The 72,089-nt window shown below is 34.2% G+C and overlaps 7 protein-coding genes across 7 annotated transcripts; 2 read left to right on the top strand and 5 right to left on the bottom strand.

Annotated features, from left to right (window-relative positions):
• Positions 1-3,518: 3,518 nt before the first annotated feature.
• On the bottom strand, positions 3,519-5,081 carry LOC130673901 (uncharacterized). Its single transcript, XM_057479116.1, has one exon. It carries the CDS (start codon positions 5,079-5,081, stop codon positions 3,519-3,521), a length of 1,563 nt encoding a protein of 520 aa, XP_057335099.1.
• An 18,217-nt stretch (positions 5,082-23,298) lies between these two features.
• On the bottom strand, positions 23,299-25,440 carry LOC130673900 (uncharacterized). The gene has a single exon (XM_057479115.1). The coding sequence runs from the start codon at positions 25,438-25,440 to the stop codon at positions 23,299-23,301; it is 2,142 nt and encodes a 713-aa protein (XP_057335098.1).
• Positions 25,441-25,556: 116 nt separating this feature from the next.
• Positions 25,557-26,483, bottom strand: LOC130673899 (uncharacterized). Its single transcript, XM_057479112.1, has one exon. It carries the CDS (start codon positions 26,481-26,483, stop codon positions 25,557-25,559), a length of 927 nt encoding a protein of 308 aa, XP_057335095.1.
• A 6,586-nt stretch (positions 26,484-33,069) lies between these two features.
• On the bottom strand, positions 33,070-35,058 carry LOC130673898 (uncharacterized). The gene has a single exon (XM_057479111.1). The coding sequence runs from the start codon at positions 35,056-35,058 to the stop codon at positions 33,070-33,072; it is 1,989 nt and encodes a 662-aa protein (XP_057335094.1).
• A 12,422-nt stretch (positions 35,059-47,480) lies between these two features.
• On the bottom strand, positions 47,481-48,792 carry LOC130673897 (uncharacterized). The gene is made up of 4 exons (XM_057479110.1): positions 48,706-48,792; positions 48,120-48,324; positions 47,739-47,921; positions 47,481-47,650 (listed from the first exon to the last, which is right to left on the bottom strand). The coding sequence occupies exons 1-4, from the start codon at positions 48,790-48,792 to the stop codon at positions 47,481-47,483; spliced, it is 645 nt and encodes a 214-aa protein (XP_057335093.1).
• Positions 48,793-51,832: 3,040 nt separating this feature from the next.
• Positions 51,833-53,380, top strand: LOC130673895 (uncharacterized). Its single transcript, XM_057479109.1, has one exon. The coding sequence runs from the start codon at positions 51,833-51,835 to the stop codon at positions 53,378-53,380; it is 1,548 nt and encodes a 515-aa protein (XP_057335092.1).
• Positions 53,381-53,416: 36 nt separating this feature from the next.
• LOC130673894 (uncharacterized) lies at positions 53,417-57,445 on the top strand. Its single transcript, XM_057479108.1, has one exon. The coding sequence runs from the start codon at positions 53,417-53,419 to the stop codon at positions 57,443-57,445; it is 4,029 nt and encodes a 1,342-aa protein (XP_057335091.1).
• The last annotated feature ends 14,644 nt before the right edge of the window (positions 57,446-72,089 follow it).

Below are 72,089 nucleotides of genomic sequence, written 5' to 3'. Positions count from 1 at the left end.
AACGGTAATTTTTTCGAAAAAAAAATCCGAAAAAATTCCTTCGCTGAACTTTTGAATTTTTTTCTGATTTCCTAGGACGTTTCTAGAGATAACTGGAAAATTTCAAGTCGCTAAGTCAACGTGGGCCAAAGAAATCAGGTTTAAAGTCAGCGGCCGCCTGGTACAGCAGTCTTTGTTGCGAAAAAAAAAACGAAAAAATTCCGTCGCTGAACTTTTGAATTATTTTCTGATATCCTCGGACATACCTAGAGATAACTGAAAAATATCAAGTCTCTAAGTCGACGCGGACCAAAGTCAGATAAAGCCCGGAAACACATAATTTCTTTTAAATCATAAAAAAAAAAATGTTTGTTAAGCTCTGTAGCTGACTTTCATGTTTACCAAAAAATAAAGAGAGTAGCAAATTTTTATCAATCTGGGACCGAAATTATTACTGCAGAAGGAACTGCGTTGGGTTCAGTCAGTTCAAAAAGTTTTGGAATACCCCTCTGACTGATCTGCTAGTTTCGTTGGCTAGTTTCAGTGACATTTCTCAATGAAAAGTACCATTTCGGGGTAAGTCAACATTTCAAGTTCCACATTAGTGTATTTCAGCATTGCATCAAAAGCTAATCCGGGCACTGTATAATAGTGTAGCGGGTCCAAGTTATAATTATTTCAACAACTTTGTCTGAAATTTCCAAATACATCGGCGAGGAGTAGTACATCTGTCTTACGATCCAGATCAGAGTACTTACCCAATGTACTGATATTAAATTTATTCCAGACAAGTTGAGCAAATGAATAATTATCGTTAGATATACCATTATTAGATAATTTTGAAAAAAATGAGTTGTGATCGGGCAACTGTTTGTCATTAAGCTTATCAATGTTAGTAATGTATTCATACGGGAATACGCCCTTGCGAGTAACTAATCGAAATTTTCCCGGATCTGGGAAATGAAGTTTTGTGATTGGTTTATTGCCATCATCAAGATAGGATGCTAATTTTTCTATACTTGATACCATGAATCTAAATGAATCTATAAAGCGTAAAGATACGGATATATTCTCAATGGACTTTGTAAATGAGATATATCGCTCTTTATTAATTGGCAACAATGTAACTTTACCTTCAATAACTGTTGCTAATGATTTAATTAATAAATGAGAATCATACTCAGATAAATTGCGAAATACTACTCGTATTACATGGGATTTCGGATAGTTTAAATTGCATGAGATGTGTGCAGGTCCGTGGTAGTTACCCGTTAAATGGCAATGATCATAGCATTTCTCCTTATCGGAGACTGTAAAGTGAGCGAATGCGCAAAAAGGATCTGGTTTAGGTGTGATGGAATTTTAACAATTAAAAATTACACAGATTTTATCAATAAATAATTAGGTTATTTATTGACACTTTATACAGTTAAATATGGTGAGAATTAACATTAGATAGCGAATGCGACAAGATAGATAAGCGATAGCGAATGCGACAAGTAAAGCGGTTAAAAACGCGTGGTGGTTAGTAAGACTGCACGATGTAGATTCGGTATTGAGACGGCGTCTTCTTCCTTCGTGGCTGCTCGGTGGTGACGTGGCAGCATGGCTGCAGTAACGAATTTTCCCATTGGCTTAAAAGCGCTCCAACAGGAAATAGTTAGCCGCCAATTTCTCTGATTGGCCGGCTGGTAGCGGGTTCTCATGCCGCCGTGACACGGTCATGAGCAAGAAATTGTATGTGTCGGGCCCAAATAGCGAGTGACCCAGCACTATACTGACATTCAAGTCAGTAGCGAGTTCAGCGACTCCCGATCGTAGGGGAAATGCACGAAGCTTTTCAAATTGCCTAAGCTCGTAACTGAACAGAGACTATTGTTTTTTCGCAACTATGACAAACAGTTGACCGATCATGACTCTTTTGTTGCTGTTTATCAAGTGGTTTCATAGGCATAGGATTGTTTAAATACTGCTTAACTTCAATAGCAAAATTTTCAAGTTTATTGACAAACCACTTTACGCAATCAGATGATCGATTAATATTAAATTTTGACAAATTGTTGTCATAATTACAGTGACGATAAAATGCAATGCTGTGTGGAACGTGTTTTTGAATTTCATCATCCCCCTGAGGTTTTAGTGTACACTCTAAGTCTGCGTAGACAACAAACGGTACCGGGTCTTTGTTACGATAATTTTTGAATTTTAAAGTTTTATTTTCCATAGTAGGAAATTTCATACGGACTTTATTTAATTTGAAACAGTCATCACTGTGATTATTAAGAAATTTTTCTGTTTTAAAGTGATTTAAACATCATTTAAATATAGTGGAAACCTAAACATGCAAACCTCTCAATAAGACAATTTATAGATAAATTGAGAAAAATATAGATAGCTCGAACTGGGAATCGAACCCAGACCAATTCGGTATTGCGCCGAGTGCTCTACCAGTTGAGCTATCTGGCACTATACTATATTCCGTTCAATTTGATCTATAACTTATTGAGCCACACCGTCCATCGTACGGTAATACACCATTTAAATATAGTGGAAACCTAAACACCTAAATGATAAAAACATCATTTTCATTGGACATATTTAAATTTACGTTAGCCTGTAACATTAAAAGATGAATTTTATTTATTTATTTATTTATTTATTTAAATTTTTAGGCCCTGAAGCCTTAGCTCCCTAAGGGCCTTACAATAAATACAAAATGATAAATATATATAGAGAGGCGCAAAAATAAATTTCATAATAATAATAATAATAATAATAATAATAATAATAATAATAATATTGTCAATAACAAATAATTGTAAAAATTACAACAACGGCAATAATAAGTTACGTTGTCTCAAAGCAAGTTGATCAATTATAATTTGCTCTGTACAAATGACAGTAGTTAACATAAAATTTAGAATGTACAGGAATTACAATCATTGATTATCTTTATCTATAAAAAACATATAACATTTAGATCGAAATTCATTGTAATCAATAATTGTAACAATCTCCTCCGGTAATTGATTCCACACTCTAACTGCCGTAACAATAAACGAGTTGTCAAATGTAACAGTCCGAGCATACGGTAAACTTAATACATCAGTTTATCTAAGAGAACGTGCACGAACTGAAGTTAAAACACTGAAGTCTTGCAGTAGTATTCTATCATGATGTAATCTCAGCATCTTATAAACACAGCAAGCAATCAGAAACTCACGCCGACCTGATAATGTCAGCCAACCAAGTGACCTTCTGCTTGGAGTAATATGCTCATATCTCGCCAGTCTGTAAATGAACCTAATGCAGGCATTGAATTTTCGCTGCAGCTTTTTTCGTAAAGTGCCTGACATGTCAGTGTAGGCCACTGTACAGTAATCAAAAATAGGCAAAATAGTTGCTGCAACTAATCTTCTACGCATAGGAAGATTAAATAAGTCACTGTTCATTTTCAATCGCGCTAGGCAATACATTGATCGATTGCACATTGCAATAACTTGATCATGCCATGACAGAATATTATCCAAAATAACACCTCAATATTTAACAGAGACAGAGTAGTCAGTAACTGTATCACCAATCATAATCTTCCGAGCAGCAATACAAGCAGGATCATTTACATGCTGAGGGGAACCAAATATAATTGACCTAGTCTTTGAAGCATTTAGCTTTAAGAAATTATTAGAACACCACTCAACTACCAAATTGACGTCCTCATTTAATTTTAACACTGCATCGTTCAAGTCAGACATTAAACAGGATATGTAAACTACCAAGTCATCTGCATAAAAGAGATTCTTGCATTTAATCTGTAGACCTAACTCTGAGACGAATAACGAAAACAGAAGCGGCCCAAGCACACTACCTTGCGGGACACCGCTCTGAGAACACTGCCAAGAAGATAAACTATCTCCATGCTTAACAGCTTGGGTTCTGTTAGATAAATACGATTCTATCCATAGTAGAGCTCCTGACGATAGATTTAAGTTCTTAAGCGTTAATAACAACAAACTATGATCAACACAGTCAAACGCCTTGCTGAAATCAAAGAAAACAGCAACAGTAACCTTGCGGCCATCAATTGCAAAGCGAATATCATCACATAGTCGGATCACTGCAGTTTGAGTATTCATTCCCTCTTGGAAACCCGTCTGATAAGGATCCAACAAATTATTTACTTTAATGTAGTAAATGAGTTGATCGTGTACACAACGCTCCAAAACTTTAGATAAAGGACACAAGATTGAAATAGGTCTATAATCATCACAAGACTGCGGACACCTCACTTTAGGCAAAGGTAACACAATAGACTTCTTCCATTGCTTCGGAAACTGGAATGTCCTCAGAGAAATATTAAATAAATTAGCAATTGATGGCAGTAAAATTTGCTGTAGTACTTTGTAATAAGTAATAGAAAGACCATCTGGACCAACAGCAGTAGTAGTGATGCGCTTCATATTTCTCTTAATATCTTCCTCAGTAATTTCAATAAAATTAAACTGATTCGTGGAATTGCTATCATTTGCATCATTTACACAGATATCTTGATAATTATCGCAATCGCGCCTAGAACTACCAACAGACACAAAGTAGTTATTAAGCCGATCCAAATCAAGATGTGGTGAAACAAACATCTTAGAAGAATCTCTTAACAGACCCAGTTTTCTGAAGTCATTCCAAATGGCTTTTGGACACTTAGCATGCTTAAAACGGTCTTGCAAATAATTCTTCTTAGCTTCAATAATCCGCTTCTTTACAAGATGACGGACATTGCAGTACTCCTTATCTGCATAACCAGATCTACGATAAATTCTATACAGTTTATCTCTGCGACGCTGCAAATCACGAACGTCATCAGATATCCAAGGAGCAGGCGGATGAGTTACTTTTATCACACGCTCAGGGGCAATGGAGTCAATAATATGCAACAAATTCTGATTCATATGAGAAACACTGTCATCAACTGTCAAATAATTATCACAGAATAGTACTGACGAATTATTGACTTTATCAGCTATTGACTCACTACTAATAAGACTCCAATTTCGATGACGGAATGTCAACGGAGAATGCCTAGGAACACTAAAATTTAAAGTCATACTAATAATGTCATGTCCAGAGAGAAAAGGCACATCAGATTGACACGAATTAACCAAATTATTAATGTCATTAATTTTATTTACATTAATGTCATTAATGTCATTAATTTTATTTACATCAGACTTACAATTTTTACTTAAATACAATGGTATAAAGGTACTTTTTTCTTTCCCGAAGCCGGTAAATTCTAACTCAATCCCGTATACATTGATTGACAAATTATTCAAAGTTTCAAATTTCGGAATATCTTTTGGGGTAATTGGAAAGTTAATACCTTTATACTGAAGTACGCTGCTGTAATGAGGGTACGATGTTGTCCTTTCCGGATATCCAGTGTGAGCTTGATGTGTTGCCGCCACAACACACCAGAGAAAGCAGTACTCGTCGTGGTTCTCGATGTTTAAGGCTGCACGTTTGAATTGGATGTCTCTGGGTAATCTGACGAAAATAGATGCTCCAGCTTATAGAAGCACATATCTGGACATTGTGATGACCAAGCTATGGATCTCAAGTAATCTCCACCCTGAGTCCTTTTGATTGAACTCTTCAACCTTTTTTAGTAAGTTCTCGTTGACATGATCAGCATACCAATCAGCGAGAGATGTTGTGGGTGTAATTTCACGACTTATCGTATTGAAAGATTTGGTTTCATCAACGACGTCATTAATTTTTTGATTTCTGAATTTGCATACAAGTTCGACGTTGATTTTCACCCCAGCAACATCTCCCAACATTTCTTGGATTTTTTCAAATATTAAGTCTCGAGAATCGTTTAAACATTTTCTCAAATCCGTGTGAGCAAGATTTGTGACACATCCAGTTCGAATGTTATTAGCGAAAGCGTTATCGAGATCTTGCCATTTGATGAGTCGATGACGTATTCTCAGATCACCACCTGTAGCCAGACCACTGAGTTGAGCGAATTGATCGCCATACCAACACAAAAGCACTATACTTGCTTGAACGCTTCTCTTAATTTGAACACATGATTGTAGATCTGCTAAAATAGTCTTAAAATATTCAATTGTCTCAACACACACCTGATAGCACCTTTGGCAATGTTCTTCATTCACTGACTCTCACTTTAAATCATTGTATGATTGTGCAACAGAGTTTACCAAACCGTGAAGTGCATAAACTATCCGCGTCATTTTAAATAATGTTTTTTATCAATAGTTCACAATGAAAAAATATGTCTTTTACACTAAAAACTATTTAATGTGTCAGTTGCACAAAAATTAAAAACTAATAAGTGTCAGTTGCACAAAAATTAAAAAACTAATAAGTGTCAGTTGCACAAAAATTAAAGACTAATAAGTGTCAGTTGCACAAAAATAAGTCAGTTGCACTAAAAATAATGTCTATGCACTTCACTTAAACTAAAGATTGTTTATAATTTTTATAAAAAAATTATTTAAAAAACCGTAGAGAACTTCACAAAGAACTTTAACACAGTGAACGTCAGAGAATTTTTGAGCAGAGATTCGTACTTCATTCAGAGACTCGTACTACTTTTTGGTGGAGTATGCTCTCGCGCGTTGCTTTTATAGGTGGGGCGCGACTCATCAACTGCGCAGTAGAAAGTTCTAGAACAACCTGTGACGTCATAAATGACGCAGTAAAAATAGATGTCGCCCCAATAAGTACCAACATGACCAAGCGAAAAGTAGTGAAATCCCTTAAAATAGTGTGTCAACATAACCTAAAACGCCAGATGGCGCGACGAATGGTATGATGTCACCTACTACGCAGTTTGAAAATCAAACAACGAAAACATGTGTATTCCTGCACGTGAATGAGTCATCAGTCTAAAAATAGATCTTCTCAAACTTTCTACTGCGCAGTTTTAAAATCAAACAAAGAAAACATGTTTATTCCTGCACGTGAATGAGTCATTAGTCTAAAAATATATCTTCTCGAACTTTCTACTGCGCAGTTTTAAAATCAAACAAAGAAAACATGTTTATTCCTGCACGTGAATGAGTCATCAGTCTAAAAATAGATCTTCTCGAACTTTCTACTGCGCAGTTTTAAAATCAAACAAAGAAAACATGTTTATTCCTGCACGTGAATGAGTCATTAGTCTAAAAATATATCTTCTCGAACTTTCTACTGCGCAGTTTTAAAATCAAACAAAGAAAACATGTTTATTCCTGCACGTGAATGAGTCATCAGTCTAAAAATAGATCTTCTCGAACTTTCTACTGCGCAGTTTTAAAATCAAACAAAGAAAACATGTTTATTCCTGCACGTGAATGAGTCATTAGTCTAAAAATATATCTTCTCGAACTTTCTACTGCGCAGTTTGAAAATCAAACAAAGAAAACAAGTTTATTCCTGCACATGAATGAGTCATCAGTCTTAAAATAGATCTTCTGGAACTTTCTACTACGCAGTTTCAGAATCAAACAAAGAAAACAAGTTTATTCCTGCACATGAATGAGTCATCAGTCTAAAAATAAATTTTCTGGAACTTTCTACTGCGCAGTTTTAAAATTAACCAATGGAATTAAAATATTATTGATTCAAAATATAGTGTGGTGGGGGATAATAACAAATAACTGTGCCGGATTTTTTAATTATTCAGTGATTCATTGTCCGTTGTCGAGATACAAGCTATCGGAATGGAAATAATAACAGATGTTCAAGGGTTGAAAGACTCACACAATCAGTTTATTGTAAAAGAACGTGCTTCAATTACAGTTCAACATAAAATTGATGGTGTTAAAGAAATGTCATGTACGTTATTCAAACCACCTTGTGATTGGACATCATTATCAAATCAGTGTCAACGCTTAAATACTTGGGTGACATATAATCATCATGGAAGCATTTGGGATGCTGGAAAAACATCATATTTAAAGCTAACAGAAACAATTGAACATGTCACTTATAATGACAAATATATTTATGTAAAAAGTTTTGAAAAAAAATTATGGATCCAAGATTTAATTGGAAGTGAAAAAATTGTAATTGATTTAGATGATTTCAAAGTTCCCGCGTTAAAAAATATAAAATTATTGAACAATAATTTTTGTGAATATCACTGTAAATAGAACAATAATTACTTGTGTGCTCTGGAAAACGTAATAATTTAAAAAAATTGGATTTTTAAGTAATTAATAGAATTGAACTTGATGTTATTCTATTTTTTCTCTTTTTGTTAACCCTTTACTGACAATCATTTTATTTAAAAAGATATTAAGTGATTGTTTACTTTTTATATAACCTATAAAATAGCTTAATGATTTAATATTATAATTAATTATTATTTTCATTGAATTATTAAATAATTTGAATGCATCCTGGCAGTCAAAACTGATGGTAAGTTGTCATCAACCTACGAAAATAACTTGTTATCACATTTTGATGACAACAAGGTCATAGATTAAATTTACCGCCACCATTAACGATCAGATGTATTGATTTTGAATTTCCCGAGTTTGAAAAAAAAAAATTACTTGCATTTGTTTTTTGGAAAATGTAAAATTGGTTTTTAAAATAACTGACAAACTTGAATTTGATGCAATTCAACTTTTTTTCTTACAATTATTATTTTTAAAAGATACTAAATACTTGTTTACATTTTTTTTTTCATAACCTAGAAAATCATTGTTTACATTTCTTTTATAACCTATTAATTAATTATTATTTTAACTGAGCTATCAAATAATATCAATACATTCTGATAGTAAAAATAGATGATAAGTTGTCATCAACCTAATGCTCCCACCAAGCTGAATGTAATAAGTTGATGACAATTTTAACGTCAACTTACATACAACGGTCAAGTTTCAGTCATTTATGCCAACGCCAACTTGCTGACTACCAGAGTATATTTTTTATGAATTTTGATTGTACCACAACTAATGATTGAATGCATTGATTACTTTAATGTTTTATCTTTTAAAAAACAGGTGATTATAATTTATATTTATTCAATTAAACATTGATGAATTTCAAACGGCTGGGATTTTATAGCCGATAGTTCAAATACAATGTTGGTTAAATTTTTTACTCATAGATAGCGGTATTCTATTTGTCTAAACTTACGCGCGCGAATTCTTTTCTAAGACAAAATTTATTTATTTTCAATTAATCTATGAATAAAAAAATAATGATCACGATCATACACTATGATTTCAATTGATATTTTCATATTATTTTTATAGAACATCGTTTAAATCAATTTCTATAAAAAATGTAAACAAACCAGCATGGTTTGTTACCCACGTGCTCATAGTGACCAACAATAAAAGTTATGTAAATTTCTGCGATTGGTCAAGAAAAATCAATTTTTTTCCCTATTGGCCCTTTAATTTTTTTTTGTCTTACATATGAAATTTTAGAAAACTGGTGGGGTAGTTTCTTGTAAAAACCTATGACAGAGTGATTAGCTTGCCAAGTCTGGTCGCACCTAAGTATTATGGTCGAATATTAGGGCGCCACTGGAAGATGGACTCGGCCTTCCAGAACCGGATGTTAATGTAATTTTATCGTATGCTCAGGGTCGTTTGTAAATTTTATATTTTGTGAGAGAGGAGAGGAATAGTGAACAGGCTGAAATAAATTTTATTTAACTTCACTTTTAATTTTAATTAATTTAAGCACCTTGCTTATTATTTATTTAACCTTTTGTTTAACAATTTATATACTTCTGACAACTAAATGCGTCCCCTGGACGTGTACTTATGGCAAACTAATATTCTTACGACAAACTAATATTCTTATGACAAACTAATTTTCTTATGACAAACTAATAATCTCGTCCCCTGGACGGTTTTCCTTATGACAAACTAATTTATACCTCGTCCCCTGGACGGAATCTTATGACAAACTAATACGTCTCCCGAACGTTTCCACACCCACACACTCCCGTTAAAATACCGTCCCCTGGACGTTAAACCTTAATACCAATTAATAAATTTGTCCCCCGGACATTAACTAAAATTTACTATAAAATCATCCCCTGGATGTATAACTATTACTAAACTGTCTACCGGACTGAATCACAGATTTTCCTTGACATTAAATTTACTTTACTCAACTCTACTCTGCTCAGTAACTTTCTTACTCAATTTTTCAACACTTCATAAATTCCAATACTCAATATAAAATTTTTTATTCTATGATTTACTGTCCTTTCCAACCAATTAATTTAATTTTTTTTGTTTAATATAATTCATAAATTAATTAATCTTTTCCACTTATAAATTTCTCCTAATTAATTTTCTCTGATTAAATTTTATAATTAATTTTGCCACAATTTTTATTCATTTATTATTTTCAATTTCTAAATTTCCCACTGACAATCTTCACAATAAATTTATTTCACTTTTAAAATAATCCGTTTCACTTTTTACTCACAATCTAATTTATTCAAACTCTAGTATCTTTTAATTAAATTTTAGATATTTTATTCAACTTAAAATTAATTTAATAATCACGTTCTGACTAGAATTTGTTTTCGGGCTGACTAGAATTTTTGACCGGTGAATTGGCGTCACGCGGTTCCCGATTTTATTGACGTTAATTCGAGTAATTCGAGTAAATTAATGAATCTTAGAATTAATGCGGCCGACGGAATAAATTCCAGCCTGTATTAATCTTAAGATCAATTAATAAATTAATTTTTAACGGCTGGGGAGCCTGGAATAAATTAATAAATTAATAGTTTTAATGACCGGATTATTTACGCGGAAATTTTAGTTTTATTCCGGCTAGGGAGCCTTGAATAACTATTACAGAGTTTAGACCAAATATAGACGACAATTGACGCGACGGAACTTTCGAGAACACGAGATTGAACGGCTGGAGAGCCTGAACTATCCGTTTCTTTACCCGAGATCAACGGAAAGATATTAAGCAATTTATTATAATTAATTTGCCAGATTAATAAAATTAATCAGCGGCTTGAATTAATTATAATTTACCTCCAATTTTATTTCAGCAGTCCTTGGAAATTTCAGGTGATGATTTGCTCCGGCTGCTATCTCTCTGGTGTTAGTTTTGTTTCCAGGTTTTCCGTTGTCCGGCTTTCCTTGTCCGCGTAATTCCTCTTTCGCCAACAATGATCAAAATCTTTTGGATTGTAATTGTAATTTATAACCTGTCAATGAACAGTGCGGATAAGTAATTTGTAATTTATTAATCGGTTATCAATTGGCTTTAGAGAGCCTAAATAATTTTATTAATCAATGTAATCGCCTCGTTCCACGTGAAGCGTGTACAGACGTAATTATTTACCTTGTAATTGTTTTTCGTCCGATCCTTTTGGTCTTCTGATCAACTCTGTCTATTCCACGTTCCGTTGGTATTTTTATAGTCTCGTTCCACCATTTCGCTTCACTCCCGAAAAACTTAGTCTAGGGGAGTGGCGAATATTCGAGTCTAGGTGATCGTGTGACACCCGGTGACAAGCCGCATCACTAACTCGCAACTTACGAGGTCGTTGGCCGGTTACCGGCGGGAAACAAAATTCAAATTCAAATATTTAATTCATTTTAATACCAAATGTACCCTGTTACAAACCTGTCACGACAGACAAAGGGGGTGCAAAAAGAAAAAACAAGTGCGCAGATAAGATAACGTGGAAAGTTACTAATCAATTAGGATCGTTAAGCATTTAAAAAACTGTAAGTATACTTATTAAAAAATTATTTTTCACATTAATAATTAAATAAGTTTTTTCTAGCTATTGAAAAATCTTTCTTTAAATAATTAATTGTATTGAGAAATTTAAATAGTTGGCAGGAAAATTAATTTTTTGCAAACTTATTTTCTTTAATAATTAAGTACATGGTAAGAAGTCTTTTTTTCTGTTTTTTTTTTTTTTTAAATTTGTTATGTCTACATAATTAAATTTTTTATTAACATAATTGATTGTGGATCAAAAACTTATTCATAAAGTATTTACTTATTAACATCAAATATTGTAAGAAATTACTTTTACTTATAATTATGTTGGATTTTTTTTTTTTAATAGCAAGGAAATCCAACATTATTATAAGTAAAAAAGTTTTTGGAAAAATAATTTCCTTCAGATTATTTTTTAGACACCTAATAAAATTTGTAAAAAAATAATTTTTTTTCTTTTTACACTAAAAAACTTGTTTTATGAAATAAGTATTAAAAAATTCATGTTCTTATCATTTTTTATTGAAAATAATTATTAGAAGAAAAATAAAATTTTTTAAAAATTTCTATTGATAATTAAAATAATGAAATACATTTTTTTTCTTTTTTAATCTGCTATTAAAAAAAATTTTTTCTACATAATTAATTATGTCTAAAAAAAAATCCAAAATAATCAATTTCTAAGAATTGTTTTATGGTATTAATTAGATACTTTGTGAATAAAAAAATTAAAATAATTAGAAAGATATGTCCGTGATAAAAAAAATTTCAACAATGTTTTTTCAATTGCAGGAAAAAAAAAAATGGACCGAGAATGAATTCTTGAATTAAATTTCATTGAGAGACGCCTCCATTATTAAATGGTAGTACCATTAAAAATATATTTATCATACAATGTGTTGAAAATTGATACATCAAAAAATTAATTAAATAATTATTACAAGAAACTAACAACTGTGCATTGTCAGAAATAAAATCAAATATTCAAAATTATAATTCTTTCTCTTTAAATTAAATATTTCAGCTCTGCGCTACTCGCAACATCGCCCGTGTACCTACTTTTATGACCGTCCCGGATTCGGGGCCATAAAAGTTGATCCCTTCCGTACACAGCGCGAGCCTTTCACCCGCATACGCAGCTCTTCTACGCGAACATTTGGTCGCCAGATTTCGTTCCCTTTTTTTATACATAACTTTTTATTATAAATAATTTTACAGAACTTTCTCACGCTCTTAGGAAAATGGAAAACTCGAGAAACTTCCAAACCAGTTTTTTGAACCTTTTTTTTTGCATACTGGCAGTCTGCACCAACTCGTTGCCGTTGTTATTAGTCAGTCATTCTCTGACCTCTCGCACCGAGCACATCGCGTGTTTCCGAGCTTGTCAATTTTCCTGACCAGCTTCGCAACAATTTACAGATATCAGTTCACTCAATTCCTTTCTTATACACAGTGAAAGTAATAACCGTTCAGTTATAATTAATCCTAGTTTAGCGAGCAATTATTACCATCAAGAAACAAGTACGCAGCGTCCAGAGTACTCAGCAGCTCGTGGTCATCTTTCATCTGCATCGACCCACCCCGCACTGGTGTGACCGTGATATCCAGCCGCAGACTACCAGTACTCCACCACCAAACTCAGGTCTAAGTAAATTACAACCTGGGTTACTTTTGGTATGTACACAGATTCATTTGCTATTTTCTATTGCATGTTGTCAATTCTCTGACGCTCTGACTGGGTCGCGCTATAATGACTGACCTTTTGCCAGTTCGTCACAAGATTTCCATGAGTCTGGTCCCGGTTCACCTGCGACCGGGGCACCACCTTGTGGCTCGTCAGTAGTTATAGCGGACCACATCTACTCTGGAGAATCCTTTCAGGTATTCTCTCCTTACCGAGCGCACCATAATGGCTGACCTGTCTCCAGTCTTTGCCAAGGCCTCACCCCAGACTGGTCCCTGGTTCTCCGCGACCGGAACACCGCCTTGGCGACCCGTCAATCGTTGTGGTGGGTCGGCTAGATGAGAGTTTCGAGAGGTACCTACTGGATTCTCGTCTGACTAGTCCGCATCTGACCTCTCTCAGTCCGTCATAAGTTCTTCCAGTGTCTGGTCCCGGCTCACTTGCGGCTGGGGCACCTCCTTGTGAACTGTCAGATGCCCTAGCAGACAGCATCATCTTCCTGTTCTTACCGATTGCATCACAATGACTGACCTACTTAGATGTTTCAGCATAGACTGAGTGCTGAGAGCTCAAGAGCTCAGAAATTACTCGTCTACCCCCACCACAACTCGGAAACAAGCTCAAACGTGTCGGATGATGCAATCGATGGCATCATCTAGTAAAAAGGGGGGGGGGTAAGCCGATAGATGGCATCCTCTCAGCATGCTTCTCACATATACTTGTCCACACCTCAGTTTTAATATATAAGACTTGAGACAACTACACTTGTAAGTACAGACACTAATACAACCTGTAGATGGTAGGCAGCTAGTGCCAGCTCTGGGGGTGATGCGAATTACTCAACCACCTTTAATCTGGTGGGGTGCCCATGACCCAATCTAGTTTGTAAAAGATGCGTGTATGTTACTTTTTTACGCAATTACCATCGTACATAACTTCAAAAAAAAACATCCAAAAATAACCTCAAAAGCATGTATTAGTCGGTAAAATAGATCTTGCCGACCGCCAACACAACCCAATCGACAGCCAAGCCAAGTTGACTGACGGGCAATATCAAAACATACGATAAAACAGTGCTTACCAACTGCAAAATCAGAGCTTACCGACTGCCAATCTAAGGACAGTCAGTAAAACAGGCCTTACCGACTGCCAGTATATCCACCTACTGCCAACAGGTTAATCTCCGTCGGTAAGTTAGCACGGACTAGAACCCACAACCTGTTTTATCGGGGGGGGGGGGTGGACTCCCCCAGCTCAACTACTCAGGTTAGGCAATAGAGTTAAATTGATGGTGTGATACCGACGGGGAATCGAAAAAATCGAAGTGCGCAAATCACGAAATGACTTTCAAGCTTAAAATTAAAAAACAAAAGTAAAGAAAAAGAACAGGTGATTATTTTGATAGTTTAAATAATACGAAAATTATAAAATATACAAAAATGAATGAATAAACGTTCCTCAGTACTACAAAACCACAACGCCGTACATAAATAATTAATGTACCATAAATTAAATGCAAAACAAGTGTAATTAAATTTCTTATAGTCATGACAGCCTCTTAGCGTAGATTTATTAGAATGAAAATCAAAAAACTATGAAAAAACGAATTAAAATATTAGGGCCATCTGAAAGACTCATACTATCTGTCCTCAATTAAATAAATAATTATTTTAACATTAATTAAGTACAAGCCAAGAATAAATTGGCTTTTTAAAGTCGTGGTAGCCTCATACCGTAGTATTATTGGAACGAAAATTAAAAAATAATAATAAATAATCAAATTAAATTATTAGGGCCAGTTGAAGGGCTCACACTATCTGTCTTTGAGTAAATAAATAATTATTTTAACATTAATTCAGTACAAGCAAAGAATAATTCAACTTCTTGGAGCCACGGTAGCCTCATACCTTAGAACTATAAAAATGAAGATCCAAAAGAATTACAATAAAGCAATTGGAGCCCGTAGGGTTTCTCATAGAGCACTCTATTTTTTTTTCATGTACGTGACTATTTTATTTTGTATAGATTGACCAAACTATGACTGCCACCCAAATTTTCATTCACTGAAAACTTTAATTTTTTTCTCGTGGAAAGAACCCTCTAGTTGTTTTGTTTGCTCCTCTTGGTTTTCCTTTTATTTGTACCGGTAACGGCATCCTTACATTTTGAATAATTGATTGGCTGCTACCACAATTACCATTATTGGTTATCGATACTTTAGGACCATCGGTACACACGTCGTCATCAAAAACGATTTTGCCAATGAGTCTTTGAAGCCATCCTTCTAAAAGCTTGTCTAATAATTCTTCTCGGTCTTTAAACAATGCACCCGTGTCTTAACTACCAATTTCTACAATCTCATCGGCACGTTCTCGAAGAGCTTTTTTTCTCTGGGCTATTGTTCTGGTACAACGAATTGGAGTTTGAGCAATATGTATTTCGTTCTGAACTGACGTCCTCCGTTCTTTGATAAGTCCGTCAGAAATAATAACTGAGCTTATTTGTTTTGCGTCACGAGATTTAGACTATTTATCGACACATTATTGATGTTCAAATATCGACTTATTCAAAAACCCTTTAAGAGCCAAATTATGGCGACATGGTAAATTATTACTCCTGTTAAAATAAGAATTGCACTGCCACGATGTTGTTTTATACGTATTTGGTCCTATAATACACGTAGATTGATCTGTTTCAGAAGAATAATTACCGATGACTATTTTCTTATAAATAGATATTTCTTCTGAAAGTTTTTTATAGACGTATGGTAATAAATAGTTCATGTAATCTTTTTCATCGTTATTATCTGTACTAGATAAATTTAGCCGCTTCATGTGATCGGTTGCTGTTTTTAAATCTGTTTCCTGCTTCTGCAACTTTAAGAATAAAAAAAAACTTTTACCAAACGCACAAAGCGTATTACGAAGGCTCAAATTGCTTCCATTTGTTTGTATGTACTTTCAACAACATTAGTCGTTAAATTACCGTAATTTTTATCGGTCATACTATATTTAGTCCACTCGTCTTTATTCTGATGCCAATTCTTATTAAAATAACTCACAACACATTCTGGAGCTTCTTTACACATTGTGTTATATATTATAATTTCTCTTCCTCAGTTTCAGAAAATGCCAACTTTTCTAAAAGTTTCAAGCCTAAAGATTCTTGATCAAGGTCTAAATTCATTTGTTTTATCGTTCGATTGAATGTTTTTAACGTGTGAAACAAACATAAATAAAATTTAACATTAGGAAATATTTTAATAAAAGCATTCCGTTCATTTAAATCTTTGTCTGACATAAAACATTTAATAATCTTGGATGCATCACAATTTTCGTTTTTAAATCAGTGTGCAATCCATTCTAGTGTAGCTGCATGTTCATTTTTAATAGCTGCAGCTCTGACTATTTTTCTTCTACCATTTCTAGTCTGGACCATCAATAAAAATAAGACAAAATTTAGCTGGAGTAGTTTATGTGGCAGTCATGAAAATAGTCTCTGGATTTAGCTTCATTGATTGTTTCATTTCATCATCACAAAAATAAAGGCTTTTAAATCTATAAGACTGTTCTTTTTTCAGAATCTGTACAGAACACTCTAAAATATAAAACATAAGCATTAAGTATAAACCACTCTTTTCATACACTCATAATATTTTGAAATAAATACTTACTATAATCATGTTGCAATAGCTTTACAAAAGAATCTAAATTATTATCTGATTTTTCTTTACTTTTAGCTTCCAAATTTAGTAAATCTTTATATTTTAAATACTTTTGTTTGTTGTCAGCTAAGTCACTTTTAACTAATTTAGAATTAGCTCCTATCGATAATATTTTAATTGCAGCCTTTTCAGTTTCTTCCGAAAGCCGTCGGTGCTGAGAAATAGTAGGTCGTAGTTCCTATTGAAAAATTTGAAAAGTGACATCAGTAAACATAAACTGTATTCAATAGTTATAGAATTTCAATTTTCATCTTACTTTATAGTGCACAAGATGATTTTCATGATTTAAATGTATGTCGAAAATTACTAACGTCTGAGTCTTTTTATCGATGTGAATCTTGATATAGGCACTACAATTGTGTTTATAAGTGCTGCAAATAAAATATTTTTGATGAGTTATATAGATAAATCAAAACTTAATGAATGGTAAACTAATACATGACTTCTAATTAGATAATTTTTTAACCAATAAATATTTTATCATTTGTTACCTGCTAATCCGTTCGCCTGACGATTGTGACGTTTTTGCCGCCGGTCCATATTTGCATTAGTACCAAAGGTATTCATATTTTAGTTTCTCACATATCCTATCTTTTTTTTGATCGTTTAGATTCATATTTGATAAATAAACCAGATATAATAAATCGGATCGTTTGTTAACGAAAGTTTCTTTTATATTATCGCTTCATTCCTCCAGAAGTGTTTCGAGATCACTAATCGTATCAAATGATTTTTTTAGTAGATTACGCGACATTTTCAACAATAATTGAACAACAAAATCTATTAATAACGAGAAATATCATACGTGACGTTGTATATTTAAACGAGAGTGTTTTATTTTTTTCCCCGTTGGACAGAAAAAATGTGTAGATTTCAATAGTTGCAGCGTTTGTTTCGGAACTAGCGGCAAAAAAAAGAACTAACTATCATTTGTAAGCAAAGACACATCCTATACCTATGTTAATGTCGTTAAATGTATGTATTAATGTTGTGAGTGAGTTGTTAATCTAGCGTTGTTGTGTTTTACACTTGGGAAGAGAAGCGTCGTTTGTAGTCGTGTACCCGCGCAAAAATCCACCCCTCAATTCCGTGCAGGTATCAATTTATTTATTATATAACATATATTTTTGCCCAGCTCTTTATGAAATTATGTTAATGTAATTTATTTTAATATATAGGCATGGACAAGTATTTCGAAGCCTGTGCTGAATTCGACACCATACAGCAATTGGAAATGCTATCGATGATTATACTCGTGAAACGAGTTTTAAATTTTCAAAAGGACGTACAAGGACACTGAAGAATGTTTGCGATAAAATTAATAAAAAATACAACGATGAGCTTTATTATAATGAAGTGCAGTACAACTGCACCCATTTCGGAATTCATGTTTCTAAAGGAAGAGGTAAAAGAGAACGTTTGTGAGTATAGTATTGAATTTATTTTTATTTAAATATGACGTTATAGTTTCCACGAACGACATAACCTATAACGAATAAAATCAATAACGAAACGAAAAAATTAATGCAGGTTTATTTCACTATCAAATTTGCGATTTTCGATTGAATATTAACTACTTATCTCTCTAGTATATAAATTCATTAATAGAAAAATTGCTTTCCATCGCAATCAATTCTTTACGAAAACGCTTTTGTCATTGGATTATGAATATTTGAGTCACAAATTGCATGCTTCTTTTTACTTTTATTAAATGTTAATTTAATTTATTTCTACTCATCATTTGTTATGATGAATAAGTAAATAGTTATTAATAATCAACAAACATTGACGATAATTATGAAATTAATATTTTTCAAGGTCAAAAAGGACAGACTGTAAAGTGATGCTGAAATTAAGCGTCGATCGACAAAAGAAATTTTTAAAAGTAATAGAATGTTCGTACCACCATAACCACGAACCACTAGTAAGTATTAATATAAAAGTTTAAGAAACACAAAGAAATATTTAAGTGACTGTGAACGCATAGTTAAAATAAATTTATATGATGATTCATTTACATAACCGAAATTTGCTTCATTTTAAGGACATGATTGATGGAAGGAATTAATAGTTCAAAAATAAATATCCGGCAGGAAACAAATATAAAAGATAAAGGCTTAAATCGAACAAGTTCGTTGACACCTGAATATGATCTGCCGATATCTGACGCACCAGCGGTACCTGAGAAAGTTACTAGAGATAGTGAGGAAATGGTGAGGGAAAATAAAAAAAAATTTATAAGTCGATAACATGTTAAACTATCGATAAGAAGATCTGAAAATGAAGAGACCGATAAAGAAACTAAAGCTAGCTTGGAAAAGAAACTGAAAAGAAATTAAAATCAAGACGATAAAGTTACTTTAACGGAAATAAGTATTAAGGACAATGTGCCATTTAAGTCAAAGACAATTGTAACGACACAAGAATTTGCTACAAAAACTTGGGTATCTAATACTTTGGGAGGTATTGAACAAGTACCATCGTCAGATATCATGGCAGAAATGATACCATCGTCATCGCGAGGTCAACCAAAGAAAAAAAAAACAACTGAAAGCTATTGGCCTACCTAAATCCTCAAAAACACAGATCATGTACTACCAGTCAAATTTATTAAATTGTCGAAAGACGAAAGAAAAGACTTTATGATATGCTGTATTGAGAATCACAAAATTAAAAACAAAGTAAAAAATGTTCACAAATTTGTCTCTGATGGAAAAATATTGAAGATTGAAAACGTGAAACACCTAAATGTAGAAAATTTGAGTCATCCTTTAACAAAAAATCAACTTAATATAATAAAAGAGCATTTGGATGAAGACTCCTTCAATTACCTTAAAGAAATTATTCATTTAAGAGAAAAGTAAGATATTTGGAAGTGCAACCAGTGCAACGGATTACTGAGCGAAGCGTTTACGACCGAATGCGTAAGCTGCTTATGCTGGTATTGTGAAAAATGTGGACTGAACAGAAAAAATATACCAAAAATTTGGTTCTGTAAAAATTGCATGCATGAAGAAAAATAAGGGAAATCTTATAAAGTTGATAAGTTCGATAGTAGCACACAAAACAACATACTCACGTCATTACATAACGTCAATACTATTGCAACCGAATCTGAATAATTATTGAGACAGCGACGACAGAGACAGCAGCGACAGTGATTATTGAATTAAATTATAAAAAGTTGATAACTTAGAGAAATTCAGAGAAGAACTGTATGCTCCATAAACAACTCTAATAGCCATGATTATTTTTAAGGAATTTTTTATTATTTTCATACTGAATAGTCGATGGTATGAAGCTACCATAAATTTAAGGAATATAATACATTTAAGATGGTAAGAAGCTACAGTGACTTTAAGAAGTCGAGTTAGTCTTGGCTTGTACTTAATTAATGTTAATTTCATTCTTTATTTAGTTTTATACAGATACTCTGAACCCTTCAGGTGAATCTAATATGTTAATTGGTTTATTTATAATTATTTTTTAATTTTCATTCCAATAAATCTACGCTATAAGGCTACCGTGACTTTAAAAAGCCAAGTTATATTTGGCTTGCACCTAATAAATGTTAAATTAATTATTCTTGTAGTTAAGTACAGATAGCCTAAGCCCTTCAGGTGGCTCTAGTAGGTTAACTTGTTTATAAATAATTATTTTTTCACTTTTGTTCAAATAAATCTACGCTAAGAGGCTATGACTATAAGAAATTTAGTTACACTGATTTTGTTCTTAATTAATGGTCAATTAATTTTTGATTCACTTGGGGATAGATTGTCTGATCCCTTCAAGTGGCCCTTATAATTTAATTTGTTTATTTATAATTATTTTCTAATTTTCATTCTAATAAGTCTACGGTATGTGTTGCGTAATCACAACTACATTCAAATTTGAATGTAGTTGAACTTCCGGCAAATAGAGGCAGCACCTACTGGGGCCTAGTGTCTATCAATTCAAACTTGACTAGCGCAGTGCGGCGCATGCGCATCGATTTTTCCTGCCTCGTGTTGAGAAGACCGTCGCCATTATCTATTCGTTTTATACATTTTCAAGTGTCACTACGTGTTTTGTATAATCTATTAAAATTGCGCTCATCTCGAGTAAATAGTTGAAAGTAATCAATAAACTACGTTAAGGGTTCATAACTCTACATAGAAATATAATTATTTTTATAATTGCGAGTTCAGAGCTCAAAAAATAAATAAAAACCAACATCAAGAAATCCAGTGTTCTACAACCTGTTCCTGAGGAGGTTATTTTCGACGGAGAATCGTACAGGTGCTTAATTTCTACTTTATAAATTAATTCAAGTGTTCATCAAACCAAAAGACTCAGTTTTATTATTTATTTGATTAATAAGCGGCTGAGGCAGCCGTTCGGCACGCGCGTGGCTCGGGCGATCACCGAAGTTAAGTAGCATTGAGCATGGCCACAACTTGGCTGGGTGACCGTTTAGCCACGCGTTGGGTTCGAACGAAGGTCTCTGACCGTTAGGCGCGGGATGAAGATCCAGTGATCGGTAAAATGGGAATTTTATCGATCACTGGAGCTTCACCCAAACCGAAACTGTACTGGCTAGGTTTTCTCTGTGGTTTCCCTATGCCACTACACCTCCATTGCACGAGGGAGGTTGTAGGGCATCACCGTAATGATGCAGTACAGTATAAGCACAAGTCGGCCCACAGCCGCACAATGAAGGCAGAAAGAGAAGTAAAGCAGTTGCGATATAAAGGCAAAAAGTGTAAAAGGCCGTTACTACGGCTATATACTAGAAAAACAAGTAAAAAAATATTTGTTTGATTAATATTATGCTCAATTTCTTAATTAAACTAAAAGTTTTTTTTCGCTCAGTAGCCTCTGCTATCATGCTACCACGTGTTCAACAGATAAATTAAAATCAGTGTAATTTATCATGAGCTCATTAAATTCAATTCAATTAAGTGATCAATACTATTAAAACGCAAAAATAAAATTATTTTTGTATTCAGTGCTATTAAAAATAGAAATTACGTGTTCAATAATTCACTTCGCTCAGTAACCTCTGACATCATGTTACTTATTATCATGACATTTTTGCAATCAACTCAGTGTTCAATTAAACTCAACTTGATTATTTTTAATTCATTTATTTACTCGAGCTCAACTCAATAATTTGTATTCAATCATTCACGTATTCATGAGCTCGGACATTCAACAGTATTTAGAAATTAAATAAACTATTTAATTTGCAACCCAGTGATATTTTGTGCTGTGACAAATAAAAATATTGTTATATTTTTAAATATGCGTATTTTTCAAACATCCTAACCACCAACCAGTCCTGGCATGTCTTTATTTAATTAATATTACAACAGTATGAAGTGACCGTGATTTTAAGGAGCCAAGTAATTCTTGGCTTGTACTTAATTAATGTTAAAATAATTATTTATTTAATTAAGGACAGATAGTGTGAACCTTTCAGATGACTCTTATAATTGAACTTGTTTATTTGTAATTATTTTTCAAGTTTCATTCTAATCAATCTACAGTATGAAGTGACCGTGAATTTAAGAAGCCAAGTTTTTCTTGGCTTGTACTTAATTAATGTTAAAATAATTACTAGTGTACGTTGCGCGCGCAAGCGCGCGCGTGAAGTACGGCATTGTACAGTAAAATCAAAATTTGAATAATAACAACTAACGATTATAATAAAAAGTAATAAATTATGAGAAAATTTCCTTGAAAACGAAGTTTTTAACCGATTTATTAAGTTTCGTTTCGTTTAAATACACTTGTAATGCTACCCAAGCTCGAACTCTTGAAAAAGCTACGTACAATTGCCCGTGATTAAACACGTCTTTAGTGAGATCAACCCCAATTTTTTCAAAAGTTTGACCTTGTGCTTTATTTATGGTCATGCAAAATGCTACTTTGATTGGGAATTGTCTTCTTTTGAAAGAAAATGGATAAACGTTCTCGCAATATAATGTTACTCTATTAATGAAAACAATGTCACCAGTTTTGTCACCCGTCAAAATTTTGCATCGTATAACATTGAGACCTAAATCTAAAATCATTAACCTTGTGCCATTACATAATCCTTCATTTAAGTTAAGATTTCTAATCAGCATTACTATTGTGTACTGTCTTAAGTGTAGTTCGTACGGAGGAAAATTAGGGGGATTTAGAGTATTTAAATATTCCGGTAAAATAGCATCGTCGAAATTCCCATTATCACACTGTCAACGGCCGCATAAATTTTCTCTGTGGACTTATTTAAAAGTTCAACAACTTGTTTATTTATCACATCTACATCTACATTTCTGGCCGACAAAATGACAGTTTTTGTTAATTCATCGTAACGTTTTCCTCTGATAATATTTCCGTACACATTTTCAACAATGTCATTATTTTTGGATATAAAACACGCGTCAGGAAGATCTAGTTCATCATTTAAGTCATTAAGACTTCCATCACCAACGTTCAGTAAAAATTTTACGAATTCTTTTTCTTCTGGCAATGCGCGCATATTTTGGGTTAAAGAAAATTTGTGAAAATGAGCCCACAATGAACTGAATTTTATGGATAAATTAACTGTTCCAGTACGGGTAGCATGAAGTTGAACTGGAAGTAATTGTCGAAAGCCACCCCCTAAAATCATTAGTTTTCCGCCAAAAGGAATATCGTTATTCATAATGTGTCGCAAAGTACGATCGATTATTTCTAAAGCGTATCTGGGTGACATCGGGGCTTCATCCCAAATAAAAACATCTACATTTTTTAAATATTCACCTTGTGATGAATTAGGTACAATGTGTGAAGACGAATCAGAAAACATAGGAACGGGTAAGCCGAAAGTTTTATGAACTGTTTTTCCATTGGGTAAAAGAGTAGCTGCGATACCTGTGTAAGCCATTGTACACACATTTTTATTCATATTCCTCATTATATGACATAATGTAGTGTAGATGAATGTTTTACCAGAACCACCAGGTCCATCTATATAAACACAATGAGGGTCATCACTTCTTTTATTATTAACTAAATTTAAAACAAAATCTACCACTTCTTTTTGATTAACATTTAATTTACAATAATATGATTGGGATTCGTTTAATGTAGGAATTTGTAAAGACTCTGCGTCTATTAAATCCTCGATTTCGTTTATTTGCCGCATACTGGGATATGCTGAAAGACTATAACCATCTCGGTGAAGCATAGTATTATTATACACGTAAGCTTTATTCTGTCCATCTTCTGCACTTAAAAGTCTACAAAAATCTTCAGACATAGCTTCTTTAAACTCTTCCCAAAGTTCTTCTGGATGAAGAGGGTGGCAATGAATTAGTATGCGAACGAATAAACAACGTAATTGTCGTGGCATCATCCATACTACCGCTTCATTTAATGTTCGTCTCCATTCTTGATCGTCTTCAATAAGCTCGGCCGCTAAACATGCCAACATATAAGTATCATAGATGACCCCATTTACCGTTCTAAGATCTTCAAAACTTGTTGCACCTTCGATGTTAATCAATAACAATCTAAGGTGAAATAATTCAATTTGAGAGGGACTAACAGAATACATACGACCGATAACGTTGAAGTGTCGTTTACGCGGTTGCCAACATGAAACATTCGTATCATTATTTTTTTTAAACACGTAATGATGTGGAATATCACTGTAAATGTACTGCCGGGCGGATGGATCACGTTGATTTAACAAAAAGTAATCTATCAACATTGTTTGCTTCTGTAGAGCTTCTTGGAGATCGTTGACGTTGCAATCATCATTGATTGTTATACTTTGTTGATTTGGTAAATGTACAGGTAAGCGTATAATGGAATGACTTTTATCTTGTAAAGGCTTAGACAAAATTCGCCAAACGCCTTCAAAAGGGCCAACATAGCGAGCATCGACAAAGTCTCGTACTTCATCATCATTAATTATATTAACACTCGAATCATGAGATGTTTGGTTTTGATTCATTAACGGTTCAGTTCTAGCATTCAGTATATTTCCATTTATTGTTATTCCTGCTTTGTCATGGCCTTTATATACGTATTTATATAAATATTTAACTGCCCTTATAGAAGAAACAACTTCTACGTTGATGTGACAATTAAAAGTTTCTAATAACTTCGGATTGTATGGGACCACATGGCGATTATCAAAAATGTCATCGTTTCGTGAAAAAGTTCTTCCTTCGTCTCGTCGACGGTAAAAAGGATATCCATTTTCATCCATTGTTGTTTCATTACGAAAACTTTTCGGGAATTTTTTTGAACATGACCCGTTAACTAAGCACCAATCGCCACAAGGACCATGAAGCATGTTTTTTGTAACGATATCATGCAACGTAGGATTACTTGTTTGATCTGGGATTTCTGCAGATATAAATTTATCGACACCATCGGGAGTTGTTATTTTAGAACCGTTTTTTAATGTTATTAACATGTGTAAATGTGGCAATGCACAACCCAGTTGTAAGCAATAACTTCACCAAAGAGATTTTGTTTCACAATCATCTGAATCAAAACATCATTTTTTATATCAAATACACGTGCAACTAAATCAGGTCTATCCGAAGCACTTTGTCCTGGCAATAAATTATCGGTAATTTCACGCCATTTTGGATTGCATGTCATAGTCACGAACAAATCTGGCTTACGAAATTTACGCACAATGGACATAGCATCTTGATAATGCTGCAACATATTACGTGATGAACCAGAGAAGCTTGATGGTAGAATAACAATTTTACCTATGTTGGAATTTGAATTATTATTATTGACTCGTGATTGTAAATGATCTAATAGGCCTTGATACGATTCGGCCCGTAATTTTTTTTGATTAAATTTACAATAATTTAATCTATCTTTCTCTATCTTAACATAGCTATCGACTATCCATTGTTGAGATAAACGTCGTCCCATTAAAAAAACATTAAAGTCATTTCGAATAGCTAATCTGTACTTATAATAATCGGCACGCGTTACTCTTCGATTGGTTTTGTGCACGTATGGTATAAACTGATGCCATCCTTGATTACCATAAGGATGAAATAAAGGATAAACCCAGGGTTCAGTGTTAGGGTCCATAGTACTTAAATACTGAAAAGATTTTGATGTTTTATTTTGAATTGTAACATAAGACTCAGGAATTTCACCATCCGCATTCGTAGAGAAAACTGCGGCAACTTCATTTACTCTCTGATAATTATATCGTCTAACATCCATACCCGGTTTCAATGTAAAAATTAAATTCAACTCAGGTTCTACAGTGTCTCCGTTTGGATTAATTATTGATTGATCTTTTAGTACATCCTTCATCATCTGGTAGGATTTAGCGAAAACGTTATGTTGACGAATTGTCATATCGATAGCTTGTAAGAGGCCTCTGTCACAATCCACATTTCTTTAGGACCGATATTCTACAGCTTCAGTCGAATCGACAATAAATAACTGACCATAGCTTGGTGATTCAGTTAAAGATGGATATAATGAAGTATTGATTTGATAATATACTTGTCCTTGGATCTTGAAACAATATGGACCCCGTCTTTGAGAAGATAAATCAACCAAGTTTGCATTAAACGAAGCGAATGAAAACGAACTGTTAAAATTACGAATACGATCAAAAAAGTTTTTTGACTTTTCGTGAGTACCTTCGAATAAGGCTTTCAGCAATGTCGGAAATTCTGGTAAAGGCTCTAACACTACTTCACCATGGCGACAACAGTCATTAAAAGAATTAGTTTTATTTGCCACGACTTCAGCAGCAAAATGTTTTGCATTACAATGATGACAGTTAACATTCATTCCACCTATGTAGTTTTCTTCAATTATATTTTCATTGTTGGTGTTATTGATATTTAATCGATTTGAAGAATAATTTTGAACTGAGAGTTCAGTGCTAGATATCCCTCGATTAGTAGATTCATCAGCTATTATTCTACAATAATTATGTTCAGGAAACCGATACTGCGATACATTCGGACTTAATGTTGCTGTTCTACAATAATCATGTTCATAGTGGCAATTATGAGATGCGGTTGATGTTGATGGTAACGGATTATTTGACGTAGAAGGCATATTAATATTATTGTCTATATAACTATTGGAGTTAATAACGCTATCCATATTTTGAGCTGTGTCTATATTATGTACGGGTTGCTTGCGTACCGTACTGTTTTTCAACCGGCGCTGACGTTGTTGTTCTCTTTGCTTTTCACGACGTGCTTTTTTAATCTCTTCTTCTTCGGCTGGTGTACGTTCGATTTTCCTACGACCCATTGTTATTCTATTGGTTATTGTTTACAAAACAATACAATAAATAAAATGATTAATTCAGATGGTGATTGTATTTAAAAATTATGGATACGTATAGATAGGAAAAGTAAAGGAAAATTTTTGTGGAATAATGGATTTTATTGATATTTTAAATTACAAACCAGATTATTAGTAATAAAATTTAAAATTTATGAAGATTATGTACAGAATTCACTTGTAATCTATACAATAGAAATATAAATTTAGATTCATTTATTGAAAATATATATTAATAATATAAAGTAATTTGACCTTAATAAAAAAATTGTGATAATTTAAAAAATAGATTTTAATTTATTTAAACATGTTATTAATTTAAGAAATTTTATTCAAATTATTTTTACTTTTATTTAATATTATGAATACTTAATTCTAGTTTTTATCAGCTATGTTGTTTAAGTATGGTTTTTTATTGTTTTTATGTATAATTATGGTTTGTATAAGTTTTTTTTTGTTTGTGTTTTAGGTTCAATAAATATTCATGTAATTTGTTTGCTAGTAGTTGTCAATAATTAATTCTTATCGTTATTGGTTAAATTGTTAAGTTTTATTGTTTTGTTATGGTTTTTTTAAGTTTTTATTTATTGTTTCAAGTAGTTATGTTTGTTTCAGGATTCAGGTATTCTTGTCTGATTTGTTTTTTTTTTTAATCATCTGGTTCGTTCCAATTTGTTTATATTAATCTTTGTTAATAATGTTTAAGGTCAAATTTCAATTTTCTGTTAAAACTTTTCGTAAGCAGTTAGTTCATTTTGTTTTCAGAATTTGTAGACGTTTTTATCAAGTATTAGTTTTCACTGGATCGACCTGAAAAAAAAAAAAAATTATTATAATTTGAATTCGGAATTTTATGCAAAAAAAAAAAATATAAATAAGAGGATCGCTATCCGGGAAGACAGTTGTGAGGCTTGAACACGGTTTGAAGTATTGTGATATTTCATATTGAGTCTTTTGAACTCATTGTAAAATTTAGTTGAACGTTTATTCAGTTATATTGATTTTAATTCAATTTTCGTAAATCAAAACTTTATATCAACTACCGATGTTTTAAAACCCTAGTGAATGTTTCATTCACCTTCACAATTATCTTCTTATCATAAGTTTTCTGAATAGCTATTTACTTTCATGGTCACTTACATTTTTTATTATTGAAATTAAGAAATTTTAATATTTTTATTTTTATTTTATTGTATCGATGACCAAATAGGTGTTACGTCCTGGAGTCGTGTCGGCTTGTGAGTTGCCGGCGCGAATTATTTGAATTGGACGTGACTGTAGATCTTCGGATACGGGGTAGTTCTCGAAAGCTCGAAATAACTTGGTCGTGATTTAATGAATAAATATGTTTGATTTATTCATATAAAATAGAATAGTCGAAGAATTTGGATAAATATACACTTGAGTTTACAATTATTATGTGACAAATAACTTCGTGTCAAAAGAATAATATAATTAAATTAAACCGGGAGTTTACTTGCGTGTTATAAACCGCACTACTAATATTTCTGGTTGATGTGAGAGAGTGATGGATTGGGCATCGGCTTTTTATATCTTTACATGAGCCAACACCCTAGAGAAAAGTGGGATAAGGTTTGAGGGCCTTATTCCCAAAAAGAGGGAGTTCGTTATCATCGTTCGACGCGGATGCTGTTGCGTCAGCAGTCGGACGATGTTTTTCAATGTTTTCGCTTTTTCGTGGAAAAACTAATTTCACTTTTTATATTCTTTTAACAGTCATTATTTGTCGTACAATTATTCTTATCTATTTTTATTCATTAACATTCTTTTAGAGAAATTGATGATGAATAAATATTATAATGCATTAAAAATATCTTATCTATTTGACTATTTTTAAGTGCATACTTATTAATATTTATTATAAAGAAAATATTTTATTATTCTATTATTTAAATATATCGATTTGGCGGGTCTCAGGTCGGTCTATTATTATTTAAGATTTAAAAATTGGCAGAGCCATCTGATGAGCAGGCTGGGACGTAACACCTCCCCACCCGGTGGACAAGCGCCCCGCTTGTTTTGGGCCTTATCTCCTCTCGGAAAAAAAGGTTTTGACCGTCCCAGCAGTAATTCTCTATTTTACCCATCTCCGGTTTTTATGGAATCTACTTACCGACCTGTAGCCCAAAGACTTAAAATAGTGTTGCCACAATCTGATAAAACTTCGTTTTTATCATATTCGATTGTTATTTTGGTTCGATATATTGAGGGTATCGATCTATCGCATGTGGATAATTTGTTTTCTTATCACTTAACAAATTTTTATTTATATATTTTTTTTTTTATACAAAATTTGTATTATTATTATACTTTTAATTTTCCATATCGAACCTAATGTAAATATCTTTATATGGAGATTTACATCTCGTGGTCGAATAAAATATGTTATCTATCTATCTATATTTTTCTTTTTGAATCCCTTTATATGAAAAAAACTGAAATTAACATGATTGTGTTTATGAACAATCTTACATTTGTGAGGTGTGTAAACATTGATTATAATAATAGAGTTATCGCTATCATTAAATTTTTGTGTATTTCTATTATTTGAGGTTTTACATGAAATATTCGAATTAAATTTAAAAAAAAAAAAAATCATTAAATATTTGAAATTAGTTTTAATTATTTATCTTTGCCACATCGATTTTAACGATTTTTTTTTTCTTTAATGACCATACATTAAAATCTCGTTTTCTTTAATCCGATCATTTTTTTAATGTTAGCAAACACTTTTGTAGTTATTTTTGTTTTATTTTAATCCTCTCATTATCTCGGGTGACGAACTCATACGTCACAAGTTTCTCTTTTCTTTTTAAAAAAAAAATTAATTTTTATGATTTTTTTTTTTTTTTATTGTTACTGAAATATATTGCTTTTATTTATTCGAATTTGTTTCGATTCCATTTTTTTTGTCTGTCTTTTTATTGTTTGTAGAAAGGAAGAGAAAAAAAAATTTTATTTATTAGAAAAAAAAATTTTATATGTATACTATTATTAACTTTTTTTTTATTATTATATGACAAAAAAAAAGAGGGGAGAGAGAAATATTATGTATAACATTTGTTTTTTTTTTCTCTATATTATGGGTAATTAAGGTCTGCATGTTAAAATTTAATATTGTTTTCGTTATATATCTATATTATTTATTCTTTATAATTTTAGTATTGAAAGAATGTTGCACATTCTTAAAATAAAAAAAAAATGTCGAGATTTGTAGGTTGAAAATTTATTATTTATTTATTTATTTATTTTTTTTTTTTTTTTTTCAAAACAAGATTTCTCCTCTTTTTTTTTTTCAATATAATTTTCCATAATTTCTTTTCTCATATGTCATACTATAAGTGTTTCTCTTAATGAAAAAAAAAGTATTAATTTTCCATTACTCTAAAAAAAATGGTAATTTCGAATATTTATTCGTTAATGTTTTCAATTGATTTCTATTATATAAAAAAAAATTTATTATTTTTTGTCTCTATATATTCCTGATAAAATTCATTTCCTCTGCCTCGCTTTTCTTTTGAAAAAAAAACAATATATATTTTTTTTTTTTTTTTTTTAAAAAAAAAAGCTCAAAGATATACGTACATACATAAAATGTCAAATGTTTGTCCATGAGTGAACAAAAGTTGGGGAAGAAAAAAAAAAATTTTACGATTTTTTTTCTTATGCAGCATTAGAACGTTCCAACAATTAATAGCATATTCTCTATTTTATTATCATTATTATTTTCATTATTATTATTATTTATTAATAATAACAATTTTAATGATAAATGTAATTATTATATTTAAAAAACCAATCAAATTATATCATATCATGAAGGACCTTTTCCTCCACCGTCCATCTTACGGTTTTAAATAAATTTTATTATTATTATTATATATTTTCGCTATTAAAAAAAAAATAAAAAAAAAAATTTTGGAAAAATTCTATATAGTAAAAAAAATTCATATAAATTCGTTCGTGTCAGCCGCCGGAGGGGTGCGCGTGGGCGTTAGTTAGGTTTGGAGCGGGGGTTTTCTTCGGTTTGAGGCCCTTTTTCCGATATTTCATTTGCCTATTTCAGAATGGGTGTGATCTATTGTCTCCGAGTGGGGTTTAGTGAGTGGTTCGGGGAGATTTGTTATAAAAGTTAGTGTTTTATTGTGTGATCGTCTATTTCCAAGAAGGTTATTATAACTAGTAACTAATAACTGTTTCTACGATGCCGCAGCTCCAAGTTAATTACTATTTTCAGGAGTCCTTGGTAAGTGTTATTTTTCTTTTCCCTTTTTTTTTTTTTTTTTAAATTTTAGGAGGAGAGAGAAGAGAAAAAAAATTATGATTGATATATATTTTTTTTTCTTCTCTTTTCTTCTACTTGAGTATTAATATTCAAATGTATTTATTTATTTGTTTCTTTTTTTTTTCTATATAGTTAACATTAACCGGGATGTGGATTTGTCTCCTGCGGGTCCTTCTGTGGGTCGGGCAGGCGTCCCGGTGCGGACGGCGTGTTTCCGTCAGCCGCCGGACTTTTAAAAGGGTGGTGTCCGCCTTTCAGAAATTGTTCGACTTATTTAATTTTATTTGCCTAGTAAAAAATGTAAGTTTTACCCCCCTTTTTTTTTGTATTGTTTAATTTATATTTTTACTATCGAAATTTTATTTGTAATTTTATTTGTAATTTTATTTTTTTTTTATTTACGTTTGTGTTTTTTTTTCTTTTTTTAGCCTGAGTATCGTGTTGATATCAAGGGCATGGTCTCCGTTGATTCAATGGCGCGAAGGAGAATGCAGCGGAAAGCTGATCGGAACGAGTGGTTCCAGCAGCGGCTGATGCGGCCGGCTGATATCACCGAGTCCGATGATTTCGACTACATCGGGATTCGCTGGATGCACGAGGGCCGCTGGGGATGCGATCATCCAGCTGCTGATTGGGCTCATCCTGCGTGGAGTGAGCTCCCGTCATTGGAGTATTTCTACGCTTCTGACTAAATTTATTTTAACCGGAGAAAAAGAAATTGTTTTTTTTCATTTATAAGATTTTGTATTCAAACTAAATAAATGGCGGCTCGTGAAGTCGTCGGATGAAAAAAAAAATGTTTTTATTATTATTTCTAATTAAGTTATTTAAGATTTTTTTTTCTTTTTCCTTTTTTTTTATTTTCCTTTAATTATTATCATTATTTCTTTTCTATTTTTTTTTTGTTCTAGTATATTTTCTTTTATTATTCTTTTCTTTATTAATATTTTTCGTTATAATTTACTAGCAAAAAAAAATTTTCTATTATCATTTTTTTTTTTTATTTTTAATTATCCATTTATTTATTTATTTATTATTATTTTTTTTTTTATCTTCATTAAAAGTTTAGTTTTGTACGTTAAAAACTTTCTTAGTTTAAATGTAATTAATTTCTTTTTTTTTATAAAAAAAAATATTTGTAATTGTTAATTTTAATGTAATATTCATTGATTGTTTAGTTAGTAAGTAAGGTAATTATTATATGTATCTACTTAATTAAAAAAAATAAAAAGAAATTCCTTTTTTTTTTTTTTTTTTTTTTAAAAAAAATTTTACTATATATACTTTTTTTTATTATTCAACCCTTTTCTTATTATTAGTTATTTTATTTTATGGGAATATTTTTATTTCTGATATAGACCGTGTGTCGTTAGGTTCAATTTTGTTCTTTTTATTTTCATCGATAGTAGGTAAGTCAACCTTCTGTGTTATTTTTTCTAGTTTTTCTTCTTGTTTTCCATTGTCGATAAGTACTTGTAATTCTGTGTGGTCTGTTTTCTCGTCCGTAGTTTTGGCGCTGTGTGCGTAGTTTCTATGTAGTAGGAAGTTTGTCAATGAGTCCCAAATGGCACCGAGCAACCATAGACTCCAACCGAAAGCTGAGTGCAGCGCCAAAGCGTGCATTACTGTGTCAATTATAAATTTGAATGCTTTGCCTGTTATCCAGATTCCTAATAATGTAGTGCTGAATGATCCTATTATGTTGAAAAAGTTATATACTTTTCCCCATGTATTTTGTAATTTCTCCATTATTTCACTTGTGTCTATAAGTTTGCTTAATGATATTCCTTGGGAATTTATTTCTTGCCCTATAGCTCCTCTAGCTATTGTATTTAAAATTGCTGGTTTTTCTATAGGAAACATCATATTTTCTCTCAATCTGTCCAAGTCGTCGTCAGAGTATATTCCTCCTGTTGCTAAGTTTGCTGGGCTGGTATACTTCCAGGACATCTTTGTTCTCGTCGCTATTTCCTCTGGCGCCGTTGCTGGTGATATTTGGGGAAGTAGTTGGTACCAGGCGTTGTTTATATTGTAAAGCGGGGGTATCAGTGAGTTGCAGTCAATCTGGTTTCCGGTTTTAACTAAAACATGTGTTTTAGGTAGCATGAAGTATTCCTGTTCTCCTCTAATTACTGGTAATTCTTGAAAACATTCTGTTGTTTTCCTATTCTTTACTTCTATTGGTACACACTTAGCTAGTCGTATTACTTCGCCCGCCAAGTGTGCGATGTATCCTGGTTGTTTCATGAAATGGAACGCGAATTCTGCTGGATTCACAGAGGCTAGTGCTAAGGTATTATGTAATATCAGTTTTTCTAGTTCGCATTGTTGCTGCATTACGTCATTATATAAAGCTGTTATTTCTTTTCTGAGGTGGTGTTCCAGATAAACTATTTTCGTGTTAACGTATGCAAATATATCCATGTTTTCTGTTGACAGAGTCGTTCTACGCAGAAAGAAGTGTTTGTCCTCGCTGTCTACTATAAATAATTTGGGGTGTTCTGTTTTTATTATCTTGTAGCCGCAAACCGGAATGAAACCTTTCACTGATAGTGCAAAAGTGATTTGATTTGCTGTTACCGAGTATATTTCTTGACCGAATTTAGGTATTGAGATGTCTTTTATTTTCTCTGCAGGTCCTTCGTAGAGTACTTTGAACCTATTAAATTTGCACTGGTCAGTTTCTAGTAGGTTCCAGTAAGTGTTTCCGCCCTCTGTGTCCATGCAGCTACCCGTTGAGTATGCGCATTTTACTCCTGACCTCAACAATACTTCGTTCTTTTGTAAGTTTACTGGCGCGAGGTAGTCTTGGATTGTAATTGAGATTCGTCCGTGGACTACTACATTTGTCCATGAACCGTAATGATCGGCAAATTTACCCGCCTCACAGTTTCCTTTAAGGTCCACGTTCCCAGCCAAAGTTATTGGTTGAGTTGTTGTGCTATTTAAGAAGATGTCTTTTATGGTCGTTTCGTAAGTTCGGTACGTCTTAGTTTCTAGGATTCCTTTACAGGCTTCTCGAGATATTTCCTGTACGTATTCCATGTGTCCGTTGGCTACTGTTGATACGTGGCTCCAGTGCCCGCAGTTATATATGGCTCGGTTCAATATTATTTTGCATTGAATTACCTGTATATGTGACATTTCTACTAGTTGGAGTAATTGTATTTTCGTGTCAGTTTTTGCTGGTTGTGATATTGGGATGTCGCAATCTTTAATGTTCAATAATGACAGCGTGGTGATGTTCATAGCTGGAGCTCCGCAGTCATATGCAATAAAACCATTCGCTGGTAACGCAGAGATGATTAGTTGTCCCATGATTAAGAAATATATTGCGCTGTCCATTTTTCCGTTATTTATCTGTAATAGTGTGATACGTTTTTCTTGGAAAATCTTTCTTTATATATTACGTTTATAGGTTAATAATAATAAAAAAAAATATAGTTATTATAGTGAATCTTCGTAAAAAAAAAAAAAAAAATAATATTTTAATGAGCAATTTTTGCTCTATCGCAATGGATAATTTTTCTTTTTCCTGGCTTGTATTCTATCTCTATGTCGTTTTTGTCTGGCAGTACGTCTGTCACTTTGTAAGGACCTAAATAATTGTCATCAAATTTACCGTCTTTCTGATTTTTAATTAAATAAATATTTTGACCTATTTTAAACTTTACGGGATTTATTTTCTTATCGTATCGTACTTTGGATTTTAATTTTGAATTTTCTAAATTTTCTCTTGCTTCTTTTCTTGATTCTAACAATCGAATTGCAAGTTCTTTAACGTAATCCGCGTAGGTAGGGATATCATCTAAATATGAAAATTCTGATGGTAATCGCGCTTCTTTACCAAAAACTAATCTATATGGTGTAAATTTCGTACCTTCGTGTACACTTGTATTATAGGCGAAAGTTGCATGAGGCAACCATTTATCCCAATCGTCATGACTTGTAAAATGTTTAATGTAGTCTGTTAAAACTTGATGGCTTCTTTCCAGAGAACCATTCGATTGAGGATGAAAAGCTGTTGTTTTTATTTGTTTCATTTTAAAAGTTTTAGCTACCCAACCCATTACTTTACCTATAAAAGCTTGACCTTGGTCTGTCAAAATTACTTTTGGACAACCATGTTTTAATATGAAATTTTCAACTAGTGCTATTGCGATATCTTTTGCTGTCATAGTTATTAAAGGTATTGCGAAACAATATTTTGAAAGGTCATCTTGCATCGTTAAAATGTATGAGTAACCGTTAGCTGATGTTTTATTTGGTACCACAATATCTAATGCTACTTTATCCCAAATTTCTGCGGATGTATCAGTAATTACCATCGGTTGTTTTGTTTTAATTCTTACTAATTTCTTTTTCTGACAACTGATACATTTTCTAACAAAATCTTCAACATTTTTTTTAATATTATCCCAAAAATATCTTTGTCTAATTCTATTGTAAGTTTTAGTGACACCTTTATGACCTGCCATTGGGGTCTCATGATTTTCTGCCATTATTTTTTGTCTCTCTTCTACTGGAGGTATTATTATTTGATCTCTACAAATGATTATTTTAATATCTGTCCCTTTAAATGTTCTAGCTATAATACTTTTAATTTTTGACCATACAGTTTTGGATAAATTACTTCGTCCCTGAGAAACACTAATTGATTTTAATTTTGATTTTTCCATATATAATTTTAAATTTTTAAAAGCTTTACAATAATCTTTTTCGGTAGCCGCGTCTGTGCTGTTATTTTGAATAACTAACCCAAGTACCTTTTTTTTTGATGTTCCCATTTTGATTACTTGACCTACTTTATAATCAGCAAATGGACTCAAATTTAAATATCCTGACAATAATAATTGTTTTCCTATTTCGCTTGTAACAGGACCGTCTGTATTAAAAAAACATAAATAACTATTTTTTTGCATTTCTAGATTGTCTCTAGTCTCTATTATATTATCGTTACTAAAGTCGTTCGACATTACTGAAACTACGGATGAATCATCGTCAGAATCTATTTCTTCGTTAGATAAATTGTCGTTTGCTATTATAATCGCATCGTTGTTTGGATTGTTTTGGTTTCCGTCTGAATTTAATTGTGTCAGATTTTGTCGTGTGTCTACTTCATCATCAGATGAATTTATTTGTTCGAGTTCGTCAAAATTTTGGTCGTTAAATGAATGTGTTTGTTCTATTTGTTCAAAATTTTGGTCGTTAAATGAATGTGTTTGTTCTATTTGTTCAAAATTTTGGTCGTCAACTAAATTTATCTGTTGATCGAAATTTAGGTCGTTGAATGAATTTATTCGTTCAGGCGATTTTGAATTTTGGTCGATAGGTGAATTTAGTGTAGGATTTTGTGATTCTTTACGTGAGATAGTTTGTTGTGAATTTATAGGGCTTAGATTTTCGTTTATTGTTGACAATCTATTATTATCCCGTTTACTATTTAAATTTTGTTGACGTTTAATTGCTTTTAAAGTAACCATTATGTCTGGCAATTTTGGTTGTGAATTTTTACTAATTGACTTTCTCGATTTATTTTTAAAGTTATTCGCAAGATGTTGTATTTTATTTGGAATCTGTTTCTGTGAATGTGTGTGTTCGTCGTAATCTGTACAACATGAACATGTTTTGATTTTACGTTTTCTAGTTGATCTACGTAGTTCTTGTGTAATTTTATTAGTATGTGTTTGTTCCGTATCAGTACCGAGAGGTCTGTTTTTGTCTGTATTATTTAAATTTGGGTTTGTTTTAGTAGTATTTGTTTGTGTCTTTACTGTATTTTTATTGGCTATTTTTTTCTGTGTTAATGTGTTGTTTATTGTAGTCGTTGTTTCGTCGGGTGATTCTATTATCATGGGTTCTGTTGTGAAAGAATTTTCCATTATGTCATTAGTTGACATATTCATTTTATTTTCTGGTTCGTTATGAATTAACGCGGAGACGTCCATAATTCTTGGGTGATCGCCTCCTTCGTCAGAAGACCATGGGATTGCACCTCCCATGTCTTTATTATTTACGGATTTGGGTTTAATAGGAGTTCTAGGAGTGATAGGGATTGTCTCAATTGGTGATTCAGTACTAATGTCATTTGAATGTTCGGAATATATTTTTGAGTCAGTCATTTCTGTTTCGTCAGTGTTTGATTCGTCGTCTGAAGTTTCTGGAATTATTATTTTTTCAATTTTTTTGCTTTGTTTATTTACTTTTCTACGTGTACGTATTGCTGGAGAAGGTGTAAATTCTGCCATCTTGGTCGTTCTTTTAATTTGAGAAGGAATAGGTTTATTTTTATCGATTTTTGTATTTCTCTTATCTGTTTGTATATTTAGGTCTGAATGTGTGGATGTATTTTGTGTTTGTACGTTTGGTGATAATGATAATGGAGTATTTGTGTTTTTGTAACTTTTAGGTGTCTGTGGATTTAGAGATTGAGGTGATGGTGTTAAATTACGTAAATTTTTACGTTTTGGAGAATTTATATAAGACAACCCGAAATCTGTCAAGTAAGAATCGTCACTTAAACACGAAGGGTTATATTTCATGAGTTTTTTTCTCAGAGCTACCGCATCATAAATGTCTCCTGATGACGATGATACGTCAGAGTAATCAGGGAGATTTATCGGTTTATTTGATTCTGGATTTGATAAAACATTTGAATTTGATTTAGACTCTTTATTTATTTTCGTTTTTTCGTTAGATTTATTTATAGAATTTGAATTTTCATTAGGGTCTAACTTGCTTTTATTTTGATTATTTTTATTCATTAAATTGGATTTTAGTTCTTGAGGATTATTTGTATTTATTTTATTATTTTTATTTTTACTGTAATCAACTTCGCTTAGTGATTCAGTACTCGAAAATTTTTCATATGGATTATATCGTCTGAGCTCAGATCTTTTCTTTTTTAAATTTTTATTTTTACCGATATATCCGTTTTTATTATTTTTACCTAACCGCCGGTCGCTAGGGTAGCTAATCCTATTGCCGTCGCTAGTGGGTTTGACGACTGGGTTTCTAGGCCCAACCGCTTGAGTTTTTGACTCAAGAATTTTTCGTTTTTCGACCGAATCTTGTAGATCGACCGCTTGAGTATTTTGCTCAAGAATTTTTCGTTTTTCGACCGAATCTTGTAGATCGACCGCTTGAGTATTTTTCTCAAGAATTTGAATTTTTGAATTAATTTTTCTAACTCTGTCGACTGAGTTAGTTGCAATTTTATTTTTATCGCAAATTATTTTATCATTTATAGTATTTTCCTCTGAACTTAATTTATTTTTATTAATATTTTTCGATTTTAATTTTTCATTTGAGCTACTTGACTCTGAATTTTTATGATATTTAGATTTCTTTTTTATAACTTTACCATCATCTGAAGGATCTGAAGTCCGTAATCTAGCGATTCCTGGTTTACCGGGTCGCCATTTAATTTTAATAGGATACGTTTCACGGTTTTCGATTATTGGATTACGCGATAAAGCGTCCGCGTTTGTATTTATTTTTCCCGCCTTATATAACACAGTGTACTCGAATTCTTTAAGCCGTTCTCTCCATCTCATTACACGCGATGTTGGGTCATTCATATTATTTACCCAAACTAGCGGTCTGTGATCGGTGACAAGAGTGAACTCTCTGCCATAGAGATACGGTCTAAAGGTTTTCATACCGAATAAAGCTGCAACCATTTCTTTTTCTGTGGTTGAGTAATTTTTTTCATGTTTGTTAAGCACACGAGAAGCTGTTGCGACAATTGTGTCTTCGCCAATTTTACCCTGTGAGAGGATTGCTCCAACTGCGTAGTTAGATGCATCGGTCGTTAATATAAATGGTTTCGAAAAATCTGGATATTGCAATATCGGAGCTGTACATAGTTTATCCCGCAAGGTTTCAAAAGCTACCTGATGTTCAGGCGTCCATGTAAATCTTGCGTTTTTACTTGTAAGATCAGATAGGCACTTAGAGATTTTTGCGAAATCCTTAATAAATCGCCGATAATAACCAGCAAGTCCGAGAAATTCTCTCACTTGAGTCGTACTTCCGGGTGTTTTAAAACATTTAATTGCTTTTATTTTATCCGGATCAGGCTTGACACCGTCGGCAGATATAAGATGGCCCAAATAGATTACTTCTTTTTTTAAGAATTCGCATTTATCGGCTTGTAGAGTTAAATTCGCACTTCGCAAGCGTTCGGCTAATTTATTGAATTTAGTGTTGTGTTCTTCTAGAGAACGTGCGTAAATAACGATATCGTCTAAGTAAACAAAGAGATCAGCTCCTTGTAACCCGCGCAAGACTAAATCCATTAACCTTTGGAATGTTGCTGGAGCATTTTTAAGTCCAAATGGCATTCTATTAAATTGATAATGACCATGAGGAGTTGTAAATGCTGTTTTGTGTTTATCTTTAGAATCTACTTTCAATTGATGAAAACCGGATTTTAAATCAAATACTGAAAAATAAATCGCACCACCTAATTGATCAAGAATATCATTTATCAACGGTAGTGGATATGCATCTTTAACAGTTTTATCATTTAATTTGCGATAATCAATTACTAGACGCCATCTTTTATTGCCTTTAGAGTCAGCCTTTTTGGGTACTATCCATAAAGGAGAATTATACGGTGAGGTCGAAGGTTCAATTATATCCATTAACATTAATTCCGTTATCTGTTTTTCTATTTCGTCTTTCTGTGCAGGAGGGTGTCTGTATTGTCGAGTATTTACAGGAACGTCGTCGGTAGTAGGTATAGTATGGGTTGCTGTCTCTGTCGCGCGCAGTGGTTCTCCCGGAATGTGGAACAGGTCAGCGTATTTCTCTACAAGAGAAACTATTGCTTTACGCTCTTCCTCATTCAAATGTTCTAAACGCAAAAGTTTTAACACCTTATCAACACGATTTCCCCGCGTCCGAGTACTGTTATCGTATCTATCCGTGTCGTCTTGCGTCAAGCTAGTATCCTCGTCTTCGCTTGTCCCGAAAGGGTACAGAGGAATTACGGGTACTTTTACTTTAACATCTTTATCGAGAGTATTAATCGCGTACAAATGAGCGATACCGTTATTATTACTTACTAAAGCTTCGCCTGCGTAAATACCGTTTTCAAATTCAATACGGGGTGTATAACCCTCTTCTAGTTTACTATTTACTCGAACAAACATTGCTGTTTTTGTACGAGCTTTTAAAACGAAATATTCTCCTTCTGTTAATGACATTTGTAAATTATTTAAGCGTTGAAATGTTACCGTATTATCTACTAAATTTATTATTCCGCCATGTTCTCGTAAAAATTCCATGCCGAGTATGCCCGTATAATCTAAAGGAAATTCATCTGGTATTACGTGGAAATAAGTATTTTTATTGAAAATTTCTATTTTTATTCTACCTAAAGTGATAGCTTCAGAGACACCATTTAATTTATAACAATAAGATTCATCAATTAATTTTTTATATTTTACTTCTCCATATTTTATCAAATTTAAATTACAGCCGGTGTCTATTAAAATTTTTCCATAACTAGATATTATATCTTTAGATCTAAGCATAATCGACGTGGGCTTATAGTCAGTTGCTATAGCACCTACGGAATAAGTTTTTGATGGTAATCTTAGTTTGGGTGTGGTATCTGGCGCTGCGCTGCTACGTTTCCCATCGGCGCGCCTGTACGAGGAAACGTTTTGTCGTTTCCCGTATTCGTATTCTGATTTGAATTTAACCCGTCGCGTTTTCCTTCGTTGTAAATTTTTCTACGGCAATTATTAACTGAATGACCATTCATATTGCAATAGCTACACTTTAAAATATTTTTATTTGGATCTGGTCTTAGTTCAGTTTTATTTTTATACATTAAGGCTCTACATTCGTCAATATTATGGTTATTTCTTTTACAAAATTTACAGAATTTAATGATTTGTTCTATTGAATGATTTTTATTTTGATATTTATTTTGTTTTTCTGTGTAATTTTGAGTATTATTATAAGAATTCTGACGATAATTATTTTTATTACTATTGTCCCGAGTATTTCGAGGGTCAAGTTTGTTATCTGAAGGAATATGATAATAATCTTTACTTTCTTTTGTAGCATGGGAGTCATATACTTTGAAAAAGTTGTCGACATTTTTCATTTGTTGTAGTTGTCTTTCTACTTTTTCGGCAGATTTTGTCGCAGATTCGAGGTCTGAATATCTATCCTCTTGTAAGAAAATAGCAAATTTCGGGTGTAAACCTGACATAAACGATCGAATTGCGGTTTCTCTAGCTAGCGTAGCTTTTTCTATTTTATTTTCCCCGTCGGTATATTCGATTTCTGATAATGTACTTTGTAAGTGTTGACTTACTCTGTAATTAAAGTCTATAACGCGTTCGTTTGGGTTTTGTCGGAAATTGTCAAATTCTTTCATCCACAATGAAACTTCTTTACTATGTCGAAAATGTAAATTTAAGAATGAAATGAAATCTTCAATGTTTGTCGGGTCTAAATTGCTAACCCTTTTTAAAGGTTCGCCTTTACATTTGGTCTGTAATAATTTAACTAGAAATTCTTCGTCAATTTCGTCTTTAAAAAGTTTTTTAGCGTTTTTGCATGCTTTAGTGAATGATTCTATCGGGTAACCGTCTTTTGTACCGTCAAAGTCTGGAATAGTTTTCAAAAAGTCTTTATAATCTATTTTATTTCCTGTGATCAAATTTTTTGTGAAGTTAAGGTTTTGAGGCGTTTGGTGTGAAGCACCTACGGGTGGATTTTTTTCGAAATGTGATTTTATTTGATGTGCAATGGCTGCTTGACAATTATCTTCAAATTTATTTTTCATTTCTTGTTTTTCTGCTATTAATTGTTCGATTTGTGCTTTTAATGCTGTTATTTCGTTCTGGGTCTCCATAAGGGAGGTTTCCATTTTTTCGATACTCATTTTATATATATATATTTAAAAGACAGAGGAAAAAAAAAAAAAATTCAACAATATAATTGACTTACTACTTAATTGAATATACAGGTATAAGCTGCTAGTGCACTGGTGATCGTAATCGCTGCTGTCGTTGTTATCGCTGCCGTTGATCTCTCTGCTAGTGCTGTCGTAGTTTTCGTTGATGTTGATAATGACGATATGCCCAATCGCCGTAGGAAAATTTTCAATTTCTTGATGATTGAATGATGCTCGTAGAAAATATTTTCAATGTATATATTCGATGCTGTTATTATATATTTATGATCTCTTGATGTTTCTTGATTTTTATTTTGTTTTTTTTTCTTTTTTTTTTTTTTAAAAAACTCTCACTTTTATTTTGTTAAAAATTTATTAATTTTACTTCGGCTTTATTATTTATTTTTTTTTTTTTATTAAATTCTTGATATTAGTTTTTAAATTTTATTTAATTTTTGTTAATTACTTTTGTTTAAACTCCGCGATTTAATTTTGAATTTTAATTTAAATTTTCACAATTTAATTCTCGTAAAAAAAAATTTTCGAAATTTTTACTTCAAAAATATGTGTGTTTAAAAAAATTTCTGTTTTTTAAATTTACTCACTGTGATGAAAAATTTTCTGATTTACGGAAAAAAAAAAAATTTCCGGATTTTTGAATTCTTCGTTTGAAAATCACCAGGCTACTTCGAGGCTGTTCGAGTCCGTCGCTGCCACCAATTTTAATTATATATAGTTGTTACGTCCTGGAGTCGTGTCGGCTTGTGAGTTGCCGGCGCGAATTATTTGAATTGGACGTGACTGTAGATCTTCGGATACGGGGTAGTTCTCGAAAGCTCGAAATAACTTGGTCGTGATTTAATGAATAAATATGTTTGATTTATTCATATAAAATAGAATAGTCGAAGAATTTGGATAAATATACACTTGAGTTTACAATTATTATGTGACAAATAACTTCGTGTCAAAAGAATAATATAATTAAATTAAACCGGGAGTTTACTTGCGTGTTATAAACCGCACTACTAATATTTCTGGTTGATGTGAGAGAGTGATGGATTGGGCATCGGCTTTTTATATCTTTACATGAGCCAACACCCTAGAGAAAAGTGGGATAAGGTTTGAGGGCCTTATTCCCAAAAAGAGGGAGTTCGTTATCATCGTTCGACGCGGATGCTGTTGCGTCAGCAGTCGGACGATGTTTTTCAATGTTTTCGCTTTTTCGTGGAAAAACTAATTTCACTTTTTATATTCTTTTAACAGTCATTATTTGTCGTACAATTATTCTTATCTATTTTTATTCATTAACATTCTTTTAGAGAAATTGATGATGAATAAATATTATAATGCATTAAAAATATCTTATCTATTTGACTATTTTTAAGTGCATACTTATTAATATTTATTATAAAGAAAATATTTTATTATTCTATTATTTAAATATATCGATTTGGCGGGTCTCAGGTCGGTCTATTATTATTTAAGATTTAAAAATTGGCAGAGCCATCTGATGAGCAGGCTGGGACGTAACATAGGCTTTAATACAGATAGAATACTAAATAAAAACAATGGGTAATAAGTATATAAGACATACTTGTACAATCACGATTATAAAAAATTAGATATTTATGAGTTATTTTAAAAAGAATTTTTAATGACATTGGTATAAATTGAATTTTTTGTTTCTGGTTAAACTGTCATTAAATAAATAACTTAAAAAGTACGTGATACACTATGTAAATCTATACAATATAATCAAAAATACATTTACTTTTAAAAAAATAAACAGTTAAATATTATAAATTTGTTCTAATAATAATTGTGAAACCGTTATTAAAATAATCACGTTAAATAAGATAAGCTAAATAGAATTTTAAAATTTTATATACTCAAGATTAGATGACCGAATAGAAATGAAAGTAAACAATTAAAGAGGTTAGAACTAAACCTATATAAATGACATAAAAATTTTTCCTTTCAATTTTTTATTTAAAAAAAGAAATCATTATAAGCTCAAAACTACTTTGTGTTGGAGGAAATTTTATTCGTCACTAATACCCACTTAATGATGCGCGTTTAATAAATTTTAGAAATCAACTACTTGATATCAATTAATTATATTCGTAATGCAACAATTGAATAATAAAAATACTTACGTGACGTCGAAAGGTTTATTCATTCCAATGATAAACAATAATATTGTTAATATGCACCGTAAATCTTTCGAAACTGATAATTAATAAAAATTATATTAACAATTGATAATCAGAATAATTGTATTGCCGAAGATAATGTTCTAAAATGACACAGCAGATAACCTCTCAAATAATTATGTGATTAAAAAAAATGGCGATATACCATTTTTATAATTAAAATATCAGTAAATTTTATATTAACTTGTAAGTGAATTAACTCACTTTAATATAAGGTTATAATTAACAAATGATTCGATATAACTTTTACAAAAAAGTTGTACACTGAACACGGAGTGTAGTCAGATCTATGGGAACATAGAAGAAGTACTATCTCAGTGTTATAAAAGCGGTACGATTGGGATGTAAATAAGGATGGCGCTGTCAATGTCAATCTTATGGTGTGTTCGCGCTCATCACCTGGGGTACTGCGACGCCCACCAGATACCCGGGAAAATTTAAATTTATAGTGAATTTTTTAGAAAAAAAATTTATAACCAATAAAAAAAAATTTACTGAATTATCAAGTGTGCTGATTACAATGAAATTTAAGTGAACAAATTTTAATGCAACGAATATAAATCTTTATAAATAGTATCGATATAAATAACAAAATAAATTAATGGTTAATTAATAAAAAACATAAATAAAAATTAATTTTATTATACGGCACGTCCTCAAAATTTACTGCATGCAGACAGGAAGCATGATAAAACCGATTTTCATGTATATTTTTTATCAATGAATGATAAATTTATTTTTATATATATATTGATACTATTTACAAAAATTATTCATATTCAAAATACTAAGATCAGTTCACTTAATTGTTACTTTAACCACTACGCTTGTTAATTTATACATTTTTTTTTTTTTAATAGTTATTTATTTCATTTTACTAATTTGATTTTGAATTTTAATTTTCCCGGGTAAATTGCAGGTGTCCCAGTGTTTCGAGGCGGATAATCAGACTACAGCATTATGTTTTCAAATGGCTCAATCGCGGGAGAATTCAAAAAATCACTCGTCCCATCTCTTGTATACTTATAAATATAAAAAAAAATCATTTTTATATTAAATGGTAATTTATAATTTTGCACTATCACATCTGCAATATTAATGGTACCTATAACATCAATAGACATTCTGATAATCATGTTAATTGAAGGTTCATGAAATTTTTAGGCGCTGGTTGGTGTAAAGTTACTGGCAAAAACTTGACTTTTCCGCAATCTTCAGGGTTAACTTTACGTCTACCTATGGCTGTATATTGACAGCAACTTGCGGTTAATTTTAAAAATTCATATTATATTATAATAAAAATTTGAACAGCATTGAAGGGAAAGTACTTACTGGGCAGGAAATTTTACAGACTTTCACCATAAATGAATCTATGACTACAGCATTAAGCACAAATTGAAATTAATAATATTAATAAAAAAATATTATAATATTGTATCGGAAAGAGGAATAGACAAACTGCTTGAAAATCAATGTATTGTATTTTTATCATTTTTTTTTATTTATTAATAACAGTATTTAGCTTATTAGTATATCTATTACACATTTTTAGACACTTTGTGTCGAGACTCGTATTCGAGTCACATAAATTAAAAAGATTGTAATTTACGTGTTGAAACAGTACATAAGCTCATTTTATAAAACATAAAATTATCTTTTAGATGCACAAAAATGAGATAATTTAAGTCAAACGTTAAATGACCAAAAACAAAATAATGTAAGTCAAACTTTACATGTAAATAAATAAAATAATTTAAATCAAACTTTAGATGCAAAAAAAAAATAAAATAAAATTTAATATTTGTTCTCTTCTCGGTATATTAAACGTTATGATTAACTACTGATAAGATCCATATAATTAAGTTATACCACGTAGAAATAAATTCAACTGTAACTCATTGAGTGACACTTACTTATATTAAATTCTTAGAAATAATTACTATCTAATCAGGTCATCGTATTATTTTACTATAAAACATAGTCTTATATAAAATCACTGACTCATGCCATCAATGATGTTACAGTTGAATATATATCGCAGTTGGATCAAGAAAATCGATAGTGAACATTATAAAATCTTCATGAATTCATGATAATAAGAGGCCTACTTCCGAATAATTAAGGGCATTCTTAGACAGTGCCCCACACTTTTTGTAATTGTGTAGTGACCTTCAACTGTCATAATCGTACTAAAAATTTAATTAGTTAAAAAAATACATAAAACCTTAATTTAAAAAAATATAACGTAGTTGCAATTTCACCGAGATATAGAATTGAGAGAAAATTACTTGGTTGGTATCAAATAGCAGTTAAATTTAACAAATTTTGTTTAACTTCTAAATGATATCAACTGAAAGTGATTTTTTTTAAAATTATCATCTCGGTGAAATCGCAGCTACGATTTATTTTTTAATTTATTCTTCAATTATTTTTTTAATTAAATGATCCAATTTTGGTACGCTTATGACAGTTGAAGATCATTGAAAATTTTCAAAGAGTGGAAGAGGGGCACTATCTGAGAACGGCCTCAATTAAACGTAAGCAGAATAATATCAGAAAACAAAAGATAAAATAACATACCAAGATTCAAAATTGAAAGACATAATTTATGAGTCGAAGGGTGATCTTTTGTTTGAACACTCATCCGTGGATCCTTCATGTTTGCGTTTAGGTGTCTGGAAACCTTTGGTGCGGAGATCTTTTTCAGTCAATGGTGTAGTTTTGTCCATGAGGGTAATGTCTTCTGTTGATTGAACTGTTAGTATAGGAGCACCTTCTATAATAGAAAAAAAAATATATAAATTGCCCTTAGGCTTTTAAAAATTTTGAACTAAGTAAAAATGGTAATAGTGTCAATTATTTACCAGCATGTAAAGTAACTCTCCCCAAAATACGTAGAAAGCATCCTTTCTTGAATTCTTTCCTCTCGTCGTAACGGATGACTTTGATTTGTAATTTGAACTTTTCGCTGACAATGACACCCCCTCCATGAATGCCACCATACGCCGTTACCTTTGCAAAAGGTTGTTTGAGATACCCTTCAACATCTGTAATAGAGAAAAAAACAATATTGAATGATTGACATTTCACTCAATTACTATGTCTAAAAGATTCCATAGAATCCACTCAAATGGGCCAAAAACTGCATAGAAACAAATGCAACTTTATTGGATCTTATGCGGTTTTTTACCCGTTTGAGTGGATTCTATGAGAACTTTGGGATAGGGTAATTTGACTTCACTTACACATCTTTCCATCAGTATTCACGACATCTTCAATGTTCACTACAGGAATGTCCGCAATGTTGGTTATCTCGTCTTCAAACTTAGCTGTGTCGATTGTAATGGTTGTCCCGGAAAGCATCACCACCTCGAGATGTGCAGTGGTTTCATGTGCGTTACGGTAGCGTAGGTTAGGAAGAGTCGTCCGTCCTCGCGAGATTGTCATGATCTGAAAATATAAATAAACATTATATGATATATTTTAAATTAAATAATCACTTGAAATACTTAAAAATTTTATTCTTATGGTACGATCTTGTATTAGCGGAGAGTATTTTAAAGCGAGCTCGCCCCAAAATAATAAACGCCCTAGCAGACCTAAGTTACCGTAAATTTACGGTATTTTTACCGTAAATCTACCGTAGAATACCGTAAAATTCGAGTAGATTTACCGTAAATTACGGTAAATCCACCGTAAATTACGATACATCCACCGTAAATTACGATAAATTCACCGTAAATCACGGTAAATCGGTATTTTCCGGTGAATTACCGTAATTTACGGTGGGTTTACCGTAATTTACCGTAATTTGGGTCCGTTAGGGCGTACTCGTGAACGGTTTCCGTTGTTGATGACTACTTTGAATAACGATGACGGTTTTTTATTTCCAGGTGGACCGGTATTTACAGTCTTCATCCCTTCAATTAAATCTACATATCCACGTAGTTCACTGTAAATAAAATAATCATGATAAATTAAAATACATAATAATTAATAAATACGAGGAATGGTGTGGGTGGAGCTGGCGGGGATAGAAAAGAAAAAGGAAGTTATGAAGGCGAAAAGCAAGCTGAAAGGGGATCGGGAAAGAATTGAGGATGATCTAACGGTGGATGAGAGGAGGACAAGGTGGAAGATAGAGAGAGAGGCACAGAGGGAAAGATTAAAGGGAAATAGGGTGAAGGTAGGTTATATGAAAATATGGGTGAATGGGGAGATGAAAATCTGGGACGAAGTGGGGGAGGAGTGGATAGAGAAAAAGGGAAACGAATAAGGTTAAGGGACAGGGAGGAAGGGAGAGAAGAGGAGAGAATACGGGGGGGGGAGAGGAGAAGAAAAGTTAGAGGTATATAAGATAGGGTTTTGGAATGTAGCAGGATTGAAAAATAAGGATGAAGAGTTTTGGATGGGCATAAAAGAATGGGATGTGATTGTATTAATAGAAACATGGCTGGATGAAAGAGGATGGAAGGAGTTAAATGGAAAACATAAAAAAGGGTATAAGTGGGTGGTGCAGGACGCGGTAAAGAATAAAGGAAAGGGGAGAGCAAAAGGCGGGATGTTGTTGGGCATCAAGGAGGAACTAGAAATAGGAAAACAGGGAAACAATGGAGAGAATGGATGGATAGAAAGAGAGGTGAAACTGGGGAATGAATGGTGGTGGATAGTAGGGGTTTACATAAATGGGGACTGTGATAAAAAATTAGAGTTGATGGCGAACTGGATAGAAGGAGAAGGGGAGGAAAGGAAAGTGATAATAGGGGGGGATTTCAACGCGAGAACAGGGGAGGAAGGGGGATTCACAAGGGTAGGAATCGACGGAAAAAGGGGAATAGATCGAAGGTCAAAAGATAAGGTAGAAAATAAGGATGGGAGGAAATTGTGTAGTCTTATAGGGGGAGGAGGATGGGGATTTCTAAATGGGTGTACGGAGGGTGACGAAGAGGGAAATTGGACATTCATGGGGGAGAGGGGGTGTTCGGTTATAGACTATATAGTGGTGAGTGAAGAGGTAAAAGAAAGAGTGAGGAGGATGGAGGTGTTAGAGAAAGTGGATTCGGACCACCTACCAGTGGTAGTCTGGATTAAGGGAGGAGGGAGGGAGAAATCTAGTGATAGAGGTAGAAGGGGTGACAGAGTGAGTAGAGGGGTATGGACGAAGAGAGGGATAGAGGTGTTTAGAGAAAAGCTTAGGGGGTGGGGAGGGGGGGATAAGGGAGTAGAGGAAGAATGGGGGATGCTAAGGGAGAAGGTAAGGGAGGGTATAGAGGAGACTGAGAAGGTGAGAGGTAAAAGAAGTATGAATGGTTGGTGGGATGAGGAGTGTAAGGAAGTAAAAATGAGAGTAAAGGAGAGTCTGAGGGCAGTAAAGGAGAAGAAAGGAGATGTAGAGAAATATAAGGACGAGAAGAGAAGATTTAGAAAGTTATGTGAGGAAAAAAAGCGGGCAGAAAAGGCGAGATGGGAGGAGGAGATTAAAGCAATAAGGTCAGAGGGACAGGTATGGGAAGTGGTAAACAAAGGTAGGAAGAAAAGGAAGAGAGTTAATGAAAGTATTGAGAGAAAAGAATGGGATAGATACTTTAGAGAATTGTTAGGGGGGGTGGAAAGTAGAATAGGTGTGGAGGAAAGGGAAGGAGTGATCATAGGGGATGAGGAGGAGGATATATCTCTTCAAGAATTAAGAGAGGTATTGAAAGGACTGAAGGAAAATAAAGCGATGGGAGAGGATAGAATCCCAAATGAGGTATGGAAGTATGGAGGTGTTGCGTAAATTTCAAATGTTCGCGCCAGAACATTTGATAACTCGACGCTCTACTATACCAGAGGTGCTGCTATCGACGCGCCCTCTGATACTCGGAATTTCAACTCGATAGCCAGCTACGCGGCAACTGGCATTACTCTACAACACTTGTGATAGAACACCACGTGCTACCAGTTTTATTGTAATTCAATTACATCGTGTTAATTACTCTACACTATCAAGTACATCATTCTAATTGTAACTCGCTGATACACCATGTATTTGTTATCATCTATATTCTTCAATTATATCCGGTTTTTCATATATAAACTCTGTGCTCATTGCTGTGGTGACCGCGTGTTAAACTAACGTGCGGGCTATATTCATTCACATACTCGCCACCACGTGACTTTGCAGCCACAAATAATTATTGCAATTTACAATTTACTTTATTACTCATTGCTTAATTATTTACTCGTACTCGATGTCAACTGGTATGACTGACGTCATCATTCAGTCATCCAGTAATCTTAATCTCAAAAATCAATATCAAATATTATTTGTGACTGCAAAGTAATTATTATACGTTCAGACTCGGCTCGCTAAGCATCTATTAAGTTCATACTCGGCTCTTACTCGTTCTCAATGTCGCGCATCAAAATTAATTGTGACAAAATGTATACTCGAACTGTTGATGATATTTGTAAATCATTAATTGTTAACAACTTACTCTTTATTGCGCTCTTTTGTATAAATTAATTCACGTGTATGGTGCCGTGTAAATTATATAAAACTCATAATCTATTAAACTCAAATACTCAATCTTTAATTCAACTGCGCTCTATGTATAATTATAATATTTCATGTGTACGGTGCCATGCAATTTATATAAACTCAATTAAACTCAAATGCAATCGAATAATGTTCAATAAGTGCTCTAATATGAACTCGTGATCGACTCTTGTACTCTACGCTATTATCTGTGATTTATTTTTATTAAATATGGACAATACACCAAATCAGTGACTTCTTATTTCTTTCACCATCCCGATCCAGCAAATAAATATTTAATGTAGTTTTTAAGTTAATATTTTACATTATGGTCCTTCGAGCCGGATCGGATGGTGAAAACCGCGTAAAAGTGATCACAGACAAAACTCGTGTTCTCAAACTCTTATAAATTCTAATTTCACAATTAATTCATCAGATTCAATGGCTGATGAAAAGAACTCGACGGGAGATGGAGCGCCCAAGGACGATTCTCCCTCTCTCCCAATCACTCCGAACGTCATCATCACCGGAAGTGATGAGCACTCGACCACGCCAACTGGGATAACACCAAAACCACCAGGCAATCCCAGCGACTCCGACATCACTGATGCGGAGACTCGCAAGGCACTCGACACTCAAGATCCCAAGAAGCGTACTCGCAGGAAGTCCGCCAAGGGATGCGAACTCGAACTCAGGATCAGCGGTCAACTGTCCAGACTGAGGCTGATATCTGACTTTGAAACTCGTGCTTCAGCACTCACCGCTGCGGCAGGTGCAGCATCACTCAAGGCTCGACTCGACGTACTCACCCAGGAGTGGCAGGAATTCTCCGTTATCCACGACTACCTGGCATCCAACGCAACGGAGGACTTCCTCCAACACTCGTACATCAAAGATGGCATCTTTGATGTAACATACAGGTCTTACCTGGGAGCTCGCACTCGCCTATCTACACTCATCCACGAACTCGACACTCCAGCTCAACCAACTCAAGCTCAGAACTCGACTCAACGCCCACAGAGCAGCGTCAATCTTGCTCCACTCAACATCACTCCATTCTCTGGCGACTATGCCAAGTGGCCAGAATTCAGGGACATGTTTAAGTCCGTGGTAATCAATCGCACTGGCCTGGAGGACGTCGAACGTCTCCATTATTTGAAGCCGTACCTGACAGGGCAGGCAGCTCAAGCAATCGCCAACACAACCATGTGTAACGAAAGCTTCTCACTCGCCTGGGGTGCCATTTGTAAACGGTATGATGTACCTCGCTTACTCATCGGTGCTCAGCTCGACAAGCTGGTCAACCTTCCAGCACTCACATCGCGCTCATCAAAACAACTATACTCGCTCATTGATCAGACCCACGAGGCGATCAATGCATTACTCGCCCAGAAGGTCAACCTCCAGGAAGGAGATTGCTACCTTCTCACTCACATAATCATCTCCAAGCTCGACCGCTCGACTCGCGAACATTGGGAACTGTCTCTGGGATCTTCGGTGGAATTCCCAAAACTCAAACAGTTGCGTCAATTCCTGACGGATCGTGCTCGTGCTCAAGAAAGGTACGAAGAAAGTACTGCCAAGGCTGGTGACCAGCACAAATCCAGTCACTCGAACTCGCACTCAAGCTCCAAAGGCCATAAGACCTCCTATGCTCATATGGCAACATCCTCGGCTCCAAAATCGGCTGGAGCATCTACACCAACAAGCACTCAACCCAAAGTGGTGGCTAAAGCACAGTATCCATGCGACCTGTGCCAAGGTGACCACTACCTGGTCAGATGTGACCAGTTTGGCAAAATGACTCCACCACAACGCACTCAGCTGGTGATCCAAGCCAGATTATGCCCAAACTGTCTTGGACATCACCGAGTCGAGTCATGCAACTCACCATTCCGTTGCAGAGTGTGTCAGGAACAGCACCACTCGATGATTCACCCAGGAATCCCTGCAACGCAAACTCGAGGTGCTCCTGCTCAAACTCAATAAGACTTTGCGCTTCCGCACGACACTCAAGCACTCGACATGCACTCGCACTCGCCTACTACAAACTCACCGCACTCAAACAACACTCTTGCCCACACTCAAGCTCAACATACTCATGATCGCAGCACTCGTACTCATCACTCGCCCACTCAGAACTCAACAACTGGTTGTACTCAAACTCATCATTACGCTACGTTACTAGCAACTTGTCAAGTCTACGTAGTGACCAAGTTAAGTACTCACCCAATACGCATTCTCTTAGATACCGGTTCTGAGATATCCTTTGTTTCAGATTCATTGATAAGAATGCTCAATATTTCTCGTGCTCGATCACACCTTACTATCCTAGGGATCGGTGCAGCCAAGGCTGGCCATACCAGAGGGTGTGCAACTCTCACTCTGCGTTCATACCACTCGGATCAATCACTCACAATAAAGGCTCACATCCTCAGTGGTTTAACTGCTCAATTACCATCTGACCAAATCCAAAACACCGACTTGGAACAGTACTCGCATCTCACGCTCGCAGATCCAGAGTTTGGAACCCCAGGTCCAACGGATGTCATCCTTGGAGCTGATTACTACGGCCAGGTCATCACTGGCGAGATCATCAAGTGCAAACCTCCTGGATTACTCGCCCAGAATACAATTTTTGGCTGGATTCTCATTGGTCCAGTCCAAGCTCGGCTCAACAAACCACTGAGAATTCATCATGCTGTCTCCAATCATCATGATCAAGATCTTCAAGACTTATTAACTCGGTTCTGGCTCCAAGAAGAGGTCAGTTCAACTCAATTACGCTCATTAACTCCCGAAGAAGAGGCTTGTGAAGCTCACTTCCGGGACACTCACACTCGAGACAGCTCTGGCAGATACATCGTCAGACTGCCATTGATATCAGACCCGCAACAATTGGGGAACTCATACACAGCAGCTCGTCGCTGCTTACAACATCTCATGCGACGGCTTGATCATGATGCTCGGCTCAAAACACTCTACATGAATTTCATGGCAGAATATCTCGAACTCAAGCATATGGTGCCTGCGGCATCATCTACATCATCAGTTCAATACTTCCTACCCCACCATGGGGTACTGAAGGAGGACAACAACAACTTCAAGATCCGTGTGGTCTTCAACGGCTCAAAACCAACCAGTTCAGGACTCTCACTCAACGACATCATGCATACCGGGCCAAAATTACTCGTTAACATCTTCGACGTACTCATCAGCTCGCGACAACACCGGTTCATCTTCATCACAGATGTTACCAAAATGTATCGACAGATTTTGGTTCACGAAAAGGACCAAGGCCTGCAACAAATACTCTGGTTTGATAAGGAAGGAAACATCATCCCCTTCAAACTCACCACAGTTACTTATGGGACGAAATCAGCTCCATTTCTTGCTGTTCGAGCCCTGCTCCAATTGGTCGAAGATGAAGGACATAGATTCCCACTCGCAATCGATCCACTCACAAAAGGACGGTATGTCGACGACATTTCCGGAGGCGCAGATGATCTCGAGTCACTGCAAGCAGTTGCAGATGATATCGAGGGTCTGTGCAAGGCGGGCGGATTCCCACTCGCCAAATGGGCAAGCAATCATCGCAAACTACTTCAGCTCAATCGTGCGGAAGCGATTACAAAATACAAAATAGAGGATCCAGAAGTCAGCACCAAAATTCTTGGGATGTACTGGTCTTCAAACAAGGATCAATTCTCTTTCAAACACTCGCCACCATGCTCAACTCAACCATGCACGAAGCGTGCAATTCTATCAGAGATTGCTCAGATCTTTGATCCACTGGGATTCCTATCACCACTCATAATTCAAGCCAAAATGTTCATGCAGGAACTTTGGCTTGTAAAACTCGGCTGGGACACTCCATTGCCTGCAGAATTACGACAGAAATGGACTTCATTCAAAACTCAACTCGATATGATTCATATCATCAAGATTCCCAGATGGATCCACTCGTCCACGAACTCGGCTCTAGAAATCCATGGATTCTCCGATGCCTCGCAATTGGCGATGGCTGCGGCAGTATTTATCAAGGTCCTACCGACAACTCGAACTCAGAGGGCAAAGGTTACGCTGCTTTGCTCTAAAACCAAGGTGGCACCGTTGAAACCCCTAACGATTCCACGCTTGGAACTCACCGCGGCTCACATGTTGGCAAAGCTCGTCAAACACTGCCAGATTACACTCAACTACTCGCATGTGCCAACATATCTCTGGACCGATTCATCAATCACGCTCACGTGGATACACTCGCACCCGTCTCGCTGGAAAGACTTTGTCAGGAATAGGGTGTCATTCATTCAAGAACTAATTCCAGATGGCCACTGGAAGTTTGTCCCTGGCACTGACAATCCAGCAGATTGTGCAACTCGAGGCTTGACAACCAGTCAGCTTAAAACTCATCAACTATGGTGGTCTGGCCCATCATGGTTGCTCGAAGACTCGCCGTCCTGGCCAACCAGTCCTATTCATAAAGATGCAGATACTCACCTGGAAGAACGTCCAGTCAAATCACTCTATGTTTCGGCTCAACCACTCAACTCGTCTTGGACATTAATGGAACGTCCAATCCCACTATTGCGTATGCTCAGAGTTACAGCAATCTGTGTGAGGGTACGCGATATAATCAAACGCATACCACACTCGACTCTCGCTCGTCCACTCACATCAACTGAAATCAACCTCGCACTCCAGTTCTGCATCAAGGAAACTCAACGTATTCATTTCCACTCTGAACTCCAATTACTCGCAAAACAGGCATCATGGCCAAAGGATCACCCATTTGCTCGGTTGGTGGCTTATCAAGACACCGATGGCATCATCCGAGTAGGGGGGAGATTGGAAAATGCTCCAAACTCAGATCAACAGAAGCATCCTGCAATTCTACCTCGTGATGCTGCTCTAACTCGACTCGTCATCTCTGATGCCCATCAGCGTACCATGCATGGTGGTACTCAACTCACACTCGCTCATACTCGACTCCGATACTGGATCATCGGTGGACGTCAACCAGTACGTTCACACATACTCAAATGTCTCGTCTGTGCTCGTCATCGATGTGTTCGCGCTCAGCAATTAATGGGACAACTCCCAACTCAACGTGTCACTCCAGCGCCACCATTTTCTCACACAGGAGTTGATTACGCTGGTCCAGTATCAATAAAATCATGGAAAGGTCGAGGATCCAGGATATACAAGGGCTGGATCTGTGTGTTTGTCTGTCTGACCACATCAGCAGTTCACGTCGACCTTGTCAGCGACTACTCATCATCAGGATTCATAGCAGCTCTCCGACGGTTTATTCACCGTCGAGGGATATGTACAGCACTCTACAGCGACTGTGGAACGACATTCCAAGGCGCGTACTCGGAACTCAAGCGGCTCTTCACTCAAGGCACTCAAGAATCTCATGCGCTACTCGATTGGGCCACTGTGCATCAAATCACATGGCATTTCAATCCTCCTGCTGCTCTCCATATGGGTGGTAAATGGGAAGCCGCAGTGAAATCAGTGAAACATCACCTAACTCGCACACTCGGAGAATCAGCCTTCACGTTTGAAGAACTTACGACTCTTCTAACGCAAGTGGAGGGGATTTTGAACTCGAGACCATTGGAGGCTCTATCCGACGATCCTCAGGATCCTTCATCGCTCACTCCAGGTCATTTTCTCATTGGGAGACCAATCGTTGCAATCCCTGAACCTTCACTCATGGATACAGAAGTATCAAGACTCTCTCGCTGGCAGTTCATTCAGCAACGTGTCCAGCATTTTTGGAATCACTGGTCTACCAGTTACATTCAACGTCATCTGGCTCGCACCAAGTGGCATCATGCTCGCAATGACATCAAACTCGGCTCACTAGTCCTTCTCACTGATGAACGAACTCCACCAACTCGATGGCCACTCGCGAAAGTGACTGCACTCCATCCAGGGAAGGACAACCTCACTCGAGTGGTAACCATTCAAACAGCCACTGGTACTCTCACTCGTCCAATTGCCAAGCTCGCACTCTTACCACTTGCTCCAGAACCAGATGCCTAACTCAATGGCAATCTACTCATCAATCATCAGGTACTCAAGATCATAATCAGCAACTCTGTTCCTGATGGCGGGCGGAATGTTGCGTAAATTTCAAATGTTCGCGCCAGAACATTTGATAACTCGACGCTCTACTATACCAGAGGTGCTGCTATCGACGCGCCCTCTGATACTCGGAATTTCAACTCGATAGCCAGCTACGCGGCAACTGGCATTACTCTACAACACTTGTGATAGAACACCACGTGCTACCAGTTTTATTGTAATTCAATTACATCGTGTTAATTACTCTACACTATCAAGTACATCATTCTAATTGTAACTCGCTGATACACCATGTATTTGTTATCATCTATATTCTTCAATTATATCCGGTTTTTCATATATAAACTCTGTGCTCATTGCTGTGGTGACCGCGTGTTAAACTAACGTGCGGGCTATATTCATTCACATACTCGCCACCACGTGACTTTGCAGCCACAAATAATTATTGCAATTTACAATTTACTTTATTACTCATTGCTTAATTATTTACTCGTACTCGATGTCAACTGGTATGACTGACGTCATCATTCAGTCATCCAGTAATCTTAATCTCAAAAATCAATATCAAATATTATTTGTGACTGCAAAGTAATTATTATACGTTCAGACTCGGCTCGCTAAGCATCTATTAAGTTCATACTCGGCTCTTACTCGTTCTCAATGTCGCGCATCAAAATTAATTGTGACAAAATGTATACTCGAACTGTTGATGATATTTGTAAATCATTAATTGTTAACAACTTACTCTTTATTGCGCTCTTTTGTATAAATTAATTCACGTGTATGGTGCCGTGTAAATTATATAAAACTCATAATCTATTAAACTCAAATACTCAATCTTTAATTCAACTGCGCTCTATGTATAATTATAATATTTCATGTGTACGGTGCCATGCAATTTATATAAACTCAATTAAACTCAAATGCAATCGAATAATGTTCAATAAGTGCTCTAATATGAACTCGTGATCGACTCTTGTACTCTACGCTATTATCTGTGATTTATTTTTATTAAATATGGACAATACACCAAATCAGTGACTTCTTATTTCTTTCACCATCCCGATCCAGCAAATAAATATTTAATGTAGTTTTTAAGTTAATATTTTACAGGAGGAGAGGAAGTAACGGTAGCGTTATGGGAGTTATGTAGAAAGGTGTGGAGGGGGGAAGGGTGGCCGGAAGGATGGAAGGAGGGAGTGGTGATACCCATAGTAAAGAAAGGGGATGGATGTAAGGTAGAGGATTATAGGGGGGTAACGCTGACGCAAACAGCGTATAAAGTGTATGTAGGGGTTTTGGAAAAGAGGTTAAGGGAGGAAGTGGAAAGAGAAGGGCTGCTGCCACCGAGTCAGGCTGGTTTTAGGAAGGGAATGGGGACAGTAGATAACATCTATGTTCTAAACTATCTAATGAACAGGGAAATAGGGAAGGAAAAGGGAAAGATGATGTTACTTTTTGTGGACTTGAAGGCAGCTTTTGACTCGGTGGACAGGAAGAAACTATTTGAGTGTATGAGAAAGAGAGGGGTTAGGGAAGGTTTGGTCAGGAGGTGTGAGACAGTGCTGAAGGAAACAGTGAATAAAGTGAGAGTGGGTAAAGAGGGAGGGGAGAGGTTTTGGACAGAGAGGGGAGTTAGACAGGGGTGCCCTCTGAGCCCACTCTTATTTGTCTTGTTTCTGTCAGACTTGGACGAGGAGTTGGAAAAGGGAAGATGGGGAGGAGTAGAGTTGGGAGGAGGGCAGAAGGTGTACGTGCTGGCATATGCGGATGATGTGGTGTTGTTGGCAAGAGAGGAGGATGAGATGAGAGGAATGATTAGAACGCTTGAGAGATATATTAGGGGGAAAGGTTTGGAAGTGAATACGGGGAAAACCAAAATTATGAGGTGTAGGAAGGGCGGGGGAAGATATAGAAAAGTGAAATGGAGATGGATGGGAGAAGAGATAGAGGAGGTGAGGAAATACGTGTATCTAGGGTATGTAGTAAGAGCAAATGGAGATCAGGAGGAGCACGTGAGAGAGAGAGTGAAAAAAGGAGCAAGAGTGTTAGGTCAGGTTTGGGGGATAGGGAAAAGAAAATTCGGGAATGACTGGGGGAGAAGGGTTTGGCTCTTTGACAAACTTGTATGGTCGGTGGTGAGCTATGGAGTAAAGGTGTGGGGATGGAAGAAGAGGGAGGAGGTAGAGAGGTTACAGGAAAGGTGTCTGAGGTGGGTGTTAGGTGTATCAAGGAGAGTGCCGGGATATATAGTTAGAGAAGAACTAAGCAGAGATAGTTTAGCGGTAAGAGCGGGGATGAGGGCGTGGGGGTATGAGAAAAGAATTGAGGAAGGAAAGGGTGGAGTGTTGGCGAGGAGGTGTAGGTTAGAAATGAGAAAAAGAGTAAGAGCGGGGAAGGGAACAGGGGGATGGGAAGGAGAAAGAAGGGAATACTACGAGTCAAGAGGGTGGGACATGGTAGAAGTAGAGAGGAAATGGGAGAAGGGGGAAATGAGGGGAGAAAAGATGATGGAGGGGGATAGGAAAAGGGAAAGGGAGCAAAGGTGGGACAAGATAAGAGAAGCGAAGGGGAACAGGGAATATAAGTTTATAAAGGGGGTAGGAGTGCCGGGATACTTGAAGAAAGGATGGAAGGAGGAGAGGTGGAAAAGAGTAGCGAGGTATAGGCTAGGTGATGGGATGAAAGGGGGGATGTACTGGGAGAAGGAGGAGAAAAAGAGATGTAGGATCTGCGGGTTAGAGGAGGAAACGTGGGAACATGTATGGGAGGTCTGCTCAGGGTTTGGGTTGGAAAAAGGATGGCAGGAGATGAGGAAGGAAGTGTTGGGAGAGGAAGGACAGGGGGAAAATTGGTTGATAGAGATAGAGAAATTGAGAGAGGAGAGGGGGGAGGATGTATAGAAAAGAGCAACGGAAACGGAAGTCGGAGCGAGTGGGAGAGAGTGAAGGAATGAGGATGCCAAAGAGTTTTTTCTTTTGGAAAATTTTCTTTTTTTCTCTTGTGGATCCTGGGAGTGGAAGGTTGTGTGAGGAAATAAAATTGTAAAGGAATGTGAGGATTTGTAAGGATTGTAAGGAGTGGAAGTAGGTTAAGGAATAAAATTGTAAGGCGGTAGATGTAAGTTGTTTATTTTTATGTAAGTTTTGTTTCTGTTTTGTATTTTTTTTGTTTTTGTATTTTTGCACTTTGTAATTTGTAAAAGATGTATAAGAAGGGGACGGAGGTCCGGTTTATAACCCGAAAGGGACAATAAAGAACCTTTAATATGGAAATAATAATTAATAAATAAATAATAATTACAATAATTAAACGACCACGTGCTAATTTATATTATAAAATAATTTTATCCCTAATATTATAATAATAATAATTATAGTTATGAAATAAAATACAAAAATACTTACATACTCTCATCACCAGCTACCCACGCGTTTATCTCATCATCTAAGGTGAATGATTCTAATAATGATGCACGTGTCATTTTGTGATTTGCACAGGTACTTTCAGTTGAAACAAAAACGACCGATCACGACGGGGGCTGACGCGGAAAAGAATGATTTCGTCATCGTTCATGAGACAACCAAACTGTATGTCATGTGTCACATGCGCCATCTAAAAGTCCCTATATAGTAACAACATTCCTAGAACTTTACATGTAAAAACGCCCAATAATAAAAACTTTGTCCCCTGATAGCCACTTTTAACTTAAAATTGACGGTAATTTGATGTTAAAATTACCTGAAATCTGCTGCCCGAATTTGCAGACGATTTCACAGCAAAAGTTGAAAATAAAAATTTGCGGTTAATTTTTCTTCAATTTAAATGTAAATTTTTACGAAAAAAAAAGTCAGTAATGATCATTCTTACCGTTTCAGAAGGTAAACAAATTTATACATAAAATTGTCTACAATTTGAGCGTAAAAATATACTTAACAATTTTTCAAATCAAATTAACGATAAATTGACATAAAATTTCCCTGAAAATTAAAGATAACTTTGTTCTAGTCAACTTTTGAAGTGAATGTGCATTCTAATTCGGTCAGTAAATTTACGTCAAATTCAAGAGCAAGTTGCATACAAATTCTCGTAAAAAATAGAAAAGTCTGAAGTTGACGCAAATTTGACGAAAAATTTAACGAAACTTTTGTACAGTAAACTTTTGCTCAAGCAAGCTGTGCTATTAGGGTCTGCAAGTTGACATCAACTTAAACATTCAACTTACCCACAGTTTTTATTGTTCAAGTTTTAATTACAGTATAATAAATACAAAACATGAACCACAAACTGCCGTGAATTTACAACTATGATTTGATGTCAAGTGAACGCAGAGGTTACAGGAAAAAAAGTTGAAAAGCAGAAGTTTTTTTCAATTTGACGACAATTTAGCGTTAACTGTTTGCACCATTTTTAATTTTGGCAGTTAATTTGACATCAATCTACGCCTTATAGATTTCCGTTAACTTTCGACCAACATGGCTATCAGAGTATATATAGATAGATAGTATATACATGTACACACATATGTATATAAATATTATGGTATTTATTATTTTATTATATATATTATATTAACCGATCACGTTACGAATAGTTTGCCTTCATATATATTTCACCTAAATTTTATTGTAGAAAAAAAGAAGATACTTTAACTTCCTTATACTTACCTTCTATAATATTTTACATTCATGCATTACATATTTTAATTTATAAACAGTTGTTTTTATATTATGATTTCATGTTATTTGATACTATAATTTCAGGTTACCATTTAATGTGCGTTTGAATTTCGCGGGTTAATGTGCGCGTGTCGAATTTATATTCTTTAATGTATATAATGCGCGCGCAATACATATATAATTTTTAATGTATATTTTCGTGTCGTTTGTATATATTTTTTTGCTTTCGACCAATCACGTTACGAATAGTTTGCCTTCACATATATTTCATCTAAATTTTATTTTAGGATTTATTTAATTGAGGACAGATAGTGTGAGCCTTTCAGATGGCCCTAATATTTTGATTTGTTTATTTATAATTATATTTCAATTTTCATTCTAATCAATCTACGGTATAATGTGACCGTGACTTTAGGAAGCCAAGTTATTCTTGGCTTGTACTTAATTAATGTTAAAATAATTATTTATTTAATGAAGAACAGATAGTGTGAGCCTTTCAGAAGACCCTTATAATTGAACTTGTTTATTTATGATTATTTTTCAAGTTTCATCCTAATAAACCTACGGTATGAAGTGACCGTGACTTTAAGAAGCCAAGTTTTTCTTGGCTTGTACTTAATTAATGTTAAAATAATTATTTATTTAATGAAGAACAGATAGTGTGAGCCTTTTAGATGGTCCTTATATTTTGATTTGTTTATTTATAGTCATTTTTTCAATTTTATTGTAATAAATCTACTGTTATGTCAGGAATTGACATAAATTAATGTTTTTGTGGGTAGTTGGCCCAAGCCGAAGCCCATAGACCGGGAACCCCAGAGATCTTTCATTAAGGAGGATAGGTTTATTTTTTTATTAATAAAACGATGTTTAATTTTAATTTGTTCTATATTATCAACTTGATTACAAAAATGTTGAGGTTTAGAGATTATGCTTCTAATTACAATGTTGGAATTACCTCCTGATTCAAATAAATTTCCATTATAATCCAAAGACGGGTGGCTAGTCAGCCGACTGATTTACAACAAAACTTTTGAAAATAAATTATTAGGTGGCTAGTCAGCCAACTCTAATTTACAAGATTTAAAATTATATTTACTATTTTAACTTTTAATTACATATGCTCGAATTTTAATTTTGTACTTCTGATATAACCAACTGATCATTTCAAACTTTCATTTAATATTTTAATTTTAAACTACACGTGTTCGAATTTTTATTTTGTAATTCTGATATAATAAACTAAACATTTCAAACTTTTATTTAATATTTTAATTTTAAACTACACGTGTTCGAATTTTTATTTTGTAATTCTGATATAATTAACTGAACATTTCAAACTTTTATTTAACATTTTAATTTTAAACTTGTAACGAGGCTGAGAAACCTTCATTATCGATTCATGATATTAGGTCATCACAGGAGGCAAATTACCTCTTGTCACCTAAAATGTATACATTAATTACGTAAGTATATTATTATTATTACTCCATCCCTTCTACTCAGCTTAAAGTAGAAGGGAATACCTGTGACGCATGCGCCGTTGCGCTATGCAGAACTTATATAAAGGCCTGTGTGCTGAATAACCGATTATTATCTATTATCTATTATTGTTCATTACTCTTTATTATACCAATTTAAAATATATCATGATTTAGTTATTTCTAATCGGATTTTTTAATTACTTTATTTTAAGTCAACATTAATTATAATGTTAAGGGTTCGCGTATTATCGTTTTACCTAATCCTTCTCCTTTCATCAGTTTAAGGACCCATTCTCAGATAATCCTTTCATCAGTTCAAGGGTCGTCTCCTCTAATTCTTTCGTCCGTTTAAGATATTAGAGTTACTGATAAATAATGAAACACAGAAAAAAAAGATATCTTGTCGCAAGAAATTTTTTCTTGCCGCACGAATATTTTTTGCAATTTTGAATGAAAACGAAAATTTTCTTGGTTCAAGAACAAAATTTTCTTAAATTTAGTCATCCTGGCATAAGATTTTTTTTTATTCAACTGATATAATATATGTTTCTTGAAGTAAGAAATATTTTCTTAAAGTGAGAAGAATAAATATTTTGCCCCAATATATAATCAATTGTCCGAAAAGTAAAATATTCTTTGTTTAAGAATCATCTATTTTGAATCGAGATAATTTGTGACTCGAGTCAAGAATTAAAAGTACTCGACTCAAAGGTAAGAAATATCTTGGTTCAAGTATTTTGTTGTGTTGCGGCGAGTAAGCGTAGACGTTTGAACCAACAGCAACTGCGTTCACGGCCCAACGCAAAAATTTTCTTAGGAAAGCTAACTATACTATACTAAAGTGGCGGTAGTGTAGACTCTACATTGTACTGTATGCTTACTGCATATAGGTAAAGTAAACGACCGTTCAGGGAATGATCGGATAGCATAATTGGTAAAGCTCTCGCGTGATGCCGAATCGGTCTGGGTTCGATTCCTACCATGAGCAAACCATTTATTTTTTCTTAAGTCGTTCATAAACCATTAATCGAGGATGTTTATTTCTTATCCCCTCTACTGCCGTATCGTGATATTCTGAATATACACATATAATTTCCTGCTTCACAACATTTAATATTTATACTAGGTTAAATTCACTCAAAAATATCGGATGATATATTTTTTCAAGTAGAGTCATTTATTTTCTTGAATCGAGACTACATTTTTTTTAAGTCAAGAAAAAAAATCGGTCTGTCAGTTGACCCTGCGGGCTAGCTCCAAAACTTCCCGCTGTTTTCGAGCTCAAGAACCTCGAAAACATTATTGTGAATACATTTTCGAGCTCTTCGAGCTCGCAAATACTTTTATATGCCATTATTTTGTAAAAAACCATTTTTTAGCATTTCTTTCTCTCACAATATCTCGCGAACGAATTAACCGATTTTGATGGTTGAGGCGGCAATCGACGTGTTTTATCAAGTTCTAAAGCTGATCAAATTTTGAAATCGATTTATCAAGTCGTTTTTGAGAAATTTCGAAAAAACCAAAAAAAAATTTTTTTTTTAATTCTTTCGTCAACGGTTTCTCTTGAACGAATGAACCGATTTTGATGGTTGAGGTGGCATTCGACGCGGCTTATAGAGTTTTAGAGCTGATTAGATTTTGGAATAAATCCATCGAGCAAATTAAAAGTTATCCAAATAAAACATTTTCGAAAAAATTTTATTTTTGAAATATCTCTGAACGCACTCTACCGATTAAGTTAAAATTTTTACGGCTTCAAGACATTACCAAGCCGCGTCGAATGACACCTCAACGATCAAAATCGGTTTATCCGTTCAAGAGTTATGAATATTTACATACATACATACGTACGTACGTACGTACACTCGGACATCATCGTGAAATTAGTCAGGATAGCTTCCTAGGACCTCGAAACGTCGACATCTGATGGAAATTCGATTTTCGTAAATCGGACCGAAACCAATAACTTCCCGAATTTTTGAAAATTTACAATTTTCTTAGCGGGAAGTTAAAAATCATCAATGGGAGAATTTTATGTCTTCCGTGAAGTAAATATTCGCATGATTCAAGAAAAGTTATTTTATTAAGTTAAGGTTATAATTTATTTAAATCAAAGTTAAAATTTTTTCATTACAATAGACCGTTGTCTTGAGTCGATAATGTAGTTTTCTCAAACTGAGAGTAAATGTTCTTCTGCCACGCAAAAAAAGTTCTTGGTTTGAGATGTTGATATATATTGTGACAATTTACTATACTCACCGATCAAGACAGAAAAGTATCTTGTTTTGATAGTTTTTTTTACTTGTTTGGAAACAAAATAAATTTGATTTAAAATAATTATTCTTGAATCAAGATTATTTGACTCGAATTAAAATTTAATTATTCTTGACACAATATTTTTATAATATTAGTCGAAGAAAATGTTCTCGGATTAAGAAAACCCAATTACTCAGCCCAAGAATAAAAAAATGAAGGCAAAAATTATCTTGGGCCAAGTCAACCTTTTTTTCTGTGTACATTTATTATCATTGTCTATCACCGCAATTATGACGCCTTAGTCAAAAAAAGTTTTAATTTTATCCTAGAACTGTGCGTAATTTGGTCTAGGCTAGACTCACATCAAAAATATATCAGTACTTTATTGCTCACAATATTTTTCTTAATAGCATCTGATACATTGATAAGCAAAATGGAGAAAGAATCAAAATTTTCAGAACAGAAACTCAATTTTCTTAACCAACTTTGATTCTTCACCGAGATGAGTTGTGCGTTACTTGGTCTAGGCTAGACGAACGTCAAAAATATCCCAGTACTTTAGTTCTCACATAATTTTTTCTATAATATTTGAATATTTGTTTACCAAATTAAACAGAAAATCAAAAATTCTACATTAGATATTTAATTCTCAACAAAAATTTAAATTTTTAGTCAAGAATTGGGCGTAACTTGTTTTAAACTAGATTTAGGCTAAAATTATCTCAATACTTTATTGCTCACAATATTTTTCTCTATAATATTTGATAATTTGCTTAGCAAGATGGAGAAAGAATAAAAAATTTCAGAACAGTAATTTAATTTTCTTAACAATCTTTGATTCTTCACTGAGTGTTGTGCGTAACGTAGTCTAGGCTAAATTTACATCAAGTACGACTCAGTACTTTATTGTTTAAAATATTTTTTACATAATATCCAATACTTTCCAAAAACAATTTTTTAAGTCCGTAGACAAAAAAAAATAACAAACAAAGGCCCTAAGGGTATAAGTATGGTGAATCGGCCCCGGAAAGATATTTGAATGATACTTAGAGGATATGTAGGTACTAATAAAATACTAAGGTCCTGAAAGTTTCAGATGTCTAACTAAATCCGTTTCCAAGAAAATAAATACTATGTAAAAAGTAGAAAAATTTTTTTTTCTCAGGATTGGCTTGACCGATTGGTCTAAAAATTTATTATGTTTTCGGAGCTCATAATAGCTTTCAAAAAAAATAATTAACAGTTGTATAGCTTCATAAGATCCTTGAGAAAAAAATTGTTTTTTTCTAAATTGTTTTTTCTAACTACGATACAATTTTGGCACAATTATGAAATTAGATTTTTTAAAAGCCTTATGTACTCCCCTATAACACATGATTTTTTCAGATTTTTAAAAAAGGTACGCCATCGTTAAAAAAAATAAAAACCATTTTTCAGCTCAATAAATGCATCTATTCAAAAAGTTTAGGCTATACTTTTTTAATTTAATGCATATTGAGATAGTTTGTAGCTATCAGAAATAATATTTTTGATTTAAAACAATGACAAAAATTTTTTTATCAATGTGAAAAATTAAAATAAGAACAACTTTTTGTTTCAAAGCTTGATGATCTATACAAAATGAAATTAGGTTTGAATAAATAAACAATTGAATGAAAAGAAAAAAAATATATAAGAGGTAAAAATATAATAAATATTTCACAGAAAAAAGTTTTATTAATCTTCGTCACTGTCCTCTTCAATTACAACTGTAGTATTATCTTTGTTGAATAATTTACTCAATATTGCATCAGGCCTTGAATTTCTGATAAGTATTTTCCATGCGACAAATAATAAACAATTGCGGCAACGTGGGAGCAACATCCAATAGTTCTAAGACCATTTGCAAACTCACAGCTGTGTCTCACGACACTTTTTTGTCTAATACTATTTAGTTTATAGTCAATGAAGCATCTATTAACTTTTCTGCTTATATGACGTGATTGAACTTGAGCTTTTAGTATGTTTGAATGGTCTTTTACATACTGAATAGTGATATCACCCGTGTCATCTATCATTTCTGACAAGTACTATATCGCTTGTTCGAATCGATAAGATCCAGTGAAATAAATTTTGAAGATCTTCTTCAGTCATCATCTGAGATATGACAATTGTTCATTTTGTCTCATAATGTGGAATCACATTCAACAGCAAAGTTTTCCATCATGTTGGTGAATTCCGAAGATATCATTTTAGTCCAATCAGAATAAACTTTTATAAGATGATCTTCATCATAAGAAAGTTTATTGATTGAATGATTGAGACAGCATCGATTTCCATTTGGAAGGTAAACTCGTCGTTTAATAAAGGACTGCGTTCTAGCACTTTGAGGAATCACTGTCAAATTCTTATCACCAATGTAACAAACACAGCAATATTTATGCGTTGAAACAGTTCTTCTGGTGGGAACTTCAATGTACTCTGTATTGTTGTCGGTACATGTAATGATCGCGTCGAAGGATGGATCACCAGAACTTGATTGAGATAATGTCATTTGAGATAAGCTGGACTCCGTTTTTTCTAACAATTCACTGACAGTACTTTTCGATTCATCTTTAGAATAATGTAATCTCGCTTCAGGATCAACTTTTTTTTTTATACATCTCCAATCGACATTTTCCACAGACACCGTCACCAATAGAAAAATCATAATTAAAAACAAACGAATATTTATCAATGTCTTCATTTGTACATAAACGCTTATAAGTACCAGGGACTTTTTTTAAAAACTTTGAGCAAATACAACATTTTTCATTGACTGTCTTAAAATAGATATTTTTTTTTATCATTTAAATAATACTATTTATTAAATAAAATGTTTTTTAAACTGTAGAAACCACATACTCGGTAATTATCTATTGTTTATCATTTCTCTTTTTGTGAGACGCCACCTAGCGACGATTTTGAGAATCTTTTCAAAAAAATTGAAACGTTTTTAGAAAAATTCGTAGTGCCAACGAAAAAATAATAAAAAAATGCTCTGATCATCAAGCTTTGAAACAAAAAGTTGTTCTTATTTTAATTTTTTACATTGATGAAAAAATTTTTGTCATTGTTTTAAATCAAAAATATTATTTCTGATAGCTACAAACTATCTGAATATGCATTAAATTAAAAAAGTATAGCCTAAACTTTTTGAATAGATGCATTAATTGAGCTGAAAAATGGTTTTTATTTTTTTTAACGATGGTGTACCTTTTTTAAAAATCTGAAAAAATCATGTGTTATAGGGGAGTACATAAGGCTTTGAAAAAATATAATTTCATAATTGTGCCAAAATTAGGATCTTATGAAGCTATAAAACTGTTAATTATTTTTTTTGAAAGCTATTATGAGCTCCCAAAACATCTAAATTTTTAGACCAATCGGTCAAGCCAATCCTGAGAAAAAAATTTTTCTATTTTTTACATAATATTTATTTTCTTGGAAACGGATTTAGTTAGACATGTAAAACTTTCAGGATCTTTGTATTTTATTAGTACCTACTTATCCTCTAAGTATCATTCAAATATCTTTCCAAGATATTAGTGCTCAAAAAATCGCTCTGCTATATATATCATTTTCTTGTGTGATATAATACTAAACCTTGTGCTAAATTATCTTCAATATTTAGTCAGTATATTAAGGCTGCTATTTATTGAGTATAAATAAATTGCCATTCGCGTGTAATTGATAAGTGAATTAATTTCCGTGAATCTAACCGCTACCAACCACGTGTCGATTTATTACACGCGAGTCTTTTTCTCAGTGTTGCATTCGCTCTCAAGTATTTTTAGTCACATTCGCTATTAGTATCAAATTCTTACAGTTTAAGGTGTAGATAAGTGTAAATAAATCTCTAAATTATTTTTCATTAAACCAAGTGTAATTTTTTAGTTGTTTGAAAACCTCACGCCTAAACCAGATCCACTAGTTCATTCTCTCATTTTACATTTTGGTCGTTCGAGCCAGATCTGGAGTGTTTAAACAATTAAAAAATTATTTAAATTAACAAACAAAAAAACAATTGTGAGAAAAAGTGCATGTTCCGTTTTGTGCAGGGAAAATCGCTCAGTGCCGTAGGCATTGCTGAGCACTGCTTGAGTGCTGCCCGGGTTGATCAATTTTACACACCGGTGTAAAAATGTTGAAAATTGATACATAAAAAAATTAACTAAATAAGTGTTATAACAACTGTGCATTTTCAGAAACAAAATAAAATATTCAAAATTATAATTCTTTCTCTTTAAACTAAATATTTCAGCTCTGCGCTACTCGCAACATCGCCCGTATACCTACTTTTATGACCGTCCCGGGTTCAGGGCCATAAAAGTTGATCCTTTCCGTCCATAGAGCGAGCCTTTCACCCGTATACGCAGCTCTTCTACGCGAACATTTGGTCACCAGATTTCGTTCCCTTTTTTTATACATATCTTTTTATTATAAATAATTTTACAGGACTTTCTCACGCTCTTGGGAAAACGGAAAATTGGAGAAACTTCCAAACCAGTTTTTGAACCTTTTTTTCAGTATACTGTCAGTCTGCACCAACTCGTTGCCGTTGTTACCAGTCAGTCATTCTCTAACCTCTTGTACCGAGCACATCGAGTGTTTCCGAACTTGTCAATTTTCCTGACCAGCTTTACAGCAATTTACAAATATCAGTTCACTCAATTCTTTTCTTAAACACAGTGAAAGCAATAACCGTTCAGTTACAATTAATCCCAGTTTAGCGAGCATTTATTACCATCCAGAGCCATCAAGAAACAAGTACGCAGCATCCAGAGTACTCAGCAACTCTTGATCATCTTTTATCTGCATCGGCTCACCCCACACTGGTGTGATCGTGATATCCAGCCATAGACTACCAGCACTCCACACCAAACTCAGGTGTAAGTAAATTATAACTTGGGTTACTTTTGGTATGTACACAGATTCAATTACTAGTCTCTTCGGCATATTGACATTACTCTGATATTCTTATGGGGTCGCGCTATAACGACTGACTTTTAACTATTCTCACAAGGCCTTCTTGGCATGATCCCTGGTTCTCGGCAACCGGGATACCGCCTTGTGATTCGTCAGTGGTTATAGCGGACCATATCTATTCGGGAGAATCCTTTCGGGTATTCTCTCCTTACCGATTGCATCATAATGGCTGACCTACCCCCAGTTCTCACCAAGGCCTTACTCAGAACGGTCCCTGGTTCTCAGCGACCGGGACACCACCTGGTGATCCGTCAGCGGTTATGGTGAATCGGCTAGATCGGACATTTCGAGAGATACTCACTGGATTCTCGTCTGGCTAGTCCGCATCTGACCTCTTTCAATCTGTCACAAGGTCTTCCTGAGTCTGGTTTCGGTTTAGCTGCGACCGGGGTTCCACCTTGTGATCCGTCAGATGCCCTAGCAGACAACATCAGCTCCTTAACTTATTCGGTCGCATCATGATCTGACTGGTCAAGACAAGCATCTCGAGATATTCTTGCACTCCCGTACCTGTCTACTCTACTTCTGACCTGATGATTCGGCTTGAGATCCTCGCAACGCCAGTTCATGGCTCGCGAAACCTGTAACATTATATTCTGACTCCTAAGCTTATCTGCAGCTACCTTTTCAACATCCGAGCAAGCCATTAACGACATATTATTCCCAACAGCTGCTGCTTAATCACTGCGAACGAGAAATTACGAGAATTGAACGAGAAATTACGAGCATTGAACGAGTCAGTACGAGCTTGAACGAGAACGCACGAGATTCAAAGGAGCTTGTACGAAATTCAAAGGAGCTTGTATGAGACTACAAGCTATCGCTCTGCACCATCAGATCTGTCGCTGTGCTTATCATCACGCTGAGTATCCATCAACACCAGAATCACGCATACAGTCCACTTCGAAACGCCTCAAATCTGAGCTCATTCTACTTTCATTATAATTAAGCAACAATACAATTTATTAATAAACTCGAATAAATTTATAAACCAATTATTTTTAGTTCTCGCCCAAACAAAAAAAGACATTTAGTTTTTTCCGATCGAAAACTTAGCGTAGGTTTCACGTCTCGCGTCCATTTTGTGTGCAACGTGTAATCAAGATGGCCGCCGTAATGGAACCTGTCTTTCGCACAGAAGAAATTTTACAATTTTTACAATCAACGACTTTT

The sequence above is a fragment of the Microplitis mediator genome, chromosome 8, assembly GCF_029852145.1.
Source record: "Microplitis mediator isolate UGA2020A chromosome 8, iyMicMedi2.1, whole genome shotgun sequence".
Lineage (NCBI taxonomy): Eukaryota > Metazoa > Arthropoda > Insecta > Hymenoptera > Braconidae > Microplitis > Microplitis mediator.
Note: the sequence above shows the minus strand (reverse complement) of the source record. Positions and strands in the feature narration are given on the sequence as shown.

Bases quoted from the DNA above. Each gene is read 5' to 3' on its own strand.
- LOC130673901 (XM_057479116.1), bottom strand. From the start codon at position 5,081: ATGACTTTAAATTTTAGTGTTCCTAGGCATTCTCCGTTGACATTCCGT.
- LOC130673900 (XM_057479115.1), bottom strand. From the start codon at position 25,440: ATGCTTCATGGTCCTTGTGGCGATTGGTGCTTAGTTAACGGGTCATGT.
- LOC130673899 (XM_057479112.1), bottom strand. From the start codon at position 26,483: ATGACAATTCGTCAACATAACGTTTTCGCTAAATCCTACCAGATGATG.
- LOC130673898 (XM_057479111.1), bottom strand. From the start codon at position 35,058: ATGGGACAACTAATCATCTCTGCGTTACCAGCGAATGGTTTTATTGCA.
- LOC130673897 (XM_057479110.1), bottom strand. From the start codon at position 48,792: ATGAAGACTGTAAATACCGGTCCACCTGGAAATAAAAAACCGTCATCG. The intron at 47,922-48,119 runs GTAAGTGAAGTC...TCTCTATTACAG, and splicing joins GAATACTGATGGAAAGATGT to ATGTTGAAGGGTATCTCAAA. The intron at 47,651-47,738 runs GTAAATAATTGA...TTTCTATTATAG, and splicing joins GAGAGTTACTTTACATGCTG to AAGGTGCTCCTATACTAACA.
- LOC130673895 (XM_057479109.1), top strand. From the start codon at position 51,833: ATGGCTGATGAAAAGAACTCGACGGGAGATGGAGCGCCCAAGGACGAT.
- LOC130673894 (XM_057479108.1), top strand. From the start codon at position 53,417: ATGCACTCGCACTCGCCTACTACAAACTCACCGCACTCAAACAACACT.